Source organism: Nuphar pumila, chromosome 2 (assembly GCF_984573655.1).
Source record: "Nuphar pumila chromosome 2, dmNupPumi1.hap1.1, whole genome shotgun sequence".
Classification (NCBI taxonomy): domain Eukaryota; kingdom Viridiplantae; phylum Streptophyta; class Magnoliopsida; order Nymphaeales; family Nymphaeaceae; genus Nuphar; species Nuphar pumila.
This window is the reverse complement of record NC_143250.1, coordinates 12,074,965-12,147,053: the sequence shown is the minus strand read 5'-3', so window position 1 is coordinate 12,147,053 and position 72,089 is coordinate 12,074,965. Positions and strand designations below refer to the sequence as shown.

The 72,089-nt window shown below is 38.8% G+C and overlaps 3 protein-coding genes and 1 pseudogene across 5 annotated transcripts in view; 2 read left to right on the top strand and 2 right to left on the bottom strand.

Moving 5' to 3' along the window:
• The window catches only part of LOC149844779 (zinc transporter 4-like), a 6,800-nt gene extending 5,384 nt beyond the window's left edge, over positions 1 to 1,416 (bottom strand). The window contains exons 1-2 of the mRNA XM_089986241.1: positions 796 to 1,416; positions 18 to 167 (exon numbers count right to left, since the gene is read on the bottom strand). Coding sequence (XP_089842367.1) covers positions 18 to 167; positions 796 to 1,416 — 771 coding nt within the window. The remainder of the gene's footprint in view (positions 1 to 17; positions 168 to 795) is intronic.
• A 36,392-nt stretch (positions 1,417 to 37,808) lies between these two features.
• Positions 37,809 to 41,827, top strand: LOC149844778 (zinc transporter 3-like). The gene is made up of 3 exons (XM_089986215.1): positions 37,809 to 38,429; positions 39,388 to 39,537; positions 41,522 to 41,827. The coding sequence occupies exons 1-3, from the start codon at positions 37,809 to 37,811 to the stop codon at positions 41,825 to 41,827; spliced, it is 1,077 nt and encodes a 358-aa protein (XP_089842341.1).
• A 6,048-nt stretch (positions 41,828 to 47,875) lies between these two features.
• LOC149844777 (zinc transporter 5-like) lies at positions 47,876 to 50,594 on the top strand (annotated as a pseudogene).
• Positions 50,595 to 53,872: 3,278 nt separating this feature from the next.
• On the bottom strand, positions 53,873 to 63,336 carry LOC149844776 (RNA-binding (RRM/RBD/RNP motifs) family protein). Of its 3 annotated transcripts, none has more exons than XM_089995270.1 (9): positions 63,092 to 63,336; positions 61,161 to 61,247; positions 59,645 to 59,933; positions 59,460 to 59,523; positions 59,096 to 59,163; positions 57,799 to 57,888; positions 57,579 to 57,709; positions 54,424 to 54,573; positions 53,873 to 54,314 (listed from the first exon to the last, which is right to left on the bottom strand). In XM_089995270.1, exons 3-9 carry the CDS (start codon positions 59,913 to 59,915, stop codon positions 54,291 to 54,293), a joined length of 798 nt encoding a protein of 265 aa, XP_089851396.1. In that variant the 5' UTR covers positions 59,916 to 59,933; positions 61,161 to 61,247; positions 63,092 to 63,336; the 3' UTR covers positions 53,873 to 54,290. The 3 variants fall into 3 exon arrangements, with proteins under 3 accessions (XP_089851396.1, XP_089851397.1, XP_089851399.1); XM_089995271.1 differs by having other exon boundaries at positions 63,096 to 63,336; XM_089995273.1 differs by lacking the exon at positions 61,161 to 61,247.
• Positions 63,337 to 72,089: the final 8,753 nt, after the last annotated feature.

The following is a 72,089-nucleotide window of genomic DNA, read 5'->3' as shown; positions in this document are numbered from 1 at the left end:
AGAAAGTTTTAACTTGCCTGAACTATGCACCCACCGAGGCCCATTCCTTCAAAGAATTGATGGAAACTCAAGGCAGCCATTAAAGGCTTGATGGTGCATGGTTTGTCAGAAGCGCCCATGGCAATCCCAATAACCACAGAGTGAATCACAATACCCATCTCCAACACCTGCAAGAAATCATGCTGATATCTCAGTTACATTATCCTACTTTCTCTTGATTTGATTTGTTACACTCTGATGGAGAAAACCTTTTGCTTAACAAGGAGTGGCCATCATAACCAATTTCCATAAAGTTTTTCTTCTTAAAGCAACTGCTAAACTCGAAATCTCCAAAGAAGATCTTTTGCTTAGAAGTGGTATCAAACAACAAAATTCAACATGTTATATATATATATATATATATATATATATATATATATATATATATATATATATATATATATATATATATATATTCTTGAATTATCACCTACATATAGGCTACAATGTGATTTAGTAATTCTTGAAGCACACTAGGCGTGTGGATGTAAACCATGAATTAGTTCATCAAGCCGTATCAATTCCTTTCTAGAGATCATATTGTTAGGAAAGCCAAACTAATGACAAAATCAGTTTGTTATGGAAAAAAAGCCTACTAGCTACAGGGAAGGATGCTCAGCAAATACTCTACTTTGGCACCCGTATCCCCTTATATATTAATTATATTGAAAACTTCATAAAAATGGCCATATCTCCGTATCGGGAGACGTATCCATGTGACATAGATCAGTAGGTAGTGAAGATTTCTATAATAACCTGGGAAATAATTCTATGGCGCATGAGTTCGGATGTGGTGCCGTTGAAAGGCCCAGAGCCGTGTGCATGACTATGGTTGGCGTGTGTATGAATATGCATCTCTCCTACGCTTTCATTGCCTCCCAACTCATTATCTCCAACTGCTGTAGCCCTATTGTGCTCAACCCTGCTATAGTAACTCGCAGCACTTGTCTCCAATATGAGTATTGCCAGTGCTGCCATCATGGCAATGAAACCAGCAAAAGGAAACTTCGACCATGGATTCTCTTTCAAGCACGGCGACCCGAGGCTGTCAAAGGCATCAGGAAGAACATGGATGAAGCCAGTGGCAAGAATGACTCCAGCAGCAAATGCCTTTATAACAAAGAAGGCATCACTCTCGGCAGAGAGCATGGGGTGTGATTGCCCCACAATGGGTATACAGATTCCAATTGCACCAGCTGCCAGGATCAGGAATAGGCCTCCTACCCTGAGCTTCAATGCTTGGTCTTTATCGCGACAGGTGTTGGCTTCGGCATCAGAGTCACAAGAATCCCCACCTTCTGCAACAATTGCAAGAGGCAGAAGCAGCAGCACAAGGCAAAGGAGTACCTTGGTGGAATTAGCTGCAACTATGTTCATCTCCGCCTGATTGCAGAGAAAAAAATTGTGTATAATGGAATCTGTCTAAACAAGGTAGGCTGTAGCAACCCACTGTGAAGATGATAATCATACACCAATTATGCTGTTGATCTTATATAGGTATCTGGTTTTATATTGATTATTGAAACTGTCCACAGTGATCTGGTAACGTGATCATGCTTAGAAGCAACTGCACGTTAATGTTAGAAGTCAACCTGCTATTTCTAATTAAGTATTAAGAAGAATGTCGACATTTAGAATGCACATTCGACATTAGTAAGCACGCTCTCCTAGTTTTCTTGGCGATCGAGGTTTGTATTGGCTTGTTTTACATTTTTTTTTATTACAAGGAACCCTCGTCACCCCGAGTGAATCCCCACAACCACTTTGCCTTACCTGGTCTGGCTCTGAAAGTTATGGACACACCCATGCGCCAGTGGAGTTCGATCCCGTGCCTTCATCTCAACACCCTCACAACCACGCTATTAGCCATGCCGGCGACCTGCATAGCATACTCGTAAAGCTTGGCTCGTCATGAGATCGGCCTCAGCTCGGCTTATGACAAGCTCACTAGCCGTGCCTGAGCTGGGGTGCACCCTAAATAAGCCCAGCTCGAACAGCCCAAGGCCGGATCCTATAGCAGACGTAGACTCTGCATAATTTCACAATATTAGTCAGTCAATGCATGTTTGCTTTCTGATGGAAGCCAAATTGGAATGTGGTATACCTTTCCTGTGTCATACAAATGACTTCATAGCAGGTGTTTGGATGCACCCACAAACAGAATACTGGATAAAGTGGGATATACTGTTCTGATTAAGAAGACAATATCCCAGCTTAATTATCGCAGTTTTGTGAATGAGCAGTATGCATCTAAACGCTCTTCTAGGGTTATGCAGCACAAATGACCTATCCACTAGTTACATGTAATCCAAATCTTACCCGCATTTTGCAATAGTTTGAATTATGGAAATGACGCCATTTGCGTTCTGCTTTGGATGTTACCTACGAGGATTCAGGATTCGTTTGGACTGAATAACGCTCGTAAGATATGAATTTTCCAAGGAACGGCCTATTTTTCTTCTCGTATAAGAAGCTTGTGGATAACCTTATTGATTTGAACCTGAGACCTATTGGTTATATGATAGTGCTACCTAATGATCTATTTATCTCATTCCATTCCTACCAAACAACAAGTTGCAACTTTAGTTTATATATATATATATATATATATATATATATATATATATATATATATATATATATATATATATATATATATATATATATATATATATATATATATATAAGGGAAATGAAAACCTACGAAATGGGCCCGATGCTAAATGAAACATGTTACTGGATTTTTTGTGTGTTTTTCCAAATTGTATTAATCACTTCTTGGAGCATTTGATTCCAATGCAAGGATAGGTTTTTATAAGGTTTCAAAAATCAATAGCCTACAATTTTTATAAATTTTCAAGGCTCCAAATACCATTTTTTTCATCCAAAATAAATGATCCAAGTGGTGGTTTCTACTTAACCAATCATGCTAAACACATCCATGGGGTCAGAATTACAAACAAAAGTGCCAGAAATTCATTAGCATATTCAATTTAGCACCGTGCCCATTTTATAGGTTTTCATTTCCATATATATATTCATGATATATTATTCAACGACCACAGTTAGAAACCTATATACAATATTATCCCTTATTGCAAGGTCGAAGCTGGTTGCACTTCCAGGTAAGTAAAGAGGACCTCAAGGGTTTTACCAACTTGGGAGTCCTATCAAAAAGTAGTTGGTGACGATGGTTATTTTTTCTTTGCCTAGCGCCCCACCCCCCACACAAAAAAACAAAATCCCATGTTAGACATAACCAGTTAGATTTCAATTGCTGATCAAGCAAACGGGACCCAGATCAACTTTCAAAGGCACTCTTTGTTAATTTCATTCTGAGCAGCTGGTTATTCTGCTTGGTTCAGTTGGGCATAAATTTGTTTATGATCGATTCATATAGCTAGTGAGCCGAGCCACTAGCAGCTTGTTTAACTTAAACGAGTCGAGCTCGAACATTGGCTGTTTGGCTCGGCAAGGGCTCAGTTTGGGTGAGCTCGTATAGATAAAATATATATTTTTAATGTGTAATATATATTTATGATAAAAACATAGATAGCACTGGGTTTTAGGCACAATACCAAGATTATTTATGAATTAAAAAATATGACAAATCTGGGCAACTAATTTTTTTTTTTATGGTTTTGCAATTGTCACCTGAAAAATTAGGCACCTTGGTCAAAGCTACTGTTCCAAGTGTTTTGCCAAAAAAAAAAAATCAAGTGACTTGATAAAAAGAATCAAGTGACTTGATAAAAAAAATAGGCAACATGTAAGTTCTGAAGAATCAGACGCCATGATAGGACCACTAGGCAAGTCGTTTGGACTAAGGTGCCTAATTTTTCAGGCAACAAAAGGGCAACACTGTCAAGAAAAAGTTAATTGGTTAGATGCATCATATCATATTTTCTAGTTTGTGGCCAGTTCTGGTATTGTGCCAAAAGTCATTGTAATATGCGTCATTGTTTGTATATATTTAAGTTTAATATACAAAGATAAAAATGCCTACAATATATATAAAAAAACTGATTGTACTATTCTTGTCAAATGGCACCATTTTGAAAATGCCTCATAATTTGCCGAAACCCACCTCATGCTCAAAAATCTGATTCTTGACTTTTTTAGAATATTCTTACCCTTTGCGAACCTCCCAACGTTTGTATAAATATATTGATGTTCGCATGTATTAAAAATAGTAAAAATATCCTAAAAAAGTTGAGAATCAGAATTTTTAGGCATAGAGAGGATTTCAGCAAATTATGAAGTATTTTTAAAATTGTGCTATTTTACAAGGACAGTATAGTCATTTTTTGATATATATATATATATATATATATATATATATATATATATATATATATATATATATATATATATATATATATATATATATATATATATATATATATATATATATGTGAATTTTTACACATGCAATATTATATTTGGCTCGTTTCATTCAAGAACAAGATGAGCTCGAGCTTGGCTCAACCAAATACAAGCAGTGAATGAGCCGAGCCTGAACACTCCCTGTTTGATTCATTTGGCTCATTTACCAAACGTACATTCATAATCGTAAATATCGCCAAATTATTGTGCTACTGTTAGGAAATTTTCAAAAGCCGATATTATATAAAATAAAATGTGATATATTTTCAAAATATTATGTCTTGCCAGAATGGGCTTGGCTACTTTGAACCAAGATGAACCCTAGTCCAAACAGCTCAACACTGGATTTTACCAATGGGGGCTCCGCTTGCCTGGTAGGAGCAGATACTGCACGTCACCTTATGTTGGGATGTTGCAAGTTCGAATCCCAATGGTATAATTGTATAACTGGTAGGGGTCTGCGTAACCCCAGCTTGCCTTTAAAAAAAAAAAGGCTCAATACTGATTTTTTTTTCACCAGACAGCCTTGGTTGTGGGTCTGGATTTTTTTCACCAGACAGCCTTGGTTGTAGTTCCTCTAGTCTACTTATATTTGTTTTATATTTATTAAATGTCTAAAAGTGTCGACACAATGTGCACATGCTTTGTAGGTGTGAATAACAGATGGAGAAGGGATCATGATGTGACGACACCATACCTTGGTCAACTCACAATATTCTATGATATGAAAACTGCCCAGCTGGGTGTATCTTGGTCATCACAATGATATCTTGGTATCCCATGTGGTAAGCAGGGTCCTGTGTCAAGCTGAAGGCCCAGGATCGAATCCCTCTGCTATATTGGGGCGGCTGTTATTTTGGTAAGGGTCTCCTAACCCCAGCTTGCCTTTAAAAAGAGAGAGAGAGAGAGAGAAAGTCATGTGTAAAATTACGAAAAGCTGCAGAAATTATGACATATTTTATGAAAACTGTCTTAATTTTTGGGACATTACATGTAAGTATGTAACTGCATAAAATTTTCACTTTTTTCAAAAGATATTCATGGCTAGGACTGGGAAACAAAAGAAGCTGTTCATGGTTCGGCTGATGCTACTACAAGAAACATGCCAAATACTGACGTTCTGGGGAGGGGTGTTAGTAAAAGTTGACCATTATTAATGCTCAACAAGGGTGTATCAGTGAAGAGTTAAAGTGCCTATTAAAACTCTTAAAATAGGCTTAACAAGCTTAATAGGAATAACATGTGCTCGGCTCGGCTCGGCTCGGCTCAGTTGGGCTCGGATCTATACCACATAACGTACTGTAGAATAAATAGTTGAAAGTGTTTAGCATGTAACCATTAGGTTTAGAGTTTAAATTCTATTACTTCCAGCTTTGAAACGATGTATTTTTTTTCTATAAACCAGTAATCTGAGCTTGGCTTAATAGATTTGAAGTCTATGAGCAGATTTGAAACAATGTGTTTTGATAAACGAGCCAGCTCGTACTCGGCTCCTTAGCTTAAATTTGTCAGCTTCAGCACCTCAGTTCATTTGGCTCATATATCAGCCCTATTTCAGGGTTCTGAAATTAATAGGCTGGCCTTAGTTTAATTAGTCGAATAAAATAATTAAAATATCTGCAATTATCTCATTATTTAAAAAAACGAAAAGTGTTTAATTATTCTATTCATAAAGGGTAAAAATTAGTTTTATATCTTTGGATTTGAAATGCATTGAATAAGAAAAGCAAGTAGTTAAAAGTAAAAACTGAAAAGTTTGTGGGATTTTGTAAATAGGTAAAACATTGGGATGTTTCTGTAATTTACAAAACATTGTGGGACATCTGTTGGCTTACATGCTGAGTGGGGCTTTGAATGGTTAGGGTCCGATTCACAACAACGTGGGGCCCAGGTCCAGTTCCAATTGGCAATCAGAGTCGTACTATTTAAGGTACTTCATCTGACCAAATCTGGTTTTACACTCCTGCTTTGTCTCCAAACCCGGTTAGTAAAATAACTAAACATTGCCCGACAAACGCTAGCAACACAAATGTCATTATATGTTTAACGTAAAGATCATGTGGCACTTTAAGATCGTAGCAGTGTTAAGCTCCCTTTAGTGCCAAAAAAAAACTTAACGTGACCATAGTTAGCAAAATTCCATTTAAAAATACTTTCAATAAAACTTTGAAAATGAAAACAAAAATTCCTTCATTTTAAAAAACTCGGCGAAAAAAAAAAAAAAGGTTTCATTGGAACACAAAAACTTATATTTAAACAAAATGTTTTTCAAGAACTTCAATCACGGATCCAATTGGATCAGATCTTGAGTTGGGATCATAATGATTTTTTAATCTGAATCTCATTGTTCTTATCTATGACCGTCTCCCCAGTTTTAGACCTTTCAAATAACAAATTCCATATTTAACGATTTTTTCCATTTACCTAATTGAAATATTAGGAACACAAAAACCAAGAAAATTCTGTCTTATGTGACATCCTGACACAAATCTTTCTCCTCTTGGATTTGAACTATAGAAAGTGAGGAAAATCAAACTTTTGGTGGCATCCCATTCTTTCCAACATTTATTTTTGAAGGCAAGCTGGGCTTATACAGACCCACCAGTTATTATGCAACGTACCTCTGGGTTTGAACCTGCAACGTCCCACCACACAAGTAGACTTTCACTGACAGCTCCTACCAACCACGTGTAATCCCCCTCTTTCCAACATTTAATTAGATCAAAGTAATACTTTTTTTTACAGCAAAATGCCCATCATGTAAATTCTAAAGTACTGTTAATCTAACATATCTGGTTAGATAAACGGATGGTTAGGTCGTATTAACATAACCGAAGGGTCTTGAGTTCAAATCCCACGAGGGCTATCCCCAGTTTAACTATCAAAAACAGAAAAAAATCCTTAAATACAAAAATTCATTTAGCATTTATTACAAACAAACCGAACAGCTCATGGCTTAACTCATCCCAGACTTGTTCATGTAGACAGCGAGCCGAGGAACGGGCTGCATGGAGCCTGAATACAAGGTGCATGGCTCATGTAAGCTAGGGGTGGCAATTTCTGACACGACCCGCCAACCCGACCCGCCAACCCGCCTCTTAGGCGGGTTCGGGTTGGGCTTAAGCCAACCCGTTTAATAAACGGGTTGACTCGCGTAACCCGTTTATTAAACAGGTCGGGTTCGGGTTGGGGGTATGCCAACCCGCCAACCCGGCTGACCCGTTTAATAAACGGGTTAGGCGGGTGGGTCAACCCGCCAACCCGCCAACCAGACCCGCCAACCTGCCTACCTGCCAACCCGATCCGTCAACCCGCCAACCCGCCAACCCGACCCGCCAACCCGTCTGCCAACCCGACCCGTCAACCCGACCCGCCAACCCGCCAACCTGCCTACCTGCCAACCCGATCCGTCAACCCGCCAACCCGCCAACCCGACCCGCCAACCCGTCTGCCAACCCGACCCGTCAACCCGACCCGCCAACCTGCCTACCTGCCAACCCGATCCGTCAACCCGCCAACCTGAAAACCCGTTTACCCGACCCAACCCATTTATTAAATGGGTTGGCGGGTCGTGTCGGGTTACCCGTTTATTAAACGGGTCGGGTTTGTGTTTGACACAGCTGACCCGTTTAATAAACGGGTCGGGTTCGGGTTGAGGTATGCTGACACGCCGACCCGCCGACCCGCCAACCCGACCAGATTGCCACCCCTAATGTAAGCTCATGAAGATATAACATATATCATTCAAGTGTAAGATGTATCGCAAAAGGCAGCATTGCACGGTTGGGGTGAATGGCAGGTATAAGAGAGGTAGCTAGGCACTTGAATCCCATTGTTTTCGGCTACAGAAAATAATATAATTTTTTTATAAGAGCTAGCTTGAGCTCAAGCTCATTTGTGCTTGGCTCGGGTAGATCCAAGCTCAAGCCCGAACAGAACCTGGGTTTTATGGTAAACGAGCCAAGCCTGAGCAGAGGGTGTTCAGCTCATTTGTCAGCCTTATTCATAAGCCGGGAGGGGACGATGAAATGGTTCTGCAAATAGCAAAAGGTTGAGTGGAGACCCAAAAGGAGTTGGCATAGTCGGAGAAGAAATCGGCTGTTCGGTGGGCAGTCAAGGTTTGACTCCCATGGGTGCAACCCCCTTGTGCAAGCCAAAACAAGCATAGGCCCTTTGGGTGAAGGTACTCAGCCCCTAGCGTTTCCCTGCCCCCATATGACGACTATGTTTTCAAGCCAGGCAACGGGGATTCATAACATATTTGTGTGAACATCCTCTCGATGTTCGCACAAATATGTTGCAAACCTCCAAATATGATTAAAATCATTGAGGTTATTCACAATATATTTGTGTGGACCTCCTCACATTTACGTACACAAATATATTACAAACCTCCAAATATGATTAAAATCACTTAGGATATTCACAATATATTTGCGCGAACCTTCTTACATTCACACAAATATATTGCAAACCTTCAAATATGATTAAAATCATCAAAAAAATTCATAACATATTTGTATAAACCTCCCCATATTCGCACAAATATGTTGTGAACCTCCAACTATGATTAAAAATCACTGAAGAGATTCGCAACATATCTATGTGAACATTCTCACTTTCACATAAATATATATGTTGCAAACATCTAAATATGGTTTAAATCAAAATAAAGAGATTCACATAATATTTATACGGGTTTATCGATCTTTGCACAATATCTTGCAAACCTACGAAAAATTATAATTAATCAACAGAGTTTCGCATGATATTTGCGAAGACCTGCCGACATTCACACAAATATCTTGTAGGTTTTTAAAAGATTAAAATCAAACTAAGGATATTCACATGATATTTACATGAACCTTTTGATATTTGTACAAAATATTTTAACATCTTATAGTTGCATAATTTCATACTCATATAAATACTTGTCTTTTTTTGTATGACTATATTATGACTCTTGTTAATGATATTAACTATATTATGATATTCACAACATATTTGTGTGAAAGTTAGAAGGTTCGCGCAAATAAGTTATCAATCTTCTTTGTGATTTTAACCATATTTGGAGGTTCACAACATATTTATACTAATGTGAGGAAGTTTACACAAATATATTGTGAATCTCCTCGTTTATTTTAACCATAGTCGGAGGTTCACAACATATTTGTGTGAATGTGAAGAGGTTCACACAAATATGTTGTGAATCTCTTTAGTTTAATTTTAACCGTATTTAGAGGTTCGCAACATATTTGTGTGAACATGTGAAAGTTTGCACAAATATGTTGTGAATATCTTTAGTTTAGTTTTAATTATAGGTATGAAGGTTCACAACATAATTGTGCGCATGTGAGAAAGTTCACACATATATGTTGTGAATATCCTCAGTGATTTTAACTATATGGAGGTTCGCAACATATTTATGAAAATGTGAGAAAGTTCACACATATATGTTGTGAATATCATCCATGATTTTAACTACACGGAGGTTCGCAACATATTTGCGAGAATGTGAGGAGGTTTGTACAAATATATTGTGAATCTCATTTATGTTTTTAACCATATTTCAAGGTTTGCAACATATTTGTGCTAACTATATTCGGAGGTTTGCAACATATTTATGCGAACATAAAGAGGTTCACATAAATATATTGTGAAGGGTCTTAAAAAGCAAGAATTTTGGATATATAAAGAATTTTAGCATATTTGTGGGTTTTTAGGAGAACATGTCATTTTTATAGGACATTATGGTTATTTTCAGAAATTTCTATTTGCCGAATGGTATAGCTAATTGTCTCTTGCCCTCTTCACAGTGTCCCCTTGCTCTTGCTCGTAGGAAGCACCTCGAGATTAGGTCATGGGGAAAAAAATGCACATCTCAGGTTTCTCATGACATCCATTCAACTTGGAAAGTCAAGAGCCGCCCCCCTAGTCAGATGGCGTAGCCTGCGCGGGCAATTACAAGAAAGTTGATAATACAATCCGTGTAAAATTTAGCACCCAGTAGAAGGCAAGAATTTCAGTAGTTTAATGCAGAAACCAGACTTATTTATGTGTCAAATTTTGACGTATTGCTCTAATACCAAATAAACAAATAAGGAAGTAACTTTAAAAATATAAATGATCCCAATCCCCAGCCCTTTACAATCACTAAGTTTTAGTTAGACATCATGAAAAGGACACCATAAAGCCGGTACTTAACTTTTCAGTTAAAGTGAGATTGAACCTTAATGTTTTGTTAAACTCAATGAATTTCTGTTGTTTCACTGAATCTCCCTAACCACACCCTTTTCATTATACTATCCATCCCCTAATATAAATTATTCAATTAGTAGTAAGCAACGAAAGCAATGACAAACCATTAGAACTTTGGTTATTAAATTATATTGTACTGTATCGTACTACATTAAAACTTTATTGTATTGTATTATATATCTCAAGTTTTACACATTATTATATGGACAGCAGAACCGAGATTGCCATCAATACTTTTTGCTTCATACACAAATTAAGGGGAAAATATTGGTCACACTCGTGGGTTCCAAAACTAAAAGGTCTATTTTTTTTATTTTTTTTTCATCTGACTCTTTAGATGTGATCTACATATTTGGTTTAGTGGAAGTGAATAATCGCATTTTTGACATGTAGATCGGATTTTTTGGGAGTTAAAAAATCAATCTTATAATGTGTTGTATGATCATACTATATGGAAAAATCGACATGTTTATCAAAATGCTTTATAATTTTCAAAATCCACCGCATGTCCAAATTCGCAAATGCTTGGTTTTTTTAAGATTTGTTTAAAATTTGCACAACAAACCTCTTGAGGTTCGCGAGATATATAAGTATGTTGTCCCGAGATCAACCTCTCACTAAAAAGTACATTCACACAATGATTTTGCGGACCTCGCAAAGTTCACTAACCAAATTTGTGAACCTCTTATAAGTGAAATATATGTACATTCACAAATATCATATAAAATTTACATATATAGACGATATTCATGAGCTACCGTGTGAATCTCTTTTAAGTAACTAATCTTCAAAGACATTCGCAAATGTGTGGTGACATTCATATATTAATGTTTGTGAATGTCCTTGACCTTCGCACTGATCGATCTCTTCAAATAAGACACTACCTTTGTATATATAGTATAACGTTTGCGGGCTACTATGCAAATCTTCTTTTAAGTAAATAATTCTAAAAATGGTTCACAAATATGTATCAACATTCAGACCTAATTTTTGTGAATGTCCCCGACCTTCATATTTTTTCATTGTGAATTTGCTTTGTATATGTGAAAGTTCTAAACTCATTTGCAAAGTTGTCAAACATTCACAAATTACTTGCCTGCAATTTTTTTTTGTTTTTGTGAATGTTCAAATGAGCATTAAATGTGACAATCATCATTATAAAAGAAATAGTTTGCATTTCAAGATTATTTTTACATAAACTAGAGTTGTTGTTTTTGTCTCTAACGTTCTTTCCCTAACAAAATTTTTAGATGATTTTTTAGCAACTATTTTCAATTATTCATTAATGACACTTCATCAATTCTAAGTTTTACTGATGCATTCGAGTGGTAGCGTAAAATGTGTTTGCGCAAGAAAAACCAGTGCGAGTGTAAATATATTTTCTGGTGCATATGTTCTTTTCACTAGCGCAATACATATCTTGCTAAAAGTTTCTTTCTTTCTTTTTCTTTTTCTTTTTCTTTTTCTTTTTCTTTTTTTTTTCCTTTTCATTCACCATTCTTTCTCTTTTTTTCTCTTTTTCTTTTCTTTCCCTCTTTCCTCGAACCTAATTCCTTTACGCCATCGCCCACCTCTTCGCCTGTGTTGTCTTTCATGGGAGTGGCAGAGGTGCAGGAGTCATCTTTTTCCCTTTCAACGACAGCCCGTTTTGAGAAGGTCGAGCACCATTTCCATTCATCCTTTTCCATTGGAGTCTTAGGTAAAGATAGAATACCTAACTTTGATTTTTCTTAGAACATTTGCCTAATCTATAGATTTATGGGAGATTGAGGGATTCGATGGAGAGATTAGGTTTTAGCTATTCTTGAGGTCAACCTCAGCAATATCTCTTATTCTGGAGATTTTTTAAAAACTTGCAAAAAAAGGGGTTTTTTAGAGCTAAGTGTTTAGAACACGAAAACTTAAATTTAAATAAAATACTTTTCAAAAAAACTCAATCACAGATCCAATTAGATCAGATCTTGAATTCGGATCATAATGATTCTTCAATTTGAATCTCATTGTTCCTGTATGTTAAAGCCAAGAGGATCAACACTGAACTAAGATGGTGAAAATTGTTTTCTGTTACCACGCTGAACCATTCAATTTATATTTACATATGGGTAACTGCCTACGTATGGTATTTATTTACATAAGGTAACGTTACAGCTATTATTTCTCATTCAATGCTGTGAATGAAAAATAATAGGAAGGTAGCTCTTGGTTTATCCGGATGATGATATGGAAAATTCAAATTCAAATCTTAGATTTGAATTTGAATTGTATAACTGATTTGCCTTTAGTCGAACTTCCATTTTAACAGGCCCCCTCAAGTTGGTAATCCTGGATCAGCTATTGCCAACTTGAATTGTAACTTCTCAAACACATCACGTCCAACTGACTTGGTGAATAAATCGGCTACTTGCTCTGACGAGGGAATGAAGCATGTTTTGATTTCTCCATTTTGTATTTTTTCCCGTATAGTGTGGCAATCGATCTCGATGTGTTTGGTTCTCTCATGAAAAACTGGGTTTGCAGCAATATGTAATGCTGCTTGATTATCGCAGTACAAATTCATGGGTTGGTTATGTTGAATTCCCAGATCCTTCAAAAGACTCTTAATCCAAGTAAGTTCACAGCTTGCAAGCGCCATAGATCTGTACTCCGCTTCAGCAGATGATCTGGATATCGTATGTTGCTTTTTGCTCTTCCAACTTATTGGACTGTTTCCAATCATAACACAATACCCGGTGGTCGATCGCCTAGTCATTGGGCAGGATGCCCAGTCTGAGTCACAGAATCCATTGATCTGAATCGGACAATTGGAAGACATGAGAATTCCGCGTCCTATGGTGCCTTTCACATATCTGAGCAGCTTGTTCATAGCTTCCTGATGTGTAGTGCGTGGTTGATGCATGAATTGGCTCAGAATCTGGACCGCATGTACTAGGTCGGGCCTTGTGATAGTGAGGTATATGAGCTTACCTACTATTTTCCGATAGTGGGTTGGATCTTTGAGTAGCTCTCCTTGTTCATTATCCAACTTCAGATTTTGTTCCATAGGGATGTGAGAAGGTTTCACTCCAAAGTAGCGAGCCTCCTGCAATATTTCAAGGCAATATTTTCTTTGGGATAAGAAGATCCCACTTCGTGATCGTGCTACTTCAATTCCTAGGAAATACTTTAGTTTCCCCAGATCTTTTAACTGGAACTTATCGTTGATGATGATTTTCAATGACGTCATTCCTTCATAGTCATCTTCAGCGATGATTATGTCATCTACATATATGATGAGAAATATTTTTCCTTTGTCACTTGTTTTTGAAAATAAGGAACAATCTGCCTTGGATTGCACAAAACCCATGAATTTGAGTTGGTTTGTCAGTTTGGCAAACCAATTTCGAGAAGATTGCTTTAAACCGTATATGGATTTGTTAAGTCGACATACCATATTCTTCTCTTTCCGGGTGAAACCAGGAGGAAGTTGCATATATACTTCTTCTTCCAGATCTCCATGCAGAAATGCATTGTTGACGTCGATTTGGAATAAATGCCAGTTGTGAATTGCTGCCAATGCAAGTATGCACCGTATCGTGGTGACTTTTGCGACTGGTGCAAAAGTTTCATTGTAGTCGATTCCCTCGGTCTGTGTGTAGCCCTTTGCCACCAGTCGTGCTTTATATCGTTCGATGGATCCGTCTGACTTGTACTTGATTTTGTAGACCCATTTGCATCCAATGGGTGTTTTTCCTGAAGGCAAGTGTGTGAGGGTCCAAGTGTGATTGTCTTCTAATGCTCGTACTTCAACGCTCATTGCTTCCTGCCACTTTGCATCCTGCATGGCTTGAAGAAAGGTTGTTGGCTCTTGATGTTTTACTAAGGCTGCGAGGAAGTGCTTGTGAGTTGTGAGATAATTGTCATTGTTGAGGTAGTTAATGAGGGGATAACGAGTACCTTTGGATTGTGCAATTCCTTCACTCAAGGCTTCTGAATGGAAAGCGGGAAAGACCGAGAAACACTTGTAGTCTTTTAAATGCATGGGTATATGCCGAGTCCGCACAGAGCGCCTAGGATGCTCATTGTGAGTTTGTGGTTCCGGATTTGGTTCTTCGAGTGGTATGGACTGGAGTTGGGCGGGATCATGTCTTGATTCGGGATGAGTGTTGTTTGGCTCTGACTCGTTTGATTGATAGTTGGCTTGAGTGGATTCAGTGATAGGTAATGATCCTTGAACTTCATCCAAATTGTGATCACCTATGGGAAGGGGTAATACGGTGCATTCTTTATCATGGGATTTTGGTGCGTTTTGGAACGGAAAACTTGCCTCATAAAATCTGACATCACGACTGGTGAAGAGGGTTTGATTTTCAATGTCATAAACCTTATATGCAGCTTGCCCATATGGATATCCGACAAATATACCTTTAATGGCACGAGTGTCAAACTTACCTTTCTTATGAATGTTGACAGCGTAGCATAGACATCCAAAGGTTCTGAGATGATCATATTTAGGTTTCTTTTTGTACAAGATCTCATAAGGAGTTTTGTTCAAAATAGGGTGCGATGGGAGTCTGTTCAAAATGTAGGCTGCCGTTAAAACGCTTTCCCCCCAAAATTGAGGAGGTAGGTTTGCTTAGAACATCAAAGCCCTGGCAATGTTGAGTAAATCCTTGTGTTTGCGCTCTACCACTCCATTTTGTTGGGGTGTGGCGACACAACTGTTTTGGCGATCAATGCCTAAATCATTCAGAAGTTTTTGAAATTCATGAGAAAAGAATTCAGATCCATTGTCGCTCCTTATGCATTTTACACAAATTCCATACTGATTTTTCACTAATGCAAAAAAATTTTTTAATAACCCATAGGTTTCAGATTTATGTCTCATAAGGTAAGTCCACGTGCATCTTGAAAAATCATCGACTATAGTGAGAAAATAGTGAGCCCCTGATAAGGAAGCAACGTGGTAACCTCCCCATATATCACAGTGGATTAATTCAAAGATCTCATGAGTGGATATAGAGCTCGAATGAAAGGGCAAGCGAGATTGTTTGGCATAATGGCAAATTTCACAATCATCAAGAATTTTATTGAATTGAAAACGAGTATTAAGCAGAGAACTTATTTTTGAATAAGGAGTGTGTCCAAGCCGATTGTGCCAAGTTTGAGAATTGACACCCATGCAAGATGTGGCAGCAACGCATGCATTGTCCAACACATACAAGCCATTTGATAGTCTACCCGTTCCAATCGTAGTCATCGAGTGAAGGTCCTGCACATTACAAATGGACTCATCAAAGGTGACTTTGCAATTGGAATCACGACATAGTTTTGGGACGGAAATAAGGTTAAAAGAAAATGTGGGGATGTGAAGGACATCTTTAAGGATAAGATTGGGGTTCAATGTCACGTCTCCAACATGAGTGACTTGAGAAGTCGTTCCATTGGGAAGGCTCACGGGTGAACATTTTGCTATTTTCGGTAAACTTAGAGTTTCTAAAGAATTGGTTATGTGGTGTGTCGCACCTGTGTCAATAATCCATGTCAAGTTAGTGTATGAGAGGGTTTGGTCATTACCTGCGAGGTTTATTTTTGGCTCACCATTGGATTTGGACTCATTTGTTATGAACTCAGTAAATTTTTGGATAAGTTCAGGAGGGAAATATGGCTTGGAATCCATGCTGGATGCACTAGTAGCATTGGCTTTGATGCGCCGTTGTTGTTCATCAGAAGATCTACTTGGGTATCCTACGAGTTGGTAGCACTTTGCCTTGATATGTCCTACTTTTCCACAGTGATCGCATCTCATCCGGTTTTTGTTTCTTCCTCTAATTGAAAACTCTCTTTCTTGATCATGCCTTTGTAAAGCAACCGCTGCAATGGATTCTGAACCAACCGGTATAGTATTAATTTCCCTCTGTCTTTCTTCTTGAATAATGAGATTGTAGGCTTTCGAGACAGTAGGAATTGGGTTCATTAAAAGAATTTGACTTCGTATACCATTGTAACTTTCGTTTAAACCCATCAAGAATTGAATCAGTTGATCCCTTTGCTGTAATTCAAAAACAGCTTTCATTCCTCCACAGGAACATTGTGGAAGGGTGACGTATGATGCAAGCTCGTCCCACAATCCCTTTAATTTTGTGAAGTATGCTGCCACAGATGACTGCATCTGCTTGCAACTTATAATTTGTTGCTGGATTTGATATATACGAGGGGCATTAGTCTGATAAAAACGTTGCTTTAGTTCAGACCATACCTCAGCCGCGGATTCTGCATATAACACTGTAGGGGCCAGATCTTTGTGGAGGGCGTTAAGTATCCATGACTGCACCATATTATCGCATCGCGTCCATGACGCAACAAAAGATGGTGGCTCAAATGGCTTCGGAATAGTCCCATCTACGAATCCCATCTTATTCTTTGCAGTGAGCGCCATGGTCATGGCACGATACCAAGCAACATAGTTGTCGCCGTTCAACGGTTGTGAGACCAGTGTGGTGCCCGGACTGTCAGAATGATGCACGTAGAATGGATTGTCTACATCCATATTTGGGTTGGTCGTCTCCTTGGCCACGCCTTCAGATATCATCTCAGCCATCTTGGTTCAGTTTGGCTCTGATACCATGTTAAAGCCAAGAGGATCAACACTGAACTAAGATGGTGAAAATTGTTTTCTGTTACCACGCTGAACCATTCAATTTATATTTACATATGGGTAACTGCCTACGTATGGTATTTATTTACATAAGGTAACGTTACAGCTATTATTTCTCATTCAATGCTGTGAATGAAAAATAATAGGAAGGTAGCTCTTGGTTTATCCGGATGATGATATGGAAAATTCAAATTCAAATCTTAGATTTGAATTTGAATTGTATAACTGATTTGCCTTTAGTCGAACTTCCATTTTAACACTGTATACGTCTGTTTTCCCAGTTTTAGACCTTTCAAATAACAGATTCCATACTTAACGATTTTTTTCTATTTACCAAATTAAAATATTAGGAACACAGAAAATTCTGTCTTAGGTGTCCTCCTGACACAGTCTTTCTCCTCTAGGACTTGAACCATAGAAAGTGAGAAAAATCAATCTTTTGGTGGCATTCCAATTCTTTCCAATAAATTTTTTTTTAGAAAGGCAAGTTGGGCTTAGATCTACCCCACCAGTCATTATTCAAAGTACCTCTGGGTTTGAACCTGCAACGTAACGTGCACTGACAGCTCCTACCAACCACGTGGAGCCCCGGTTGGTAATTCTTTTCAACATCTAATTAGATCCAATTAATATTTTTTTTTATTACAGCAAAATGCCCATCCTGTAAATTCTAAAGTACTGTTAATCTGACATATGGAGCGGTCTGGTTATATAAACGGATGGTTAGGTCGTTTCAAATCCCACCAGGGCTATCCCCAGTTTGACTATCAAAAACAGAAAAAAATCCTGACATAACAAAAATTCATTTAGCATCTAGTACATTAGTTATCCTTAATGAGGGCGTTCATAAAGAGGGTTGAAAAACAAACCGAGCAGATCATGGCTCAACTCATCCCAGAGTTGTTCATGTAGACAGCCAGCCAAGAAACCAGCTGCAAAAATGAGTGGACCTTGAATACAAAGGTGCATGACTCATGTAAGCTCATGAAGATATAACTTATAGCATTTAAGTGTAAGCTCTCTTACAAATATCGTGAGATTTATGAAAATCTCGCGATAATATCACGAGAAATTGCCTGAAAGTTTAAAACGGTAATTTATGGCAAGATTTTCAAAATATTGCGAGATTTATGAGAAAACATAAATACCACGATTTAAACATGATATTTACGTTTTAAATGGCTATTTATTGTGAAAAAACCATGTATTTTTATTAATATTTTCTTATAAAAAGTATTTTTAATATTTTTATTTTATTTTTTATTGCCAAGATTTTGCCAAAAATGTGAGATTTATAAAAAAAAATCAATTTCTCATGAGATTTTGGCGAAAAAAAGGTTTGTCACTGTGAGTGTATGATGTATTCCAAAAGGCAGCATTGCACGGTTGGAGTCCATGGCAGGTATAAGAGAGGTAGGCACATCTCATTGTTTTCAGCTACAGAAAATAATATACATTTTTTATAAGAGATAGCTTGGGCTTAAGCAAATTTGTGCTTGGCTCAGGTAGTTCCAAGCTGAAGCCCGAACACAGTTGGAGCAGGCATCGGCTGTTTGGTGCGCAGTCATCAGGGTTCGGCTCCCATGGGTGAACCCCCTTGTGCAAGCCCAAACAAACAATGACAACTATGTTTCCAAGCCAGACTTAGGGTTTCTTCCCAAGGTTAAATATGAAAAACAAACAAAAAAACAAAAGGTTGGGTGTTCATTGTATATCAAATGCACTTATTTCAATCAAATTCATTAATTAAAATAAAAAGCAATTACAAGAGAGTTGTTTTTTTTTCAGATGGCTGAAGAGAAAACCATAAATTTCTATAAAAATGACCATACTGTCATATAAAATGGGGCATTCTCGCAAAAACCCACAACTATGCAAAATTAATAGTGACCAAAATCATTGTTTTCTGACCTTTTAGAACCATTTTACGATTAGTAGCATATGTGTGCGGACCTCGTGATGTTCGCACAAATATGTTGTGAACCTTTGAATATAGTTAAAATTACCAAGGAGATTCACAATATATTTGCACTAACCTCTTAATGTTAGCACAAACATATTGTGAACCTTCAAATATGGTTATAATCGCCAAGGAGATTTGCAATATATTTGTGCAGACCTCCTCACGTTCACACAAATATGTTATGAACATTTTAATATAATTAAAATTACTAAGGAGATTAATGACATATTTGCGCAAACATCACGATGTTTGCATAAATATGTTGTAAACCTCTAAATAAGGTTAAAATCATTGAGGTGATTAAAAGTATATTTGTGTTGATCTCCTCACATTCACCCAAACATATTGTGAACCTCCAAATATGGTTGAAATCATTGAGGATATTCACAATATATTTGCGTGGATCTTTTTACGTTCACACAAATATGTTGCGAACCTCCAAATATGATTAAAAGCATCAAAGAGATTCACAACATATTTGTGTGAACCTCCTCATGTTTAAACAAATATGTTTTGAACCTCCAAATATGGTTAAAATCACTAAGGAGATTCGTAACATATTTGTGTGAACTTTCTCACTTTCGCACAAAAATGTTGTGAACCTTTAAATATGTTTAAAATCATACTATAATAAGATTCACAAGATATTTGTACTGATCGGCGAACCTTTACACAAATATCTTGCCAACTTATGAAAGATTAGAATCAATCAACAGAGTTTTTGCATGATATTTACACAGATCTACCAACATTCGCACAAATATCTTACAAACTTTTGAAAGATTAAAATCAAACTAAGGATATTCACATGATATTTCCATGAACCTTTTGACATTCACACAAAATATCATGACATCTTATAGTCACATGATTTCGTACCCATATAAATGCTTGTGTTTTTTTGCAACTATATTGTGAATCTTCTTGGTAATTTTAATTATATTATGAGGTTCAGAACATATTTGTGCGAACGTGAAAAGGTTTGCGCAAATATGTTGTCAATCTCCTTATTTATTTTAACCATATTTGGAGTTTCACAATATATTTGTGCAAATATAAGGAGGTTTACAAAAATATGTTGTGAGTTTCTTCGGTGATTTTAACTATAGTTCGGGTTCACAACATATTTGTGCAAATAGTTTTATTTTAACCATATTTAGAAATTCACAACATATTTGTGCGAATTTAAAAAAATAGTTTGATTTTAACCATGTTTAGAGGTTTACAATGCATTTGTGCAAACGTGAGAAAGTTCACACAAATATGTTGTGAATCTCCTCGATCTCGGTCATTTTAACCATAGTTGGTGGTTTGCAATATATTTGTGTGAATGTGAAGAGGTCCGTAGAAATATATTATGAATTTTATCGATGATTTTAATCATATTCAAAGGTTCGCAACATATTTGTACGAACGTTGCAAATCTCCTAGATAATTTTTAACTATATTTAGAGGTTTGCAACATATATCATGAGGTCCATGCAAATATCTTGTGAACCATGAAATGGTTCTAAAAGGTCAAAAAACAGAAATTTTGGGCATGCTAAGAAATTGATATATTTGTGAGTTTTCGTGCCATTTTTATAAGACAGTACGGTTATTGCTTGAATTTTTTGTTTTCCAACAGGTATAGCCAGTTGATTCTTGCCCTCTTAACAGTGTTTGTTCGGTGCAAAACTCTACATCCCCCTTGCCCCCCATAGGAAGCACCTCGAGCTTCGGCCTTGGGGAAAAATGCACATCTCTGGTTTTCTCATGACATCCATTCAACATGGACAGTCAAGAGTCGCCACCTAGTCAGATGGCGAAGCCTGCGATGTCAATTACAAGAAACTTATTGATAATACCATCCGTGAAAATTTATTTAGCCCCATTCTTCTGAGTAAAAGTCAAGCATTTTCATTATTTTAATGGAGAAACCAGGCTTATTTATGTGTCAAGTTTTGACGTATTGTTCTAATAACAAATAAACAAATAATTCTGTTGCTTAAATATGGATTATATTTTAACACAAGTCTGGTTTTTAATTCCTTTGAGTTACCGTTGAATGTTTGATCAAGAGTGCTGGATAATCATTTGCGTGAGGTTTGATTTTCGATTCATAGAACTTAATTGTGTAGGGTAGAAATTTTATTCCGTTTAACCGTGTGTTGCTATTTCTGATTCCGAATCATTTTTTCTGTTAGAAGGTTTTGCTAGGACAGGTTGTTTGTAATTTTTTACTATTACTTTAGTGTTGAAATTATTAAGAAAAATCTTGTCGAATTTCTGTTTTTAAGGTGCACACCAAGTGTTGGGTGAACTCATCAACAAGCTTGAATGTACCCGTTAATTCTGAATTTTTTGCTGAATGCTTAATTTAATTTAAGAATATATTTTATTTTGTTGGGTAGTTGTTTTCGGGTGCGGATCAGGTCATGCTGAAGATGAGTGTTTTTGCTCATGCGGACATCGTGGCCGTCTGTTTGCATTTTGGATGAATGCCACGTGGTTTTGTTGACTTTTGAGCTTTTTAAAATGCAAATCGGATGGCCACGATGTCAGCATGAGCAAAAACACTCATGTTCAGCATGACCTGATCCGCTTCCGTTGTTTTAGGGCGGTTTGGGTACACGAATAGGCTTTTCAGGTAGTGGTGTTTTAGTTTAGGTCATGTTAGTATATTCGTCTTGTTTAGGCGTTGTTTTGGGCGTACATGCTTGTTTTCATATATATATATATATATATATATATATATATATATATATATATATATATATATATATATATATAGTAGTGTGTAGGTGCATGATCACTTTCAACATGACCAAAACGAACTTGCGTTGAGCATCCATTGAGCGTGCAAAGCATCATTATTTCTGCATAAACTCTTTTAGCGATGACTTTTGTTGCCTCTAAAAGTCTCATACCTTTAGCGGTGACTTTTTGTTGCCACTAAAGGTGTTATTTGACGCAAACTTGCGTTGAGCATTTATCGCACGCGCGATGGATGCTCAGCGCGAGTTCGTTCTGGTCATGTTCAAAAGTGATCATGCACCTACACATTTTCGTGTATATATAATGCAGATTGTTAGGGTTGTCAATGCCCAAATTTATCACCGGATAGACTGCAGACCTATTGGCAAATTAAAGGTGAAGTTTATTTCCCTGTAGCATGTGTTTATACTCACCGTCAGTGGATTTATCATCATATATCTCTACATCTCTATCGAATTATTTCATGGGCACATTCATTTTTTTCTCTCTCTAATACACCAGTTGTTTCGATTAGGAGTGGAAGAGCAACTACTATTTCTCTTCAGAAAATTGGTTTTCATATTGAGATTTTGCATGGATTTGGATAACATTGCTCGCATGTGTAATTTCCTTTCCTGTCAATAAAAAATTGTTTAGCCTAATCTATTTGTTGATGAATCTATTGATTTAAAAGTGAGAATGACTTAATTTTCGTTAGCAGCCAAATGATTTACTACTTTATGATATTAAAGCATATCTCAATGGTTTTGGCATTTGACGCAATCTAACAAGTTGCAATTGTTGAGGTGGCACAACAGAAGATCCTCAGGTGGTGGCGACAACAGAGAGTTTGAGGTGCGGCAGTAGAGAGTTTGAGGTGCGGCAGGAGAGAGTGAAGAGGGAAAAGAAAGAGCAGAGGATTGTTTGAAGCTTGGAGGTTTGCTTCGAAGGATTCACGGTGTGTTGTGTTGCAAATCACCATAGGGGCCGAGTCTCGTGTTTATATAGCCTTCGGATTCCCTCTCTTGGCTCAGCAGACGGTTGAGAGAATATCAGTGAGTCCAATGTATTTGATAAACTAGAGTTTGAAATTTAAATAAAAAGGTTGATTTGTAAAACAGACTTAGCTTATCTATGAGCAGGCCTACTCATGGATAAGCACAACGTGTTGCGCATGGCCACATACACCAACATCTCCCACTTGGACATGAGACTACTCAGTTTGCTCCGACTATTGTTGGCTTCCTTGAGTTGATTACGGATTTTTCGTTAAGAATTTTTTTCATAATCAAATATATCTTAATCTCATTCGGGCAACATGCTTGGTAAACAAGTCTTCTGCAATACCCTTAGTGAAGGGATCCGCTATCATATCCAATGTAGGAAGGTAATCTACAATTATTTTATTGTTTTTAATCATATCATGTATGTAGTGGTATTTTACCATTATATGCTTGCTCTTGGAGCTATCAGCTCCACTTTTCATTAGAGCAATAGCAGCTTGATTATCAGAGTATATCTGTACAGGCTCACATAATATTTCTATCTATAAATCTTTAATGAACCTGTCAATATACTCAACCTCTTGAGTATGTTGAGCCACACAACTCTGTTTCTTACAGGACCACGCAACAGCTCCTCCTCAAAAGAGGAAGATGTAGCAAGAAGTAAATTTGTTATTATCTTTGCACCCTGCAAAGTCAGCATCGGAGTATCCAATTAAATCAAGGTTGTCAGTTTGAAAATTCACTTGCAAGCCTTTAAAACCTTTTAGGTATCGAAAAAATCTCTTTACGGCTTGCTAGTGAGGCCATCCTGGATTACTTTGATATCTGCTAAAAAGACCTACGACGAAGCTTATGTCAAGTCTTGTACATAGCATCACATACATTAGGCTTCCAACAACCCATAAGGAATTTCAAGCTTTGGTTGGCCCTCACTAGGAAAATCATTTTTGCTTAAGTTTACTTCTTTTGCAACAGGAGTTCCAATAGGTTTGGAGTCATGCATTTTATATCTCTTAAGAATATAATCAATGTACCTTTCTTGGCTTAAACATAGAGTCATTAAATCTCTGTTTCAGGTGATTTTAAATCCCAAAATATAGGAAGCTTTACTCATATCTTTCATTTCAAAGTTGGTATATAACTATTTCTTTGTATTGACTATCTTTTCATTATCATTCCCAGTCAGCAGGATGTCATCAATATATAATGACAAGATATAAAAAATACTCACTTTTTCATACATATACACAGTGGACTAACTGATTAGGTTCATATTCAATCTTTGTTATGGCTTTGTGAAAAACCAAATACCACTATCTTGGCGATTGCTTTAATTCGTACAAAGATTTTTTGAACTTGTACACTTTATCACCATTTATCGCATAACCTTCTGGCTAAGTCATATATATGTCTTCTTTTAGATTACAGTTTAAGAAGGCAGTTTTTGCATTCATTTGCCATATGTCTAGGTCATGATGAGCAACTATAGATAATAATGTCCTTGTAAAACCCATAAAATTTTGATAATTATCAAAATAAATAAATATTATCATTCTTGAAAATAGATACGGTAAAGTGATATAGAGTCAATCCAAATGGATCTTGTATCCAAACTGGATCAAATGGATCCAATACTTGGATTCGGATACGATGTATGGATTCAGATCTTGGATGGATCTGAAACCCGATTAAAATCCAATTTTTAGTTTTCAATTTCAGCTAAATTCTTAAAGCATATCTTTAAATCTAAATCTCTGGCGAAAATCGCCCTCGTTATGACCCACATCCTATCGATATTACTTTCTAGTAATTCACATGAAATAACAAAGTTTTTTCCTCGTTTGGATCCCAAATTCGGGGATTGACTAGTCTTAGATTTTATGAATTTGACTTATGATTCTTGGAAATTGATTCCTCATAAATAGTACTCTTGCCACTTCGTATATCTTACTTACGTGAGTTCGGACCTCGATCATCAATAAGGTATATATACATATGAATATATTTTAAAAAAAAATCCTCGTAACCCTACGAGAAATTCCATCCATTGAGACACCACTACAAGAAAAATGCTAATTAGCGATGAAAATTTGTAATGGATTTTTTTTATCGCAAATTTGTGACGGATTAGCAAGAGAAAACTACTCGTCGCTAACATTCAAAATATTTGCGAACTTAGCAACGGAAAAAAAATTGTCACTAATCCATCGCAAATTAGCGACGGATTTGCGACGGAATGTTTTCGTCGCCAAATCCCAATACAAGAAAATGTTAATTAGCGACAGATTTACGACGAAAAACTTCTATCGCAAACTCTATCGTAAATTAGCGATGAAGTTGCGACAATATTTTTTTGTCGCAAAGTCGTCGCTCATTAGCGATAGAATAGCGACAGACTCTTTTCGTCGCTAATTTTTTATAGGGCGCAAAATTTTTTTCACCCACTTCGTACTTTTCCCCCTTTCACTATATGCAGTCGCCCCCCCGAGCCTTCTCTTCTTCTCCTTTCTCTTCGTCATCCGCAGGTTTCCCCTTCCCAGCCAGACGATCACGTTCGTTGAAACCAGAGTCACCTGAATATCGCCGCGTCCGTGTCTTTTCAACGGTCGGATCAATGGCGGCCTCGGTTCAAACGCTTGATATCATGGGAGAGCGGCATTCTGGGCAAGACGTTCGCACTCAAAACGGTATCCCTTGCCTCCATTGTTTTCTTTTTTTTTTCAAAATGATCATCATTCTCATTCGAGAGGGTTCTGATCCTTGATCCAGATGTCCCTGAACTCTCCTGTCGTCGCCTGCCAAGCCGTCGAGAACATCGTCAAATCATCGCTTAGGCCTGTCGGTCTCTTAAATTGAGGGAACCTACTGATTTTTATGCAATTTATGTCCTTTTTGCTCTCATATTATAGCTATGGGATGGATCTATTTCCTGTGGATATCCTCGAAATAATTTCTCAAAATGGTTTGGATCATAAAAGTATAAGAGGCTTGAGTTGAGATAAGCAGGACAGGAACTGCCTTCCTGATCAATGAAATTTTTTGCTTTTTTTTTGGCGATGCATTACAAGCTACAAACAACGCTTTTCTTTTGTGAAAATAAATCATAAACATGATGAGAGGATCATTTCCATCAATAAAAATGTTTGCCATTTCAATGTTTCAAAATGAACCACCCTTCGGCTTTTGTCATTTTTTGAGGCTTGCTTCAGAGTCAATTTTAAAATCACGGCAAATATCTTGCAGACAAAACATTGTTGTCGCTCAAATCATCCTTCTTCAATGGTGTTCATGTTTTGTCATACTGGAATCCTACAACTGCAGATCAATGTTCATGGCATGGGGTCTACTGTGATAACATGACATTCTATATGGTGTTCCTGTATGTTTTATCTGACCTCTGGTTTCTTTAGTCCCTGGTTTCTTCCTTTCGATGTTGTCATTGGTTACGTGTTACGATGTTTTTGAGCAGTAACCCTTCGAACTTGAATCTGGGTGGTGAAATTTCTCCTGCCGTTGGTGACTTGAAATATTTGGAATCCATGTACTGATAGCTCTCTTTACTCTTACATTTGGAATTCAAAGCACCATTAAATCTTTATATGAGTAGCACTTTTTTTAGCGTAATCTTTTGTTCTGTTCTGCAGAGATCTTAAAGAAAAACAACTTTCTAGGAAGATTCCTGATGAAGTTGGCTACTGTGTGAAGGCCTATTAAATTGTTTGGATGGCCTGAACAACATGGTCTACCCTGGATCCTGCGGCCTCAAGTAGCTAAGCCTGATATGCTGAAACTTATTGTTTGTTTGTTTGGGTCATTTGCTTGAAAAGCAAGTGGTTGTCTTAAAGACCCTTGCTAATATTCTGACCCTGAGAGACTTGAATGACTTGGCAAAGTCCTGACCATTATGAAATCAAATTGCAGTAGTTGACAGACCAATATAACAGGATCAATTGCCATGGCCACAAGTGGTTGAACCTTCTTATTTTTTTATCTAGGCTATTTGCTTGAAAAATAAATGGTTGTCTTGAAGACCTTGCTGATATTCTGACCTTCAAAGTATCTTCAGAATAGATCAGAGAAGTAGCCAACAATCCCGACATCCACCGGATGCCAGGCCTCGGCCTTTTCTACTCCGAGCTAGTCCAAGACATTCCACCAATTTTCAGCCACTATGTGTCCAACATCACAGCTCTTCATTCGGTCCTGGTATTTGTTGCCATCAAATCTCTTCCAGTAAGCAAAAATAAGTCCAGAAGAGTGTTTCCTTTTCCGGCGAGTTGAACCCCGCGTCCGCGTGTTTAGGTGCATTGTCAGGTATGGCTATACTGATCTGAGAGTAGTGATGTCAGGTATTTTCATTCAAGGCTACTCACCGTGGATATATCTATGTGAGATTGGATAAACTCACAAACAAGTAAGAATCTGATATATATATATATATATATATTCCTTGGTTATTTTTCGAGATTCCTAAATGTTTCAGCTTGCAAAATGGCTACCTACCATTTCAATGAACAGAGATTTTGAAGCTTTATGACTTGGAAGCCTCTTACTTCAAAGCATGTTAAAAAGCATCTGATGGATTTTGTGCATGCTAAAACTTTGGGTACTTTCTGTTTCAAATTATCTTAATATGGAAGGCCTTTTTGGGACTTACAAAGCTTCACATGAATGCTGCTTTCTTCTTATTTTTTAGTCAAGCTACAGGTTGCCCCCAATGGTATTCAAACTCAAGGCCCTTTAGCTAAGAATTATAACAAACTACAAGATTTCTTTTATACATACATTTTGGCTTCCATATGTTGTTCTTGTTACTCTAGATGCTATGATACATTTCGATGCAACATGTTCTTTGGTTATTGCAAATGAAGGTTGGACTGGAACTTTGCAAATAATAGCTCAAAGTCTAACGAAACAATGAAATTACTCTTCCAAATCTCATACTTATTGCATTATTTTTAGATCTGAAGATTTCTTGAGAAAGCCAAAAAGCCACTTTTTTAATTCCACCAAGGAAAACCCTTGTCAATGTTATTGCAAGACCAATACTGGTGACTATATATTTGGTTGCATCTGTGTTACCAAATAATTTGGTACCGCTAAATCATTTTTTTGAGGCTGAATATTTTAGCTTTCTATTATATTAGCCACTCAGTCATTATATATTGATGGAAGGAGAAAGGCCAATATGGAAATGACCCAGTGTGGTGACAATGAAAGTCACTTGTGGCAAAAGGAATGCCATGTTGTCTTTTCGACTTAGCTCTGCCTTGATTCTGTCATTCAATCCTTTGGTGGCCGCATTGGCTCCTCGGTAATCGAGTCTTGCTGCAGCCATTTGCCCTGGTAGTTTCCTTGCCCGACGTCACTGGGTCAAAAAGCCCTAGCGAGGTTTTCCATGGTACTCAATCTGCTCTAGGCTCGCCCCTCGAGGCCTTAGCGTCTGGTTGTCCATCTTTTCCAAGATGGTAGCTCATCTCGTGTGTATTCCCAAAAGCCATTGTTTCTCCTTTCATCTGTCGATGGGTCTGCATGCGGCAATCATCAGCCCCTGCATGGGACCTCACCACCTTTCTTTAATGTTGTCACCTCCTCTCTTGGCACTTTATCTGGAGTTCACAGCCGTGCTGGGGGTCTGCCCCTTTGCGCTTTGGAGTTTGTGGTTGGTATGAGTGGTGGTTCATGTCACACGCATCCTTTCATATCCTCCCCCCTTGCCTCTCATTCTCGAGGAGTCAGGCCAACTCAAGGGAGGGTTGGCGGATGTTCTGATCCATCTATGTCAAGATCTCGCCCCTCCAGTTTCTGATGGGCTGAGTGGATGCTCGATAAGCGTTGTTCGCTGCAACCACCTTCTATGGTGGACCACTTGCCCGAGGTTGATAGGCCTCGGTGCCCTATCGTTGTCATTCAGGAGCCTCAGTCTTCTCTCAGGCTGCATCATCATTTTTTTCTCCTCTTCACGATGGTGGTTCAGCTTTTGTGTATTTCTCGCAGCTGACGACTCATCTCTTAAATGCTTTTGTTTCTGCGTGGGTCAATCATCAGCCTTTCCCTGGATACTCGCATATGCCTTAATTCCTTTGCATGCACGTTGATGGCCTCTCAGTCATGGTGTTGTCTCTCAAAGATCGAAGCAACATATCTCTTCTGTGCCTGATTTCCAACAGTCTTGTCTGTTCCCCACCATTCATCGTAGTTGTTTGGAATCAGTCCTCCTCTATCGATACCTCATCCTTTAGGGAGGCTGAGTTCGATGGACAGAGGGGGCTTTCCCATCTCGCCCTCTCTTTCAATCACCACTTTGCCTTATCCGTGCAGTCCTCTCTCATCCTCTATGGGTTTGTCTGTGGCCGAAGCAACTCGATGTCTTGATCTATCGCTCCCTCAGTCGCAAATACAAAGCATCTCAATCCTTATGCGTGAGTCCTTCATTGCTATCGTAGATGATTTGTCGTTTATGGTCATTGTTGATCCGCATATCCCAAGTGTCACCGCGCCTCCTCCTTCTTTGTTCGAGGGCTTTTCATCTCCGGGGCGTGGTGGTTTCTCCCACAGGGGATGCCATCGGACCTCGCATTCTCTCTCCTTCCAGTATGGGGTATCTTCTAGGCGCTCAGCGCAGAACTGTACTCCTCGAGGTTTTCCTGATTTTTAGTTATGAAGATTCTGTGCTGGAATATTAGGGGCCTGAATTGCCCCTCAAAGCGTCTGTTCCTTGTGAGCTGCATCCGTCAAGAGAAGTCTGATCTCATCGCTCTTTATGAGACAAAGATGGCGGAGGTCTCGCGCTCAGTCGTATATGAAATCTGGTGGGGTACAAATTTTTTCTTTAAGTTTGTGTTCCATTATGTGGGAGGTCTCCTTATTCTTAGAAAACCTTCTCTAGGCATCTACCAACTGGACGAAGGTGTGTTCTCCATCTTTGTCGCCTTGCCCCCTTCTGCCAAGCCTGTGTCGACCGTGGTCACCATGGTGTACGGTCCCCATCGCCAGAGCCATCGGGAAGAGTTTTGGTTAGACTTGAATAGGGTCATTCAGTCCTTCGGAGAGCAACATCTTATCATGGGCGATTTCAACTGCCTGTTGTCATCAAATGACTCAAGCATTTCTGTTTCCTACTCAGCTTCTATGATTGGCTTCCAAAACTTTATTTAGATATACCAGCTATATCATGTCCCCCATATCGGTGAAGCTTTCTCTTTGTCCAATCGGTGATCTCGCCCGTGCTACCGCGTGCTCTTCTCTTTGATTCTGTTGGGCTCTCTTAATAACATCTCGTGTTGTCTCCTACCCCAATCTATCTCAGATCATAGTCAGGTTGTTATCTGATGGGGGCATGGCTTCTCCGGCTACAGAACTTTCAGATTTGAGCAATGGTGGCTAAAGGAGCCTGGTTTCGAGTCGGTCGTCCTCCATTCTTGAAGTAGACCTTGCTCTGCGGCTAGGGCTGCAACTCGTTGCCTGGTCAAGCTCCTTCGCTTATCTCGCGACATCAAATCTTGGCTTATTTTTAGTAACATCAGTAAATTCTAGAATCTGGGAGAATGGGAGCGTGAACTGTCTTCTATCAATCAGTCTCTCTCAGCTACGGCCTCCTTGTCTGCCTTCGATATTGAAAGCCTCAATGCAAGATCTGCTGAGCTAACTCTGCTATTGCATTCTTGGTGATTGAAGGATGAGATTCGCTGAAAGCAATGGTTTTATGTGATATGGCTTAAAGCGGGTGATAGAAACATAAGGTTTTTTCATTCCTTCGCATCTCATAGGCATAGGAGGCAAGCCATTCACTCTCTTTCAATTGAGGGTGTCTCCTACTCGGGTTAACAGGTCCTACCAGCGATTACCAATTATTTCATTAACCTGTATTTCTGCAGCCACTTGGTCGGTGGTTCAATGGGTTCTGCCTTCATTTGGTCCATGGACTGTGTTTTTTCCTCGTCTATGCAGGTTTCTTTCACTGAAGAGAAAATCTATTCTGTCATGCGAGATTCGTCGAGTTGGAAAGCTCCAGGATCTGATGGTTATCCTATGGATTTCTTTCACATTTTCTGGCCCTATGTTAAGAGTGGCATTCTTAGTGTCTTCGTTGAGTTTCATTATAACTGTCATTTGCCGATTCACTATCATCTGGTCATTGTTTCTCTTATTCCTAAGGATGCAGCTTCATCGAACATCTCGCAGTTCTGCCCCATATCCATTTTAGGGAAAATATACCGAATTATCGCCAAGGTTATGGCGAATAGAATGTATTCAGTCGCTCCTCAAATTTTTTTGGATGCACAGTTCGCCTTCATCCCTCATAGACGGTTGCAATATTTCTTTATTTTGGCCACAGAAGTGTTACATTCTCTCAAGATCAGTGGGCGGCCTTTCTTCACTCTGAAGCTTGACTTCCACAAAGCCTATGACTCGGTTCATTGGCCTTTCCTTTTTCATATGTTGGCAAACTTTGGTTCTGGTCGGCGTTTCTCTAGTTGGGTGTGTGAGCTGGTTACAAATGCCCAATCACAAATTCAGATCAACGAGGTCTGTGGCCAACAATTCAAACTTGGTCTCGGTCTTCGACAAGGATGCTCTCTGTCTCCTTTGCTCTTTAACGTCATTTCTGAAGGCCTTATGGTTTTGTTTAGGAGCGTCGTGGAGTGTGGTCTCATTGCTTCTCTCAGAATTCAGGAGTTCCCTAGTCATATCCTTATGCCGATGACATGATAATATTCAGTAGTGACTTCATCCAACAAATGTTAAGAATCAAGCTTATCTTTCTTTTTTTCTATCGATGTCAGGTTTATCTATGAACAATGATAAGTGCAGTCTGTCCATGATAAATGCTCATCCTTCTATGTTGACTATTGGTCAGCAGATTTTTGAATACGTTATTTCAGAAAATTCTTTTTCCTACCTAGGTTTGTCGTTATAGATCTCGTGTATCACATCGGTACCCTGGAATGCAACTCTTCAAAAGGTTCAGACTAAAATATTGTCCTGACAAGCATCCTACCTTTCCATCGTTGGTAGACTTACTCTCATCAAACACATTTTAAATGCTATGCCAGAATTCTTTATGTCTATGTTTTTTATGCCTATGGGGGTCAGAGAAAAGCTCTCTCGGTTGTTGGCGAATTTTCTTTGGTCTAGATGAAGTGCCAACAACAAGTGCCACCTGGTGGGTTGGGAATCTGTAATGCTTCCTCTGAATAGAGCAGGGTTGGGGATTCCAGGTTGAAAAGTATTGTTCTCGTCATGAAGCAAAGCTGGCTTGCGCACCAACCAGGGTCCCCATGTGCAAGCTTTCTTCTTGCTAAATACAAATCAGTTGAATCATTGTTTGTTGACCACCGCGTGATACGGCCAATCGTTTTGCAGCTGCATCGCTCATGGATCCAAGCTTGGTCTGTCGCTTTTTCTAATGAGGACAATGATGTCTCTCAGGCCCAGTTCTTTCGCTGTACTCTCACCCCTAAGGGCTCTTTCCGCACAAGAGCTTGCTACCTTTCTCTCCTTCCTTCGGGGGTGGATTGGTTCCCTGCGCGCCTTATCTAGGGCAAGAAACCTACTCTCCGATCACGTTTTTTGACATGGATAATCCTTCATGAACGGGTGCAGACGGATAACTTCCTCAAATCTATCAGTTTTCATCTTCCGAATAAATGTGTTATGTGTGAGACGGCCAAAGAATCTGTGTTTCACCTTTTCTGGGAGTGCCCTATTTTTCAGAACCTCTTTAAGGTCACCTGGAATAAGTATGCCATTAGCGTGCACCAGGAGTCATTCGTTGTGGACTTTTTGTGGGGACCTCAGTCAGATCGCAGTTGCAAGCATTGGTGGATTATTTAGAGAACGTGGCTTCGCTCGTTCTGGCGGGATGTTTGGATGACTCGCAACAATGCCATTTTTTGGTAAGTTCTGACAGTTTTCAATAAATTAGTGAACTGTATTTGGCGGTTGTGTACGTCATTTTACACATTACCATCCCCGATCTTCAGCACTTTTTGTCGCTTTGGACCCCCCTAACCAGACTGATCTCGTTTGGTTTTTGTTTTTTTTGTTCTTAGTTTTGTCTCTGTGCTCTCGGCCTGTCTGGGGCCGGTTTTGCGTTGTCGTCGGGTTTAATGTTTATTGACCCTTTTCGTAATGTTGATCTCTCTCTCTCTCTCTCTCTCTCTCTCTCTCTCTCTCTCTCTCTCTCTCTCTCTCTCTCTCTCTCTCTCTCTCAAGCAAAAAAGGATCCTCTCGGCAGATGGTCCCTTCGCCCCAAAGGACACCATCTGGAAGCCATTCAACAAATGGGTCACTGAGGGATTGATAGCACGAGGCTACTTAGAACACATCATTAGGAGCGTGCCCCCAACGTAGACAATCTTGGGACAGATGAGTCAATGATATGCTGGCAAGGGCTTGCATCAGATCTAACCACTGTGCTAAAGTCCGTTGAGCTGGCTTCCGTCTTAGGCAGACCTCCCATCCATTGTCCTATGACCAGAAGCTCCTCACTTTGGTGTCCCTGCCTCTAACAAGGGCACATAGCAAAGCAAAACAACCCTTGAGAGCTTCATCCCCCGTCCAAAGATCCGACCAAAAGCATGTTAAGCTGCCATCCCCAATCGGGACCCGAAATACACATAACATGGGTCATACCCTTTCAAACTCCCGAGCCATTCCTCCATTTCAGGCTTTTGTCCGATTGCCATGGCTAACCCTTCAAGTCATATTTCACTTGGAAAAAGCCTCTCACCTCTGCTCTCAGTTGTGCAAATGTGCCACCACACAACCATTCCATAATGAAAGCTTTGTATCTTTAATGTCCAAGCTGTAAGGATCTGTGGCCGTAAAGGATATGATCCAGAATTTAAAAAAAGAAAATCATATGTTTTTTGGTTAAAATTTTGTGGGGGTTACACGTTCATATTTCTATTTAATATATTCCAGTGACCCTATATATATATATATATAGAGAGAGAGAGAGAGAGAGAGAGAGAGAGGTGTGAAATTAATGATACGTGCTAAATGGGTTTTTATGCCCTTTGGGTGTTTGTTTTGCAGTTCTGACCCTATATAACCATGTTGGGCATAAACTATTTACGAGGAATCTACACCTAGATCATGTGTTTTCGATGAAAAAAATGATATTTGGAGCATTGAAATTTTACAAAGATTTTGAACCGTTGATTTTTCAAACCTTATAAAAACTCACCCATGTGTAACACTTCAAGAGTTGATCACTATAAATCAAGTACATATATAGATCACATCTGTATGGTTAGAATTTAAAAATAAAACAAAAAATTCTAAAAAACTCATTTAACATGTATCATTTAGCACCTAATATATATATATATATTCTTTTTTTCATTTATTATATAAAAAAAAAACTGCAACTGTGGTTGGAGACCTATTTGTGTTGGTCTTAGCCTACAGCATCTAATGTCACCATTTAAACCATTAATGTAAAATTTTGTGGGCGCTCCCCTTGACTCTGAAGGACCCTCTTGCTTTACCTTGTGAAAGATGGCACCTACACGAGGACTTAAACTCGAGGTAATGGGAGCTCTCCATGTCGGCGTCCTGTTGAGGACCATGCTCTTATATAATATGTTAAAGGCATTATATTATATACTAAACAATGCTTTTCTCTAGCTAATTTACTTATATTTCCTAAAAGTCTGATGGAGGTTTTGTACTTTATTTACGACACAAAAAGCATACATTTGCAAACATGGTGTTGAGCGTATCAATAATTCAATATAATAACATGTTACCTTGATGATATAATATAATACAATAAATATAATAATATGCGAAACGTCTATTTGGTTGACATTGCTTTCATTGCTCTCTCGCGCACACCTTTCTATTTGTACACTATCCAATAGGATACTTAATGATTCAATTGTATTAGAAGATGGTTGGTATAATGAAAAGAGCATGCTGATGGAGATTGAGTAAAAATAAACTCAAATGATCGAGTTCAACTAAACTTTAATGTTTGATTAACTTCAGTTGAAAAGGCTCCATGCTGTCTAATAAAAACTATTCAATTGTATAGAAAAGTGTCTATGAGGATTTCTTTTGAATAAATTATCTTTTTAGAACTTCTTGTATGTTTGTTTATCTTGTTTTAGAACATGTTCAAACTGAAAACAAAAAGAACAAATTGAAAGAGCAACTTACTACACACTATTTACGTGGTTGGGTGTTGTAATCACCTACTTCCATGGCCAAATACTATACTCAACTCAACCACTTGAGTACGCTTCATTATTGAGAGTCTTTATATAGTTTTTACAATAAGATATTTCAAGTACACATTTTTCTCTATTATCGTGAACAACTCGCAGCCTTGACCGATTATTATCAAAGTGTTTAGTTTTTGTGTTCATGTGAATCATTGTATTAGAAAGACAAGCCCCCCAGATTGACTTTCTTCTTGGAGTGATCAAGTGTAATTTTTTCATTTTAATTTTAATATAATCTGGGGTAAACCCCAGCCTTCCTGTTAAAAAAAAAACTTTATTTGAATTAAAGAAAACAAATCCATGTCTTTATGTCATATTTTTCGAAAGATTTTTTTAACACGTTTCAAGTCATACCCGTAACTTTCTGACATATGAACTAATTTAAGATATTTTTAGTTGTTTTATTTTATTAAACTAAGATCAGTCTCAATTTTAGGTAGCTCAATGAAAGGAACATGCGGTTAACAGTAATATTTAAAAAGTCAAATGGCCTCCACACATATGTCATAATTTGGGCCTATTTTTCATAGTTTTACCCTGTCATGATCTCGGGGGCAGGTTATATGTCAAACCCCCCCAACATGCACTGTAGCTACAGTGCGTGTTTTGGGTCCCGACTAAGCGCCGCATGGTGCTCAGGCGGGTGTACGGCATGCCCGTACACCCGATTGAGCGCCACACGGTGCTCAGTCGGGACCCAGAACATGCATTGTAGCTACAGTGCATGTTCCGGGGAGAACACGCAACACCCTCTCCACGATCTCTTACCACATGGGAGTAGGGTTGTCAACGGGCCTGGTTTACCCGGACCCAACCCGAACTGAATCCTAGGTTCTGGGTATGGTGATAAATAAGAAGACCAGATTAAGACCCAGGTTCGGACTCAAAGGTCTAATTAATATATGGACCGGATATAGTTTTTGAAATTTTATACCAAACTCGAAACTGATCCGAGTTTCGATTAAGACCCACAATTTTTTAAATATAAGTGATAAAAAATATGGTTTTACTAGGTATGATCCGGGTTTGGTTCACGTAGTTCTTATCAAGTCCGGGTATGGTTTTTCTTATGATAGATCCGATTAAATCGAAGTTCAGACCCGATTTCTTACCCAAAAATCTGGTTGAAGTCTGATTTCACCTGGATCGGAACCAAACCCGACCCGTTGACACCCACTACATGGGAAGCCCATGTTGCAGACCTTCCAGTTGGGGAGATTTGTTTGTGTATATTAATTTAACGAGTTGACAATGCGAAAGTATGTGCACATTGTATCGACACTCCTGGACATTTTAATAAATATAGATAGCTGTTTGGTGTCAAAAGCCAATGGTCATGCTGGACGTAGGTTGATTTTAGTAAGTGTTAAAAGCTTAAAACCCAAAAAAATATTTTCGTGAAAATTTCAAATTATTTTTATTTTTTTATCGTTCTTATTTGCAAAATATTCACAATAAAATCAAATTTTAAAATAGAACATTTAACTTTTGCAAGTAAACTAAAGAATTGAAAAACGTATTGATGTTTAAGTTTTTATTGATTGGGTAAAATATAGCTTTTTTTCTTTTTATGCCAATATCTATCACACATGACCATAGTTCATGGTAACCAAGTGGTCTAAGCCCATGCATGCAGGACACAATGTAACCACAGTTACAAGCCTGCTTATTAAAAATTGGTCCAGGTTTTTTGAAAAAAAAAAACACAGAAAAGAGGTCATTTGCGTAACACAGAATTGGTATTCCACATTCCAATTCGGTTTCCACGGAAACAGATTCCATGGATGTGAAATTTCTCCATATTGCAAACAGGCCATACCTGCCTAATGTGAAAACTCTGCCGAGTCTGAAGACCTTGTTTTTCGATTTTTCTTTCTGGCAACATGGTCGGACATCCCATACGTACGGGCCGAGTGGTAGACTAGAGATGTAAAACTCTACTAGTATTTCCCTCCTGCCATCGGTATACAGTTTTTCATTTGGTTGGCACACACTCTGAGTATTCGAACTCTCGACCTCTTCTAATTTGAAAGCCTTAAGTGGACCCACCTAGCCGGGTGTATGGAGCCCTCGTGGGCTCTGCAGACCCTGTCTGTACTGTATTAGAATTCTATGGCTGTTGGTTATAAACTACAGCAGTATAAACTGTATGCCTATAATCTCAAGGAAATATCTTAGTAAGCATGTGCATACAAATGTCGACATTCTTCTCAATATTTAACTAAGAATAGTCGGCTTGACTTCTAACCTGCACTTGGTCCTAAGCAAGATGATCATGGCACCACATCAATATAAGACCAAAAAAAAGGCTTTCATGTGATGGCTTTCAAATTTTCAAATCAGTATAAATCAACCAAGATGCTGCATAAGATCAACAGCACAGTTGTATGGTTCTCATCGGCACTATCTTGTTCTCTCTGATAGGCTGAGGAGAAAACTGTCGATTTTCTGATCGCCGGAAGGTACAATCGGCTGACCTATGCCCTATTCGAGAACCTCTTGCACACCACTTTTATCAACACACACATTTTCTCTGCAATTAGGCCGAGATGACCACAGTTGCTGCCAACCCCACCAGGGTGCTCCTTTGCCTTGTGTTGCTGCTTCTGCCTCTTGCAGTTGTTGCAGGTGGCGCGGATTCGTGTGACTCCGGCGCGGAAGCCGACAGTTGTCGCGATAAAAACCAGGCATTGAAGCTCAGAATAGGGGGCATCTTCCTGATCCTGGCAGCTGGTGCAATTGGAGTCTGCATTCCTATTGTGGGGAAATCACACCCCATGCTCTCTGCAGAGGGTGATGCTTTCTTTGTTATAAAGGCATTTGCTGCTGGAGTCATTCTTGCCACAGGCTTCATCCACGTTCTTCCCGATGCTTTCGACAGCCTCGGGTCGCCGTGCTTGAAAGAGAATCCATGGTCTAAGTTCCCTTTTGCCGGTTTCATTGCCATGATAGCAGCACTAGCAGTACTCATGTTGGAGACAACTGCTTCTAGTTATTATAGAAGGGTTGAGCTAAGCAAGGCTGCACCAGTTGGAGAGAGTGACCTGGAAGGGAATGGAACCATAGGAGAGATGCATGTTCATACACATGCCACCCATAGTCATGCACATGGCACTGGCCCTTTCCATGCCACCACCACAGAGCTCATGCGCCACAGAATCATTTCCCAGGTTATTACAGAGATCTTTAATATCTAATGAGCAATAGACATCTTGTTTTGGTTAACAAACTGATTTTGGCATTAGTTTGGGTTTTCTATGAATTATTTCTACAAAGGATGCTTGATGAACTAATTCATGGTTTAGTTTCTACTGTGCTTCAGGAATTGTTAAATCATATTCATCGGGAGAATACTTGTGGAGTTTTACACTGCCAGACACTGAAACAGGGCCATGGTTAACCTGGAACATCGCAGCCCATGATGGGACATCTGAATAGGGATGGCAGTGGACCTGGGAAACGGGCCCCACCCCGCCTCGCTCCATTTGGAACAGGGACGGAGCATATGAAACGGAGATGGAGGCAGGGATGGAGGTTAAAATCAAAACCCGTGTGGAGATGGAGGCAGGGATCCCCGTCCTTGATCCCCCCCATGCCCGTCCCACCCTATTCCCAATCCTTCTTTAAAGATGGCAGTGGACCGAGGGGGAAACGGGGCCCGCCCTGCCTTGCTCCATTTGGACCGGGGATGGAGGACATGAAACAGGGATGGAGGTTAAAATCAAAACCTGTGCGGGGATGGAGGGTACGATTTTTAAATGGGGGCGGGGGTGGAGACTTTGTCCCCGGCCCGGGTCAACTGCCATCTCTACATCTGAACCATAACAGTGGTTTCTCCTCGTTATTTAAAAACAAAAAAACATATTGGCGCATTATAGATGATAATTCAAGAAGATAACATGTTTAAATTAGTTGTTTGATGGCTACTTCTTGCTAAGAAGATTTTCTTTGGAGCTTTGTGGTTGTTAATTTAATAAGATACCAACTTTGTGGAAATTGGTTGCTTGCAATGGCCACTTTTTGGCAAGCAAAAGTTTTCCCCTTGGGAGTGTAATGAATCAAACTTGTATTCATAAACAAAGAGAAACTGGGATAATGTAACTGAGATATCAGCATGAATTTTTGCAGGTGTTGGAATTGGGTATTGTTGTCCACTCTGTGATTATTGGGATTGCCATGGGGACTTCTGACAAACCATGCACCATCAAGCCTTTAATGGCTGCCTTGTGTTTCCATCAGTTCTTTGAAGGGATGGGTCTCGGTGGGTGCATAGTTCAGGCAAGTTACAAAAGACCTTCATATTATTTTTGTTTATAATCCTATGATAATAACTTGCAATTGTTTTTTGATTGTTAACTCCTCTGATAATAAATTCCTGTATAATATTGTTGGTAATTTGTTGATTTTCTCATGCCAACCATGGCCTTGTTGTAAATATTATATAGCTGAAAGATGATGAAATTATAGGAAAGGCTGTATATAATTGTATGAGAATTTACTATTTCTCATCGAACTGGGATGGGGGCAAACCGTCACATGAGACAGGAACGCGTATCCAGTAGCCCTCACAGAAACAGACGATGTGTCCCTTTCATAAAAGTAGCCAATGACTTAACCTCCCATCTTCAAAACTCACCAACCAAATAAGCCATTTATAATTGAAAATCATATTTTTGTCTAGCCCATTATCGCCTCTCCTTTTTGTGTACTGAGTTTTATATGATCCAATTAACCACTTTTAAGAAAAGAACGCACGTCCAATACTGAAAGATGGAGCTATACGCCATTCAGTTATGGGATTGAGTATTTTCAAAGTACTCAGTCCTTTTGCAGGAGGAGGGAGGCCTGGTCTTATGTCAAGCTGAAGGCCCAGGATCGAATCCCTCTGTCACAAGGGGCAGCTGTTGTTGTTGTTCTGTTAGGGGCCCGCCTAACCCCAGCTTGCCTTTTGAAAAAAAGAGGGAAGCGTGGGAACCCTTGTAAAGGAGAGAGGATCAGGTCCAAGGAGCCTTTGACAGAAAACTGTCCAAGACATATTAGATGGCCGTTGATCATGGAGATGAATGGCACAAAAGACTCGTCTAAAAGGATGGTCTTCACCTAGATGTGCCCCACAAAAATTTCTGATGCCGTTCACTTTTGCTTTTGAACGGCATCATTGACAAATTTGTTGGCTACAAACTGTCCAAAACAGGAGCACGAGTAGGTTCTTTGTGTTGTCCAAATAATAGAGACTTTGGTTGAGCTATCGAGGCCTGAGTCAGGGTCGGGTGCAATATGATTGCACAAATATTTGTGCATTAAGCACCTGATTGCCCTCCATCAAGCCTCGGTATCACAACTGACAGGCCATGTCCCCAAGATGGAGGGTGATCAGGTGCTTAATGCCCAAATATTTGTGCAATCATATTGTACCTGATCTTTTCACTCGAGGCTCGGTATGTGCTATGTCAGGATTTGAGAACACCGGGTGATTTGCCTGCGCATGTACCCAAGATTGCCCATCATTTGGCCACACCACACGGGTGGGTCGCATATAATAAGGGCAACTTTGCATGGCATTGCTGATACAACTCTGAATTGTCAATCACTGAATCTGCTCTCTTAAAAGAAGCACTCTCTCTGATGACTGCATCCATGTTTCAAGCTTTACCATGACTCACCTTATAGATATACATAATGCTAACCGATCAACAGTAATATTCAATCTCCACTGTGCATCTCACTTGGGAACTACGAAAGTGGGCCCGTTCACATCTCCATCAAGTAAGATGTGTGGTGGGGATTAAATGTAACAAAATCCATCGTATACAATGTGATCTGCTATCCGGCAACTTCATCTTGTATGAGTATGTGCCTATCAATCCTTTCCATTTCACCAAACTTGAAAGGACAAAAAAAGGATTCACATGGATGGTTTCCACCTATGATCGTTGATAGTTGAATCCTCAACTTGGCAAGGGGGATCAGGTGCAATGTGATTGCATACTTTTAGTCTGTTGCTGCACCTGATCACTATTCATGTTTGGGATACAGTGGGGCATGGAGAGTGATAAGGTGCAGCCTCATGCTAAAAATGTGCAATGTAATTGCACCTTATCCTCCCTTTCAACTTAATTTGTCATAAATTCACCAACAAACTTTTCTTATACGCATGAAATGATATTCTTTCACAAGGTACTTGTTTACCAATATTGTTGCTTAAACTTAATTCAAGTTTTTCCACATTACTAAAAGAAAAATGTGAATGATGTGTTTTCAGGCAAAGTTTAAGCTTGGATCTACAGCTTTAATGGTCATCTTCTTCTCCCTTACTACCCCTATTGGAATAGCGTTGGGGATAGGGATATCATCTGCATACAATGAGAACAGCTCGACTACTCTTATAGTGGAAGGATGCTTCAACGCTGCGTCTGCTGGAATACTCATTTATATGGCTCTTGTTGACCTACTTGCTGTTGATTTCAACACCCCCAAGATGCAGAGTAGTGCAAAACTTCAACTCATTACCAATGTTTTCCTCCTCCTCGGAGCTGGCTTAATGTCTCTCATTGCCAAGTGGAACTGAGGGATTACACTATGATTGAATGGGAAGAGGACGACCAACATTTTCAGAAAGAACCATTTTCCCTTATACTATAGAAAACCAACTGATGGTTGAAAGATTTTCTTTTTTTGTATATCAAACAAAGGATTTCTTCTTCTTTTTATTGGCAAGCCGGGGTTAGGCAGGCCCCTAGCAGATTACCAGATTACAAGAATTTCTGAAATATATGTATTGCACTAGTGAAATTTACATGAGTACTAGCTTTTCCATGTTAATGATCAGCTAAAGTTGATCCATGATCAAGGTCCCAACGAAATTTTATGGTCATTATTAATAAATAAATAGTATTAACCTTCAAAGCTACTGACGGCGATGGTAGGGCAGGGACACAGTGAGACACCCTAACAATGTGCCTATGCACTGGCTCGGCCAAAAAAGTTTTAATGCGAGTGTTCTCTAGTTAATTTCAACAATCTTAAATCAATTTTTTGTGTAGTAAAAGGGAGGTTTAAGAACCAGGCCGAATCTGGTTACGAGGAGACCACATTGGTCGTTGGGGCATTTCACCAAACAGTTGGTGGGAGACCCAAACGACACAATAACGTGTGGGCTGTTCAGTCCCAACAAGAGAAACTCGTGAAACATTAATCCCTGCCCAAATACAATATATATTGACTGTTTAAATTCAGAAAAAAAAAAAACAGATCCACATAGTTATCATTTTAAGCACAAAATTCAGTTCTAAACAAATTTAAACTTGACGCCCAAAATTGATTCACGTCCAAACTATTTTTACAAAAAATCAAAGTGAAACAGAAACAACTCAAAAATGAATACCGGCTCTAACAAGCACAACGGGTGTCCAACAATAGGAGTTTTATCATCAATCAGTGGTATGAATTAAAGAAAAACAAACACCCAAAAAATCTGAACCAAGCAGGGTTCAGCTGGTTTGCTGGCGCATTTCACCAAACAGTTGGTGAGCGACCCCGACAACCCCGGAACAAGATATAGGTGTAAATAGACTTTATCAAAACAATATATCTCACTTTATCCAGCTTTCTAAATGTGGGTGCATCCAAAACACCTGCTATGATGTCATTTGTATGACACAGGAAAGGTATAACACATTCCATGCATGTGAGCACATTTTGCAAAAAGCAAACATGCATTGACCGAAGCAGGTTATATGTTCCCCCTCCGAACAGGGCATCTCTTGCTCGGGGGTCCCAAAAAGCACCATGTATTTAAGTCTCGTATCTCCATGTTTGTCAGCATTAATTAGCATTGGAGTTTGATGCGATTACAAAGACTTAAGTACCCTCTCCTTCATTGGTGCCAAAAAAAATAACGATTCTAGAAAAGGAGTGATTGTAAAGACTTAAGTGCCCCAAAGATGATTATTTAAGACTCAGTCTCTGCACTGCAGGATTATCTGAGAAAGAAATCTCTCCTGGAAGAGGCCATGAACATCAACCCTCTGACTCTCTCTCTCTTCTCTTTCTGCTTCTGTGCACATCGAGCAGAAAATCCTACATTGCTCCATCAAGCACCGACTGACCTGCACATTGACTATTGTGTTGCCTGATTCAGAGTTTTTACCTTTACAGGAGGAGGGTTTGGGGGCTCCTCCCAGCGTGGATAGCATCATTCAACTAAATGAGTTATGGATCCTGATTCAAAGTTTTTACCCATACAGGAGAGGGGTCTGGGGGCTCCTCCCAGCGTGGGTAGCATCATTCAACTTGAAGAGTTGTTGAGCCTGATTCAGAGTTTTTACCCTTACATAAGGGGGGTCTGAGGGCTCCTCCCAGCGTGGGTAGCATCATTCAACTTGATGAGTTGTGGAGCTTGATTCAGAGTTTTTGCCCTTATAGGAGGAGAGTTTGGAGGCTCCACCCAGCGTGGATAGCATCGTTCAACTTGATTCATTGTGAAGCCTGATTTAGAGTTTTTCTCTTACAAGAGGGGGGGTCCGGGGGCTCCCCCACAACACTACAAAAGTGTAGGCATTGGGAATGTACATGGAAGTACACCTGACAATGTTCCGGTAGAAGGAATGTAGTTTAATAATGAGGAAGTTGCATATAAATTTTATAATGATTATGCCATAAAACTTGGCTTCAGTGTGAGAAGGTTTTCTTGGTCAAAAAATGCACAGGTAGGGGTGGCAATTTCTGACATGACCCGCCAACCCGCCTCTTAGGCGGGTTCGGGTTGGGCTTAAGCCAACCCGTTTAATAAACGGGTCGACCAGCGTAACCCGTTTATTAAACAGGTCGGGTTTGGGTTGGGGGTATGCCAACCCGCCAACCCGGCTGACCCGTTTAATAAACGGGTTAGGCGGGTGGGTCAACCCGCCAACCCGTCTGCCCGACCCGTCAACACGCCAACCCGACCCGTCAACCCGACCCGCCAACCTGCCTACCTGCCAACCCGATCCGTCAACCCTCCAATCTGACCCGCGAACCTGAAAACCCGTTTACCCGACCCAACCCATTTATTAAATGGGTTGGCGGGTCGTGTCGGGTTACCCGTTTATTAAACGGGTCGGGTTCGTGTTTGCCACAGCCGACCCGTTTAATAAACGGGTCGGGTTCGGGTTGAGGTATGCTGACCCGCCAACCCGACCCGATTGCCACCCCTATGCATAGGGTGTCGTGGTGACAAAGACATATGTTTGTTCTAAGCAAGATTGGAAGAAATCAATGGGAAATCCAACAAGGAGCATGCCAGAATCAAGATGTGGATGTCAAGCGAAAATGGTGTTGTGCAACTCAAATAACACAGAATAATAGGGATCTGGTTTTTAGTTAAAATGGGGAATGAAATGACAATAGAAATCACTGAAAATTTACAAGAATAAATTAGACTCAATAACAAAGACACTACTTTTTACGGATTTGGAATATGATCTCCGGTTTGGGAGATATGGCCATGACAAGTTGGTCGTAATTCGGGTAGCGATTTACAGCGATTTGCTTACTGAATAACACTACAAATCGCTATAGTGATTTACGGAAGACACTACAAATCACTATAATGAGATCCAACAACACTATAAATCGTTGTGGGGCTCGTTGGAGACCCAATAATACTATAAATCGCTATAGTGATTTGCGAAAGACACTACAAATCACTGTTGAAAGGCTGGATAACACTATAAATCGTTGTGGGGCTCGTTGGAGACCCAAAAATACTAAAAAACGTTGTAGGAAAGCCTGACAATACTACAAATTGTTGTTAGAAGGCCGGATAATACTATAAATCGTTGTGGGGCTCGTTGGAAACCCGAAAACACTATAAATCGATGTAGGAAGGCCCGACAATACTACAAATCATTGTTGAAAGACCGGACAACACTATAAATTGTTGTGGGGCTCGTTAGAGACCCGACAACACTAAAAATCACTGTAGGGGAGTCATTGAAAAAATCGTGGGAAAGAAATAGAAAAAAAAAATATAAAAATCGTGGGACCGGGTGTTACGAAAACCTCGAGCAAGAAACAACCGAAGGAAACATGAGCCCCACGATTAAACAAAACGCTTTATTGCTCTTTTTCGATAGTTAAAAGAGGAAAATAAAATAAAAAATTTATATAAGGCCCCAAAAAAATTTGGTCCGGGGGCGCTGCCCCCTGAGCCCCCCATCAAGGGTGGCCCCCCTAGGACCCCGGCCCGCTGACCGCGCAGCGGGACCCGCGCCGGGGGGGAGCCCCTAGACCCCCCTCCTGTAAGGGCAAAAACTCTAAATCAGGTTCCACAACAAATCAAGTTGAATGATGCTACCCACGCTGGGAGAAGCCCCCAAACCCCCCTCTTGTAAGGGCAAAAACTCTGAATCAGACTCTACAACGAATCAAGTTGAACGATGCTACAGTCAGTGTGTAGGTCAATCGGTATTTGATGGAGCAATGTAGGATTGTCTGCTGGATGTGCACAGAAGTAGAAAGAGAAGGAAGAGAGAGTGAGAGGGTTGATGTTCATGGCCTTCTCTAGGGGGAACTATTTGCCTCTCTTGATTTCTTCTCTAGAGAGAGAGAGGGTTTTACAGTGTTTTACGGAGAAGGAAGAAGAAGAAGATGGCGATGAAAAGTTCAAACAGACATTTTTGATGGCTCAGGTTTGTTTCGCCGGATGACCATCGGATCGCCGGCTCACCATCATTTCGCCGGATCACCATCGGTTCGTCGGCTAAGGTTTGTTTCACTGTGTAGACTTTGAAGAGTCAACATCATCCTCGATTTTCTGGATGAAAGACATGTTTGTCCTTTTTTTTAACCGTTTGTTTTCCTTTTTTGAATGAAGGACATTTTTATCATTTTCTCAAACCGTCGTTTTATGGCAAGAATAGCAAGAAAGAGTACTTAAGTCTTTGCAACTGAACCAGACTCCAATGCTGAGTGATGACAACATACACGGGAATACGAGCCCCATGTGCTTATATACGTGGTGCTTTTTGGGACCCCCGAACATAGACGTGGGATTCAGTGAATCATCGGGGTGAACATACACCACCCTCCCTGCATTGACTGTTGAATATTGTGAAATTACGCAGAGTCTACGGCTGGTAAAGGAATCAACCTTGGGTTGTTCGAGCTGGGCTCATTAAGGTGCTCCTCGTCTCAGGCACGACTTGTGATCTCATCACAAACTGAGTTGAGTCTGAGATCATGTTGAGCCAAGATTTACAAGTTGGCTTAGCTCCTGCTAGGAAAGACCTTTACTGGCGCTAACATAGAGCCAGTAGTTTCGACAATAAAAGTGCTACCGGTAATACATTTACCGGTGCTAATGCATAACGCTAGTGAATGAGTTTTTAGTGCACTATAATAGTGCAATGAAAAAAAAAGCCGTTTCTAATGCTTAACAAGCACCAAAAAATGCCTTTTCTGGTGCTAAAATAGTAGCTGAAAAGATGCCTTTTATGGCGCTAAAAATAGCACCAGAAAAAATGCCTTTTTTGGTGCCAAAATAGCATTGAAAAGGCATTTTTCTGATGCTATTTTAGCACCTGTGATAGTTTTTTCATTAATTTATTTATTTTTAAATAGTGCTTTTTGAAAATTTTATTTTTATGTGATTTTTGAAGCTTGACAGTATATAAAAAATGTAAAGTATATGTATAATATATGTATAAAATAAATATAATATGCATATTATGTATATAATGTATCATAGTTTAAAAACTCACTCGGTCAACTCAGCCCGAATCACCCAGTAACTAGGTCAAAAAACATGTTGAACTCGTATATATATAATTTGAAATATAATATAAATATTAAGGATATTATATATAAAAATATAGTTATACATGTATTAATAAAATTATACATTAAATATATTATAAAAAAATATTATATAATACATATTATATATAATATATTGATAAAATACTATAAAATATAGATAGTATATATATATTTATATAAAATATAAAATTAACATGACCCGGCTGAGTCGAGCCGAGTTTCAAATCACTGGGTTTTAAAACCATGTAATATATATAAAATATAATATGTAAAAACGAGCCACCATCGTGCAGGGCACCCTGCTGGTTGGCCAACAGGGTGGTTGTGAGGGTGCTGAGATGTAAGCACCAGATCAAACGGCGCTGATGCATGGGTGTGTCCGTAACTTTCAGAGGCGGACCACGTAAGGCAAGGTGGTCGTGGGGCTCCACTCGGGGTTTTCGTAGGCTATACAAGCCTCGCCAAGAAAACTACTACAGGAGAGTCTTAGTATGCATGTGTATACTAATGTCGAATGTGCATGCTAAATGTCGACATTCTTCTCAATACTTAATTAGAAATAATGGGTTGACTTGTAACATTAACGTGCACTTGTTTCTAAGCATGATCGCGTTGCCAGATCACTGTGGAAGAAGAAAAGGTTTCCATTGTCATTGCTTTGGAGTTTCAATAATCAAATATAAAACCAGATACCTATATAAGATCAACAGCATAATTGGTGTATGATTATCATCTTCCCAGTGGGTGGCTACAGCCTACCTTGTTTAGACAGATTCCATCATACACAAGTTTTTTCTCTGCAATCAGGCCGAGATATATGACCATAGTTGCAGCTAACTCCACCAAGGTGCTCCTTTGCCTTGTGCTGCTGCTTCTGCCTCTTGCAGTTGTTGCAGAAGGTGGGGATTCCTGTGATTCCGATGCCGAAGCCAACACTTGTCGCGATAAAGACCAGGCATTAAAGCTCAGGGTAGGAGGCCTCTTCCTGATCCTGGCAGCTGGTACAATTGGAGCCTGTATACCCATTGTGGGGAAATCACACCCCATGCTCTCTGACGAGAGTGATGCCTTCTTTGTTATAAAGGCATTTGCTGCTGGAGTCATTCTTGACACTGGCTTCGTCCATGTTCTTCATGATGCCTTTGACAGCCTCGGGTCACCGTGCTTGAAAGAGAATCCATGGTCGATGTTTCCTTTTGCTGGTTTCATTGCCATGATGGCAGCACTGGCAGTACTCATATTGGAGACAAATGCTGCGAGTTACTATAGCAGGGTTGAGCACAATAGGGCTACAGCAGTTGGAGATAATGAGTTGGGAGGCAATGAAACCGTAGGAGAGATTCATATTCATACACACGCCAACCATAGTCATGCACACGGCTCTGGGCCTTTCAACGGCACCACATCTGAACTCATGCGCCATAGAATTATTTCCCAGGTTATTATAGAAATCTTCACTACCTACTGATCCATGTCACATGGATACGTCTCCTACGGTTTCATATATATATATATATATATATATATATATATATATATATATATATATATATATATATATATATATATAACATGTTGAAATTAGTTGTTTGATACCACTTCTAAGCAAAAGATTTTCTTTGGAGATTTCAGTTTTGTAGTTGTGGCTTCAAGAAGATAAACTTTATGGAAATTGGTTATGATGGCCACTCCTTGTTAAGGGAAAAGTTTTCTCCATGAGAGTGTAACAAATCAAAATCAAGAGAAAGTAGGATAATGTAACTGAGATATCAGCATGATTTTTTGCAGGTGTTGGAGATGGGTATTGTGGTTCACTCTTTGATTATTGGGATTGCCATGGGCGCTTCTGACAAACCATGCATCATCAAGCCTTTAATGGCTGGCCTTGAGTTTCCATCAATTCTTTGAAGGAATGGGCCTCGGTGGGTGCATAGTTCAGGCAAGTTAATACTTTCTTCACAATGTTTATAACTCCGTACATTTTTTTCTATATAATGTCAGTAAATAAGGCTGGTGTAGATTTCTCCAATCAATTATACGTACAATCTAGTTGGGATCTCATGATGCAAGTTGTCTTGACTCGAACAAACCTCAAAGATGTGTTTAATTAGCATGGTCCATTTAGCGGGAATAAGCCCTTGGATTTTTTTTTTATAACTAAGTAAATCCCTCACCAAAAATTGGTTCACTTAATGGGCCTGCCTCCCTGCAAGGCAAAACTCCGGGTTGAATACATGACCACCCAGCCTTGCGTGCCCCAGCCATGATAAAGCAATGGCAGTCCCCATGTGCTAGCGGGATTTGATCCCTGGCCTTCAACTTGACATATTTTCCAGTAAACCACATGGGTAACCATTGCAGTGCTTTCTTTGGATCATTTTCTTGATGAAAATATATTTTATGGCTCAGAAAATTTTAGTGTATTTATGACTATGTATTTTTTTTTGGCATCTGAGAAAACATGTACACACATTGGGTTCCAACTATTTAAAAGGAAATTCCTACCAAACAAAGCATGTCTATGAGGTTAGATTTAGCAAGAAAATAAAACATGTATAAAAAAAGAGCTCTGCCAAGTCAATTGTAAGTGCAATCGATTGTAGCAAACATTAACCCCGGAAGTCATGACCTTATTGTATATAAGTTGAAAGATTATGATATCATAGAAAATTAAGGCACTTTTGCATCACCCCAAGCTCATACAAGGGCAAAAAACGGTTTGAAACTATTTGCTAAATGCATCCATATATATAGTATGAGAATTTACTAATTCTCATCAAACTTAACATGGCTCCAATGTTCGGTTCAAAGATGTTCGACCTGTGACTCCTTGTGAATTAGTTGAGGGCAGATCAGGTCATATTGTATATAACGTATTACTGCTGGTTATATATTCAATCTCCACTGTACACGTCCCTTGTGAACCATGCGTCTCACTTGGAAATCGTGAGATTTGTGCCCACACGCATCTCCATCAAATGAGATGTGCGGTGAGGATTAAATATAACGGATGAGTTAGTTAAATACAAGATGACCTGATCTATTGGGTTAAAACCTCGTGCATATAGGAACCTTGTGTTAAATGACAACAAACTTTTCTTATAATATGAGTGCATATGCGTCAAGTCTTTCATAAGGCACTAGATTAGCAATTTGGTTACTTAACCTTAATTCAAGTTCATTAGCCTACACTGGTAAAAGAAAGTTTGCATGTTCTACGTGTTTTCAGGCAAGATTTAAAACGAGTTCCACAGCTTTAATGGTCTTCTTCTTCTCCCTTACTACTCCTATTGGAATAGGAGTTGGGTATAGGGATATCATCTGCATACAATGAAAACAGTTCCACTACTCTTATAGTGGAAGGATGCTTCGACGCTGCATCTGCTGGAATACTCATCTATATGGCTCTTGTCGACCTCCTGGCTGCTGATTACAACACCCCCAAGATGCAGAGCAGTTCAAAACTTCAAATCATCACCAATGCTTTCCTTCTTCTTGGGGTTGGATTAATGTCTCTCATTGCCAAGTGGACCTGAGGGATTACACTGTGTTTGAGTGGAAAAAGGGCCACCAACATTTTCAGAAAAAAACATTTTCCCTTACATTGTACAAAAAAAAAACTGACGGTGGAAGGATTTCTCACTTTCTTATACACCAAAATAAAGGATTCTGTGTTGTGTTGCAATAAATGGAAGTTGGTGATGCTGCGGCTACTTTGTGTTATGGATTTTCTGCTTTTTCCTCTTCTACAGCTTGCTGTCTTATATTATTTTATTTTTGCTTACTGACTCACTGCTGTAAATTTTTTTTGTTTTTCCTTGTGGTATTTTCTTTGTGAGAGGCTGACACTTTAGTCGCATTCCCTTTGTAACTGCATTTATGCATCTGTTGATATTTAATGCATTTTCTTTCAAGAGAAAAAAGCATGCTGGTTTTTTGCATTTCAATAATCTGTAATGATGATGACAAGGTTCAAACATAATTTTATGGTCATTATATTATCAAACAAAACCTTATTAATTTGAGCAAAGCTACTTTCTCTAGCAATTATTGGATTCTTACTTACTATTTGCATTATGATGACTTTTTTTTTTTTTAAGGTAAGATATCATTATAGATAAATAGTTACCTGCACAGCAAGCAAGTGATGAGCTGTGAAAGGGAAACAGAGAACAGTGAAAACAGCAAAAAACAAAACCAGGGGAAAGGGAAACAAAAAAAAAAGTCTAAAAACCGCAGAACAGAAAACAATTTTGTTTGCCCAAAAAGCAGACCAACATGAGTTCCAGTCCGCTGAGTCCCAAGTGTAATCAGCAGCATCCAAAAGTATAGTATTCCACATCAGCGTCTCCTAAAAAAAACCCGCTGAGCATGAGCACAGCTTGCGCAATTTAGAGAAACCAGCAGCGTCATATCATGGAAGCGCTCGACAGTTTCCTATCCAATCGGTGGGTAAGCCAGGCCATTTGCAGCGTGCCCTTTCCCGAACCTCCCAACGCAGTTGATTGAATATCCCTTCACGATTGATGGAAGATCCGTTGATTTCTCACAAGCCCTATGAGCTGCCAAGCTGACAAAGCCAAACCCTCCAAATAAATGTCCAACGAGGGCCCTAGAATTCAAGTGAGGAGCAATCAAACATCTTTGGGAAAGGAGATGCTGTCCTTATTGGAAAACTGATCAGACCAAGCCGTACACAACCATGAGCGAATGAAAGCGCGATTCCAGAAAAGGAGGGAGGAAGACTCCTCACGATAGCAAAGGGAGCAACCACTAGCTAGGTGAAACCCACGTTTCTTGAGCTTAATCTCCTTGTTCAAACCATCCTAGAGAATTCTTCAACCCATTAAAGACCCTTAAGCGGGGGGCCAGCAGTCCATAAGGTGTGCCTAGGGAACCAAGATGTCCCAATAACAACCTCATAAGAGCAGTCCATTACTGAAATACCAAGTCCAACGGCTCCCTGCGCAAAAGAATGTCCCACTCTTCCCTACTTGACCAAAGATCATGCACTTTACCAAATTTAACTCTAGCCGCATAGTATAGGGCAGGAAATTGGTCTCAAAGTTTGATCTCTCCACACCAAACATCTTGCCAAAAAAAGTATCATCTTCACTTCCCACATTAACCTGGATAGCCTCATTAAAATGGTCAAGCACCTTAACCCACCCTTTCCATATCCCAGACCCAGTCTTCCATTTATGATTTTTGGTTCATCCTCAAGACCATCCTCTCAAGCCATATTTCTCTGAGAAGATTAAGCTAAGAGTGTCACTCCCCCCTACAAATTCTCCATGACCATGTAGCTCGCCGACGATACAAAGCCGGAGCGTTTGACTGTTCACGTCCTCCTCAACGTGAAGTTAATCGGAACCGTCCCTTGATCCATTAGGAACGGCTGCAGCGCAGACCTGGTCTACCCCAAGATGAATTGAAACTGACGAGGGGCCTTTCTTCAGCTGAGCCTCCGGAATCGAATACTGTCAGGGAGGAAGAAGAACACGGGTGTAACAAGGAACCCGACTTTAATAATCTCATAATAAACAGGTAGGAGTCCTCCTAACAAAGAAAAAAAACGAATCACATGTTATGGGCCATTGATTTTTGAAGCCTTATAAAAACATGGCTACTTTTCGTAATCAGGTTATTCAATAGTCGATTCCTATTAAGAAAAGAATGTAGTTCACATCTGTAAAGTTAGTTTCATGAAAAACTGAAAAAAAAAAATGTCAAAAAAGTTGTTTCTGCCTCATGCAATGTCACCATAACTAGATGTTATCCCTGGGGCCTGAGCACGTATCAAATGCTGTTAAAACACATTAAAAAAAAACGCAGATAAGAAAACCACGGAATGGGAAAAAATGGGAGAATGCATCTTCATTTTACCCCTTTCACTTTAAAAAAATAACGAGTTTTCTAGAAAACTCTCTCTCTTGATTCAGATCATTCTGCTGACTGGCAGGACTGGTTCCTGGTCGGCCGGTATTCCAGCAACACCCAAAACGATGCTCACCACCGGATTTTCTGGCAGGGAGAACCTCTCAGAGAGGAGGAGGCCGTAGGCGGAGCCGTATGGACATTTCTCAGTCAGTAGGTGGTGAGGAAATGGCTGCATTTCTATTTTCCTTTTTTTTAGTTTTTCACATTTCCAGGCCGGTGGCATTCTCCAGGCCATTTCCAGGCCGGCCTGAATCAGCAGAGAGAAAGAGAGAGTGAGTTTTCTGAAAAACTATGGCTTTTTTAATGTAAAAAGGGTAAAATGAGGATGCATTCTCTCCGTTCTCAAAAGTTGAACTGGTACATGCCATGGCATACTCCCTGGAACTGCTCTCCAAAGCCACGTATCAAACACGCCCTAATAGCACGCTTAGGCAGGTCCAAGAAAGACTCCAAACAGGACCTAAAGAGGCTGTCACACGAAGAAGCAATGGAAAGGCTTGCCCCTTCAGGACAACTTTAGCCCAAATCGTTTCTGCCATTCAGCAGGTGATCAACAAATCATGCTCCCAATCTCATATTTAAGAATGCCAAGGTTCTGCAGCTTGAGAGAGAGAGAGTGTGTGTGTGTGTGCGTGTGTGTGTGTGCGTGTGTGTGTGTGTGTGTGCGCGTGTGTGTGTGAAGACCAAATTCAGAAGTGAAACTAAAACGAGGTTGTGACATTAATGAACAGAGCCGATGCTTTTGGCTACATAAGTTCTGCCTAGAAGCATTTGTCAAAGGGGGATGGTTCAAATATAAACCTGTTGTGTAAGAAAAAGCAAAACAAATATCGAAAAAAAAAAAAAAACACAACCATCCTCATACGTGACGGAATGACCCTTAAAAGGGAACAGAGCAGTCTGAAATTGAATCTAACAGTTTGTATACAAAAGATCCGCACAAAAATGCACTTCTCATCTACTGGATAAGTAGAATAATGAAGGTTGCAGCTAACTAGAGAAAGCTTGTATATCATAACCTAAAAAAACATAATCACATAACGATCTAAAAAAAATACTGTTTGACGTACACAATGAAGGTCCTGATGGGTGCTGCTAGCCAGTAACCAAACAAAATTCGAAAATAAAATTTGCCGCATAATTAAGCTCGAAATCAGCATGCAGCAAGCCCCACCATGGCTCGGAATTCTCCCGCCTCCATGTTTTCCACCCACATTGTATACATGGAGTAAGTGATACAACACCAGTGGATGACATGCATGTGAAAGAAGCCACCAAAATGTGGAACTCAGTCAGAAGTTGGATTTTCCAAATATCTGCAGGAAATAAAAAAAAATGAACAAGAAAAAAGAAAAGAGTAGGAATCTTTGTCTTATTGTTCCATGTTACATTAAATCAGAATACGCTGTGTAAGCAAAAGATTACCCCCGTCAAGAAGTCTTTTGAGAGCTTTGGGCCAGCACTCGTTGCCTTGTCAGAAACAGGTGGTATTTGAGAAAACTGACGGATGACTTTTGTTTCTTGGCCCTGGCCAACATTATCCGAAGTTGTGGAATCTTCAACGACCTTTTGCTTCTGTTACAATTTTACAGCATGACGAGGAAATTAACGGCCAAGTATAATCCAACAACTACAGAACTATGATGATGGTGGTCATCTCAACAGTAGAAGTTATTTTCCCAAATATCAATAAACTAAACATAATTTCCATGAGTTTTTTTTACCATGAAGTGCTGTTCACTACAATATTTCTACCCTTCCTAGAAGACAAGTAAAAGGCTTTCTGAACACCTTTTAAGTCACCAATTTAAGAAAATTTAAACAAGATTAAACCTCTCTCTCTCTCTCTCTCTCTCTCTCTCTCTCTCTCTCTCTCTACTTGTACTCTGAACTGTGCACAGTCACCATCTAGATGGCGGCTGTCTTACTCTTATGTTCCTCTCTCATCCAATATTCGGTTGGATGTATTTTGGTAATGTTGAATGATAAATGTTCTCTCTCTCTCTCTCTCTCTCTCTCTCTCTCTCTCTCTCTCTCTCTCTCTCTCCACGGGTGTATGTGCACATTCTCACACAAGTGCATCACGAAGTGATACATATGCATGTTTTCTAACACCATCAGGCACTAGCGTGTACAATGCACCTCACTACTTTCCAACCAAACTGCTTTATACCTATGTCACCTGGGTACAGGTGCGGGTGCAGGTATGGAGGGTACGACATGGCAATTCAAAAAAATGTGGGTACGGGAACACAGATAAATATATAGTATATATCTAAAATATATATTAGATATCTAAAACATATACTGAAAATATATATTATATATCTAAAATTATATTATATATTGAAAATATAATATATAATATAATATAATATAGGACACGGAAAATGCCGTGTCCAGGTACCAGTACCCATGTCGATACGGGTACAGCACCCTAGGTGCCGTGTCGCGGTAACATAGCTTTATACTGTATTGATCAAAAGAGTGATGTTTGGTGGCCCCAGAATTGACCTATCTAGGTTGAAAGCTTTTCTTTTGGGGGTTCAATGAATTAGGTTAAGGCATTATCTCCCATCAGTTTTCTGCAAGGGTATAACCAGATACTTGTGAAGAAAAATAAAGAATGGTTTCCTCAACATGATAAGGAGATTTGCAGGTACGAATGAAGACAAGCAAATAGCAAGAATATCTAATAGGAAAGCTAGCCAATTGAAAAAAGCCACAATGTGCAAACCATGGTTGCCAGTTGAGGAAGCGGGAGCGGGAAGCGATACGGGAAGCGGGAGCGGGAAGCGAGGCACTTTCAAAATTTTAGGAAGCGGGGAAGCGTGGGACCACTTAGGAGCGATTCGGGAAGCGTCTCGGAAGCGACCTAGGAAGCGTCTCGGAAGCGACCCAGGAAGCGTCTCGGAAGCGAGGGGGAAGCGAAAAAAATAAAAATAAAAAATAAAAAATACAAAAAATTTGAAAAAACAGGGGAAGCGAGGGGGAAGCGTGGGGGAAGCGTGGGGGAAGCGTTGGGGAAGCGTGGGGGAAGCGCGCTTCTCATTAAAGGGAAGCGCGTCCCCCATTAAAGGGAAACGCGTCCCCCATTAAAGGGAAGCGCGCTTCCCAAAAAAGGGGGACGCTTCCCCCCACGCTTCGGAAGCGCGACATTTCGCGCTTCCGAAGCGCGCTTCGGGGAAGCGCGCTTCCCCTTTTAGCTAGGCGCTTCCGGTAACTCTGGTGCAAACTCTTCAAGGTAGATATAAAATAAGCTCAGTATATAACAAATACAGTGAAGAAAGGGACCCTAGAAATGATCAGGCATGTGCATGAACCTCTCTCCCTACTCTGTTGTATTATGTCAATAGAAGCTTCTTTTTATTGCTATCAGAAGGTGCAAACATTTCATATCTAATATATAACAGCTGATTCTTCCTATTACAGAGAAATTTACTTTTTTGTTTTCTACACATAGATCAAATGTCAGAGAGGTTGAAGAGGAGATCATAAAGATGAATTAAGAGAAAGATGCAATTGTCAAGGAAATATCGAGAAAGATGAGATAAAAAGGAAAAGGAAAAGGAAAACCAGTTAAATACTTGTGAGATTAAGAAGACTAAAATAAGAAAAGCTAAGCAAGGGTTAAACCTACAAAACCTGGCTTTGAAGGTTCTCATATCACAAAAGAACTTTGAACAAGCTAGAATTAAAACTTTATTTAATTCCATTACGCATCTTACTGCCTTCCCGAATCAATGGATCAATCATTAAAGTTTCAGGAGGTACAAATTGGCAATCTTCACAGGAAGTTTCCATAGGTTCATAGGTTTTGGTTAAAGCCATCTAAGTACAGTTTCTACTCTAGGTTCTTCATGTTCATGGTCCCGGCTAAAGCCATTTAAATCACAGTTTCAACTCTAGGTTCTTAATGTTCATGATCGTTCAAAGTAGACTTGGAGAGAAGTTGAATGTCATGTAGAAAATGTATGTCCTCAAGGAAAAAAAAGTTCCCATGTTCTAAATTGTTAATGAAAACAGAGAAACTCTGCAAAAAGGAAGAAAATTTAATTCAAAAGCTCATGTTTTCAGTGTATAAAGAATCAGAATATGCAACTAGAATCAACAATCTCTTGCAAAATATTGCCTCTGCATTCAACCTAACCCCATTACCAATTTTCTCTTCTTCATTCACAAGTGTATTGGATACCTAGTTATTCTTTAATCATATCAATGTGCGGTGTGCAATGAGGTGGCTGGATGGACAAGTCATAATACTATCATTACCTGAAGCTTACAGGGGTTATCTCCAGCTTACCTACCCAAAAAGAAAAGCTCTCTGAAATGTATTAAATACTAAGGTGCTTACAGCAAAGCATTATACAGTCATTGAATTCTATAAGGCCTGTCGAATGCATACATGGCCATAGCATTGGTCAAAGCTTCTTCTGGGATTGGTTACCACAAAGATAAACAAATATATACTGACTACATATAAACATTAGGCAAAAATTATAAAGCCTTAACTTGGAGACTAAGAACAACAATTAACTTGCTTGAACAGAAAAAAAAACCCCATATCAATCCGAGATTACCTTCTTAGCACGTTCTTGCATAGCAGTAAGGGCACGTGATTGATCAATCTTGGCTAGGTAGAAATCGCGTTCCTTCCTGGCAGCAGATATTTCTAGAACTAACTTCTGCTCTCTGTCAGCTTTCTTTCTAGCTGCATTAAATAATTTTTGTGATCAGCACATCTAGACGCTACCTTGGAAACATTCAAGCAAAGAAACATGCCAAGTAAATGGGCTTTACCCTGCTCATCTGTAAGGTGGTCCCAATTAAATCCACTAAGATATTTAATGTTCCAAAGATCATAGTAGAATTGTGACCGCTTCTTCCCACCTAAGCACATAAGAAACCATTTCAGCCAAAATACCTCCTAAAAATTAGAACTTTAAAGCACAAACTTCCTTCCACACATATCTAGTAGTCATAAGAGAAGATACATATTTCATGTTTCATGCCTTTGTTCAGCTTTATTCATCAAAATAATGATCAAACATTTTATTTATTTAAGCTTGATGCACGTAATTGACAAATAAACTTATTTGTGTGTGTCATATAGGGATCAGATACAAATAAGTGAACCACCCTCTCACTAAGACTATCATATAAATGGTGGCATGTCAATCACAAAAGCAATAGTCTCTGATAACAAATTCCTCAAAAGACAGAATACTGGTGCACCTGCTTGTGACTATGAAACATAAGTCCCACAAAATGTCTAAACTTGTGTTTTCTATCAAAAATCATCCACTAAAAAATTGTGCCATCCAACTACATAGAGGTCAAAAAAGCTATGAAACCTTCTCTTTTATGTCTCTACCAAAAGCTCATTAATCAACTTCTTGATGATGATGGCAGCAACAGCGACAATAAGTGACATCAAAGATTCTTGATTATGTTAAACGTCACCATTATAGGATTGCTGGTGCAGTGGTGCACCTGCTTGTGACCATGAAACATAAGTCCCACAAAAAGTCTAAACTTGTGTTTTCTATCAAAAATCATCCACTAAAAAATTGTGTCATTCAACTACATAGAGGTCAAAAAAGCTATGAAACCTTCTCTTTTATGTCTCTAACAAAAGCTTATTAATCAACTTCTTGAAGATGATGGCAGCAACAGCGACAATAATCTAAACTTGTGTATGCTTTTCGTTTTCCATCAGAAAGACATATAAATCCCTATTATTTTTGGTCTGTGTCTTTCTTTTTTCGAAGAACATTATAGTTGCTGTTTATCATAAGCTTCGCTTAATATAATCATCTTAGCAAGCAAGCTTTCCATCATCCTCCACTGGGTTCCAGAAACTATTCTAATAGGGCAGATCAAACAGTAATGGACCCAAAAGATCTGGAAACTATTATGTGGTTACTCTCGGCATTATAAACTCATTAAATTGAAGATTGAATGTGACATCAGTTGCCCCTTAATAGAGTAAAACAAACCTTCTGTTTAACAACTATATTTTCAAAATTGCAAAACTGAAATTTGCATTAGAATTTAAACTTAAAATCAAAAAAAGATAAACGATTCAGATGCATACCTATCTGTTCACCATTCAGCATATGTGCCACCATCTTGGCGACACTTTTCTTTGCAAACTCAACCCACCTAAGATATATTAAAAAAGACACACAATCACCAACAGCAAGAACTAGTAAAATTCAAAGTGACCAACAATGGAAACTTCATTTAGTGCCACCAAAAAACACCAATTCACAATAACTGCATGTCTTCCCTTATCTATCCACTTTCATAACCCCCAAAATAAAATAAAAAAAAGTTGATAGCACGATATAGTGAACAGCAATTGGCATTTCAAGATCACTATAGAAACAAAATTCACAGCAACACCAACAATCATAGAAAGAGATCTTCCCATTAATACGGTTAAATAGTGCACACACCCTTCAGAGAATTGCTGACCTCGATGCCCACCAGAGCTTTTCCGCCGCACTTGGGCAGCAGGATCTGTTGAGTGAATCAAACGGGCATATGAGCTCAATCACCATTGCAACAAGACAAGGCAAACTTGGATTGAATTGTTCATGGCAAGAGCAACAAAACACACAAACATATATGCAAAACGCACCTTCCGGCATGAGGTAAATCCGCAGGACCTCACCATACTGGGAGAGTATCTGGCGGAGTTTGTGAGGGTCCATTTGAGGGGGAACGCGACTCAAGTAACAAACGCCGCGCTTGCTCACGGCGTTCATGTCCCTTAGCAAACGCCTCTTTCTCTTGGCCTTGGTGAGCCTTGCCTTTTCTTCCTTAGTTGGTGATTGCAAAACCTCCCTTTTTTCCTCGGGAATGGCAGTGGTGGCACCACCACCGGTGTGCTCCGTGTTGTTCTTGTCCATTTCAACCGAGAGAGTGATCTTTCTCCCAAAATAAGGATGGAAACAAAAAAGAAATGAGATAATCACAAAACAGAATCACCCATCAAACGAAACCACGCTTTAGTGATATTCTTGACCCCATTTTCAAATTAGTTTATTCTGCAGCAGCAAATGCTAGTCACAATATGGGTTTGAAAGAAGCTGATTTATTTATTAGTAACGCCGAAGTCAACAAAAGTGTTATCGTCAAAAGGTTAAAACTGTGAGCGTAGGGACGTAGTTACACATAAAAAGACCCACTTGTCATATAACTATTGTATTGAGCGAAAGAACTAACTTCACTTCGAAAAATATTTAATTTTCAAAACATTACTTTTAGTTTATAAAGATAATATTGGTAGGTAGATATGAGACAGAAAATAAATCCACTTGGTTTCAGACTTGGTACAACCCCAAGTCGTAAGGAAAATCAGGAAAAACTAGGAATTTAGAGAGAGAGAGAGAGAGCACCTCCTTGCTGCTGGAAAATACCCCTTCAATCGTTTGAGGGATTTCTCTCTCTCCTCACCAGCACCAAGTAGGGTTGTCAACAGGTAGGGGACCTGACCCATCAAGGTGTACCCAAACCCACCCAAATATAATTTGTTGAGTTCAAGTTCTACCGAATCACGAAAATGAAATCCCAAACTCGGATCCATATAGTTTTATTCTTCAGGCCTTCACCAGACAAATATTGGTCTGTTTTGTGGAACTGAAAATTGAATTTCTGTTATATGGATCCTATAGGCTAGTGGCAGAGCTAGGAATCTAAACTAGAGTGGGCACAAATGCACAGTGAAAAGGAAAAAATAATTACTAATAAACTATATCAACAACATGTTTCCAAAAAAAATCAAATAGTCATTTTAAAGCATTAATGTGTATTTTTTTTTTATTTGTTACACGGAAAAACCTGGACCTGATAGCAAGTAGATGTGCAATCGAACCTCCGGGGGATGAAACTTCGTGGCTAGGACCCTCACCCCCAAGGCCTATGTTGGGCTTCCGCTTATGGCATTAATGTGCATTTGTATAATAACATAGTTGAATGAAACATATTTGATTATTTCTCTAATCAAATCACTAACCAACCAAAGTTTTTCAAAGTACTCCTAAAAAATCATATACTAATGATTACTAACAAGTATTTAAGAAATGAATAAGAATTTGAATCAATTCAAATATTCAAGATATGTAAATAGAAAATAATGAAGTTTATAAACATACCAATGAAGTTAATGAGAGCCCTCGATGATATAGTCTCCTAGAGCTTTTTGATAATGAAGTCCCAAGTTTGAAATATCAATCCAATGTCTACATTGCAAAAATATTTGAATGGTCAAACTACCTCCATAAACTATAGATATATCGAATACTAAAACAAAACAGGAAAAAAACATAGAAAAATCCCTCAAATCATAACAAAAATGCAAGATGGAATCACGATTATTGATGTTTGAAACACACAAAAAAAACCCCAATCCTAATAGAAATCAAACATAGAATCAAGACTATTACTAATTGAAATGTTAATTGAAAAAAAAAACATGGAAAGACTTTGAGGCCTTAAGTAAACATTCATGTCATTTGAAATGATGCAAATCAAAATTTAAACCTTAACAAAAAGCATAGATCTCTCATTTATGCTAATTGATTAAAAAGAAAAAAGAAAAAAAAATCTAACCAAAATGAAGTATTTATTCCAGGGTTACAGGAAACGCTATAGCACTCAAGGAAGTGTGTTTCCCCGAAACGCGTTTCGAAAGTGCAAAACGCGTCGCTTTCAAAATGCAAAACGCGTCGCTTTCAAAATTCGCTTTCCACTATCAAGAAGTGAATTTTCTTTTTTGGGCGGTTGGAACCTTTAACAAAAAATTTTTTGCCCAATATCGGGAAAACTTGATTCCTATTCGCTTACCACTATAATCCTAGGTCACTTCCCTCTTCGCTTCCGGTTCGCTTTCGAGACGAGTCCCAATTCGCTTCTAAGTCGTTCAGCGTTTCTCGCTTCCTAAAATTTTAGAAGTGCCTCGCTTCCCGCTTTTGATTCTCATTCTAGCCTCCTAGACTGGCAACTCTGATTTATTCTTCATGGATTCATGTTTAATGCTAATTGAAAAATAAAAACACATAAACCCTAAAACTATAATTTAACATTCATGTCATTTTAAGAAATATGAAATCAAAACCCTAATTTTTATAAACCCCTAAAATTCTAACTAAAATCAAGCATGTGGAATCATATTTAATGTTGATTAAAAAAACACAAAAATGCCTAATTAAATATTCATCTGATTACCAAAATAAAAAATCTAAATGCTAAGTAGCAAAAAATGCAAAAAGTCCCCAAAACCTAATTAAATATTCATGCTATTTAAAAAAACTAAATAAAAAACATCAATCCTAACAAACAACATTCGTATATAGGGTAACTGAAAAAAAAAACCTTAAAATTCTAATTAAAATCAAGCATGTGGAATCATGTTTAATATTGATTGAAAGAAGAAACACAAAGAAATACATAATTAAATATTCATTTCATTTAAAAACCAAAATAAAAAAATATAAATGCTAATTAGACAAAAAAACACAAAAGACCCTAAAACCTAATTAAATATCCATGCTATTTAAATAAACTAAATAAAACATCAATCACGACAAACATCATTCATACATAGGCTAATTGAAAAATAAAAAATAAAACCCCTAAAATTCTAACTAAAATCAAGCATGTGGAATCATGTTTCATGTTGATTAAAAAAAATACACAGAAATGTCTAATTAAATATTCATGTCATTTAAAAAATAAAAATCAAATACCTAAAAGCTAATTGGAAAAGAAACAAAAAAACCTTAAAACCTAATTAAATACTCATGCTATTTAAAATAAATGAAAATATAAAACCTAAATACTAAGTCATCATTCATAGATATGCTAATTTAAAAAAAAAACTTAAAATTATAAGTTTCTAACTAAAATCAAGCATGTGGAATCATGTTTAATGTCGATTGAAAATAAAAAATACAGAAATACCTAATTAAACATTCATCTCAATTGAAAAACCAAACCAAAACCTAAATGCGAATTGAAAAAAAAAAGCACAAAACCCCTAAACCCCCAAAAAACAATACAAGAAAGAAGAAGAAGAAGAAAATACCAACAGGCACAGCCACACTGTAGCTTGCCGCAGTGCCGAAGAGGTCGCCGGATGCAGGGCGGGTGCAGGCGGCACGCCTGAACCCTAAGCCCGACCTTCGATCGAGAGAGAGAGAGAGAGGGGACCTGACAGAGGGGTGTGCGGCGATGCGCCGGTGCGCCAGAGCCGGATGCCGCCGCCGGACGTCGAATAGCCGAAGGCAGCAGGCCGGAACTCGGAGAGAGAGAGAGAGAGAGTAGGGTCGGCGTCGGGAGGCGGGGGGCATATTGCACTAGGATTTGGGTCGGGCCCGGGTGGTGCCCAAGTAATGTGTATTCGCAGTCAGGTGGGCGCTGATCACCTTGACCCGATACCATGTGGGATGATTTTAGGGTCAAGGGTACCAGCCCATTCTAGCCTCAATGTAGCTCCGGCCCGGTAGGTTGGATCCAGGAAAAGAAATATACAAAATTTGGCTGCCCCAGATCTAAATCAATCCTACTCCTCAATGTATTTTAAGATCCCAAACCCGACCAGTTTACATCTCCGTTATTTGGATCCGTACTACCAATGCTTGTGCACGACTCGTGGGTTTTTGGTTGCAGCACGAGTTCGCAAGTAAACGAGAAAACACTAATATCCTAATTGTCAGCCATTTTAAGTGGTCAAAATATTATGATATTTTTATTTTCTTTTTTGAAAAAAAATCATATGTGAAAGTAATTATCTAAGAGATATAAAAGGGCTATTAGAGGACATGAAATTCACAAAGAAAACTTAAAACCATAACAAATGCCATCTCTTCAAAAAAGAGAAAAAAATGACATTAAAAGTGGCCAACACTCAAAATAGAGACAACCCTCGGATCTAAATAATGGATCCAGTGTAGTCGTAGAGTCTTACACTGAAATTCAGAGAATCACACCATGGTGGGCTCATAACTCATAATGTATGAGTTAAAACTCGATTAAAACTTCATGAATGGGATTAAAAACCTCGTTCAAGGTTAGGATAACATATACCCAAAGAAAATTTTTCTAATATTTTCATATGTTATTGCACGAAGGCATGAATTAGATATGGCACGAATCATGCATAAGGACATGTGAGGGTTATTTTGTGAGAAAATGACACTAGAATGTGACCTATAACTTTAATAAAAAGATAAGCCTGGGACCACGGGTTTAAATGAGGCACCAATGAAATTGGACTCTCAGAGATAGTTGGTTTTGTATTGATCTCAAAGCGATAGCTAGGTCTATCCTGATCTCATGTTTTCCTTGGAGAGAGAAATATAGTACAAACCTCATAGGGTATTGTGATATTAGAGAACTATGTGCGCCTAGTTCTCGCCCCACAGAGGTTATGGGGACAAGCCTACCCGAAAATTCACACGGTAGGGCAAAAAACTCTACAGAGTGAGAGAAGATGACATCTTTGTTTTTAGAGCGGGCAGCATACGCAGGCATAGGCCATTACGAGGACTTTGTGTCTATCTCACAATCGCTGCATTACAGGATTGATCGCTTGGGATAGATCCAGTTAAGGCATAGGAGAGAAAAATAAAATACATAGAATAATAAATATTTTTATGGTTGTTTCTAGATGGCTATACATTGTATTGTACCAGATGGGTTTAAAGTAATCAAGAGAAACAATGCATTAGATTCGTAGAATCACTTTTATCATATGCATAAACGTAGAATCTCCCGTATATTAGCTTCAGGCTCCCACTTGCTTAAATCGATGTTATAATGTTGCCATCTCACCTTGACAAAAGGAATGATCTTAGATCATAAGACCCGCTTGCTTCAATCTAATATTTTCGCAGGCTTTTCTTCCAAATTCTCAAATGGTCTCATGTGTCTGGCTTAACTTTCCTCCTAAAAAGAATTTTGTTCTCGAAATTTCATTGTAGGATTCCCGTAGAGATCGTGTCTAAGGGGATTGGTATCAACAAAGATGCACGTATGTGTGCGAGCTCTCAACATATATTCCAACATATAAGAATCAAGACAAAACACAATGTGTTTCTATAAGAAGTTTGGAGCTAAAAGTCGGTCTAAACAAAAATTCATACATGATTTCTTTGATAGCAAAATCCGTACTAAATCACATCGTTGTTTGTTGTTCTCGTTATTTCTAAATTTCCTTGTCCTGAATAACCTCCACGTATTCCTATTTCTCAAAATGGCCTCATCTTTTCATAGAAGACCCCAACATAACCTCAAATCAAGGGCTAGAATCTCTCACGGAGTGGCCCTTCTATCCACAAACGACACCAACATGTCATTATATCAAGATTTAAAATCAATAACGATCATATTCTGTTACAACTAAAAGCCAAATCTATTGATGCATGACAAGCTATCTCCATCAATCTTGGAGAATCCTCACAATTTACCCTGACTCTTTATTAATTAAAGATTAACAAGATCTGTGTCGGGTCACCTGGTATGGGAAATGTACAATCTCACACGGAATTACCGCTCTAGAGAGTATACAGGGTCTTGGACAATACACTTCCTCACAGATAATCCTATGCAGAAAAGGATCTTCAATCGGTGCCAAAATAGTGATACATACAAATGACTGCTTTCAAGGTCGATAGCCACCAATATTGGCACGAACATACATATCACCAATAGGCATCCTCACTTCATATGACACAAAAGTCATAAAATCATACCTTTCCCCAATAAGGTTCCATGAATGATAGTTCTCTATTGAACATAAGCGTATATCACATGCTTTCAAAATTTCAAATCACGTGGCATTTCAATCATATCGTACAGAAGCATATTATCCTATGCATCATATCATTGCCAATAGAAACATTGCATTTTCCAAATTTAACTTTGAAACCGGTGTAGCCAAAACATGAGTTTTATACAATGTGATCCCGTATATACCAAGAATTAACTAAACCTCAAAATACGTAACTTCTACGTAGTTCGAGTTATGCACACAGGATTCAAATCACATATGCATCTAAGACATTCAAATTATTTCATCATTTTATGTGCTTTGATAATTCTGACATCATATCACATTCGATGATTTTGATGTGGAACACATGTACATATCTACTAAGAAACTTAGTCGGATATTCATGATACGCACATCGATCATGCTACACAAGTATAATAGATTCCTTCAGACAATCATAATACAATCATCTATAATGAAACTATGTAGGTGTGAAATCACCTATATGCTAATATGAGCATCATAATCAAAAGTACCAATAACAAAACAAAATAAATTTATACTTACAGAGCGCTTGCAGGGTGTGGCACGACCGTGATCTTTAATTTAGTGTTTCAACGCTTTGATATCATTTGTAACGCCTCAAAATTTTAACCCAGATTTATGTGAATTTTTTTTATAACAGCGGAAAGAATAACCAATATAGGGTTAAGCATTTCGGAACATTATATTTGAGAGAAAACTCAACACATGTATTTCATTTCATTTTGATATGAACATTTAAATCATCATAAACCCAAGGAATCACTGGAACAATAAATCAACAATCTCGATCCGATGCCTCATCCCGCAACCGCTCATAAGTCTACTCGTTTACCTGAAAATGGTAAAAATTATAGGAATTAGACTACCACGTCTAAGTAGGAAAACTGTAACTTTTAATGCAGGTATGTCATGAATCTAGCATGTGATGTGGGTGTCAAAGGTGATTCTCAACATATGTCTAAACAAGTAGGCAGTTTATGCAACAGAAGTAAACATTCATATACAAGAGTATGTAAACAGTTATATAACAACAATAACTGAGCAGGTAAAGCATAGTGTTCCACATTAATAAGCAAGAGAGGTATGGTATGCAACAGTCATAATAATAACAGATGGTAACATTAATAAGTAAGTAAGATATGCATTGCAACAATCATAGCATTAACATGTACAACTCTCAGATAATTATTCAACTACCTCATATCTACACATTTCATAATTTTATATCATCACGAGCTCAGAATATAAAGCACGTAAAAAAAACATAAACATATCTCTCCAATATTTCCACTCACTGTGATACCTAATTGCTCTAAATTGTGTTTAAATTATCTTACCCCGCGGGTACACACGGGCACAGGTGACCAAGGTTGTTAAATGCGATGAGGCGAAGCGAGGCGTTGAGCCTGTTATGAAGAGAGGCGTAACCCTCGAGGCGTTGAAGCGTAGGCTTCGTGATCAAAATAATAAAATATATAATATTAATAAAATAATAAAAATTTTAAATAAGAACTACTAATAAACGACAGTATAAAATAAATACTACTTTCCTATAATTAACTCGTATTATTCATTGATTTTGAATGGTTGAAGAAGAGTATTTTTTATGAGATTGTTGCACATTATATTTCTAAGTTGTCGCAAATTGGTGCAATTATCAAAATTGCATGAATGTTGTTTCTACTGCAATAACAATTTCTGTCAAGATTACAAAAATTAAAAAAAAAAACAAAATTTATACAATAAACACTTGATTGCCCTCCATCAAGCCTTAAGCCTCACAACTGACAGCCATGTCCATAAGATGGAGGATGATCAGGTAACATAGTTCCTGAGAGTCGCCTCTTAACTCTAAAAAGAGGAATTGGGGAATAAAACTATGCAACTGAAGAAAGAAGCAACTAGTTGAAACTAGAACAGGATCTTCATCAATGCCTCACTAACTATTTTAACGAGATGCAAGAACAAAACGAAGTAAAAACTACCGAACATTGAAACACGGATTGAACCCGTTGTATTTCAAATTAACAAAATATGCATCAAACGGATTGTTTGTTACAAACCATAAAAGGGAATTTTTAAAATGAATATTTGCTTTCAAGCAATAAAATTGAGCTTAAATTCTATTATAAGAACCATCCTCCGGCCAACCTACAATAAATCTGGATAGCTGCAAGACAAATTACTAAGATCCCACTAGTTCCAATTCAAAAGAAAGCCCCACAGTAAAGCCTAGCATACAACTGAAAATCCGAAAAACAAAAATCCCAACCTAAAACCCAGTATTTATAAACTAAAAAACTAAAAACATGTAAAATGTTCGAAACAAAATCACAATTCGCAGAAAGTAAACAAATTAAAGCAAAAGATAAGAATGGGAGTCCTGATTTGACTTGAACCCGATATTTCATGGCGAGATGGCGATGGTGTCACCGCGCTGGAGGCGGTGCGAGACGACGAGGCGGCGTAGCCGGTTGTCCTGCCAGAAGGCGCTGGAGGACAGGATCCCGACGATCTCCTTCAGCTTCCAGGGGGACCGAAATGATCGGGTCAGGATCTCGCGATCGAAGAAAATACCATGCCAGAGTCAGCAGACGCGGGCAGCTTGCGCGAGGTCGGCAAAGGGAAGGCACTCAAGGATGCTCTGAAGGACGTCTAGCGAGGTTAGGGCAGAAAAATTGGAGTTCATCTGAGAGATGACGGCGGAAGACTCATCGAAATTCGTAACTCCGGCGAGACAAGGATCAAAAACATACATCACAACTCCAAAATATAAGAGAAGACGGTACGAAAATGTACAATGTCTGTAAACTTGATGTGTACGCTTAGAAGTGAAGTGTGCCTTGATGCGAGGCGTGCGCTTCACCCATGTGAAGCATGGGCTTCGAGACTCAAATGCCTCACTACAGCGCCTCAGTACCTTGAGCTTGCGCTTCGCCTCTAAAGCGTACGCTTCAGGTACTGAGGCGTTCACCTCTCACAACACTGCAGGTGACCATCTCAGAAGAGAACGTTCGGAGGTATATTATTCAAGAGTATTTTATTAACCCGAACATTCTAACTGAGACTGAATCCCAAAGAAAGCGACCAATAGCCCAGAGAATCTCCCAAGGGCTCAACTCGAAACAGGATGCATCACTAACTTCTGCAGAAGACATGGAACTACCACCTAGGACACATAGGTAGTCCTGGTGCCTAACTCCGAGGACGGGGACCAACGAGCCGCTTCACGCTCGAAACACAACACAAGTCCTCGAAGTTTTGTACCACCTACCCTCTCCAAGGTAAGCCTCAAAAATTGGTTTAATTAGTTAATCATTTTCCCGAAGTTCAGGGCATTTCTCAACTTCCTTCTACTGCCATAACAGTAGATCCCAACCTTAGTCATTTTACCAAAGTGTACAAATCATTCATATCCTTTTTTCACATTGATTTCTTAATCCCACTCAGAGTGCTCCGGTGCTTTTAAACCAGTCAAGCACACAATAATTAAATTTAAGTTTCTTATCAGTGTTATGATCATTATTCTTAATGCTTCAGTACCTTTAAACTGTCAAGTACCAAGACCCCGGTAGCTTCAAACCAGTCGGTCGCCCAACATTTCTGATTAAGTTTTCATCATTTTTATTGCCATAACACACAGGCTAATAGCCCAAACAACAACTGGGTGCAGCATCTATAACTATAGATGTAACCCACTTAGTATCATTATTCACGCAGGTGCAACTGGTTAAATACATAAAAGCCTCAGACATTCAAAAAGTTTGATCCAAGGTTTTGACCTCATAGGTGTTTGTCTATATCTATAAATGTATGGTTTATCAAACTCAAATCAATTGGACCAATTCATTAGACATTTCGAGTTCAAATCGATCTCTCTCTCTCTCTCTTTCTCTCTCTCTATATATATATATATATTATTTTAAGTACATGTTGATCATTTGAAATCAAAGCACTCACAGATATCAGTTCACAAGGCTGATCGACCTATACACCATTCGACTGTTCCGAAATGAACATAAAGATGCCATGCTTTACAAAATGTAATAATCACAATTGGTTAGCAGAAATTAAATTAACATGTTTATATTAAGAATGAACAGACACAAGACTCAGTTAACAGGATTTAATGTAATTAGGCTGAACTTTTCAGCATGAAATATACACATTCAGCTAATCAAGAATTCATATAAGAATGTTCTGTTTGTCCAAATGAAATGCACACATTCGGTTGTCCAGAACTAACATAAGAATGCTATTATTTTTTTTTACAAGTGTACCACCAAGTGTTCAGGTTTATATAGCACCTAATAGGCTTTAATCAGATAGATGAAGTTTTCACACAATTTATATAGTTTTAGTGATGGAAATTCTCTTTCGTATAATCAGATTATATAAGTATTCATACTATAACTCATTCCACCTTAATTCATCAAATTACACATTTGTAGGCCAGAACTCACGTCAAATGTTAAATTTCAAAACACAGATTGATATTGTCGATGTATATGCAACAAGTCATTGCCCAGTTACAGAGTGGTAACCTGGGACCATTGTTTGATCGCCAACCTCTGAATGTAATGGCTATTACATCCGATGACACAACACACAGATAACAAAATAAATATAAACCCTAAATGATCCAAATCTGAAATAACCCTCCCTTGGTGACCGAACTAGACCTTCACCGCTTTTCAACAGCAATTAAAATCAAGATTTAAAGAAAAATATTTACAGAAGCTGAAAAGAACATGCTCAACGATTGTTCAACCAAAAGAAACAGAATCCAAATCTGAACTTACCCTATACTCCCATCAGAAACCCACAATTTCTGGGGACAAGAATCGAAAATCCCCAAATCGGAGATTATCAGACTCCAAGAATCGGAAACCCCCAATTTTCTTGGATGACTCTATACTCAGAATTGAATGTCTTAGAACCTGGGGTCATCCGATACGTCAAACAGAAACCCCCACCCCAAGATTGGGTTTCTTGTTTTTTTTTCTGTGCAGTCGGTTCCACAGGGTTTCAAAGAAACCGAAACCCCCATTTTCTTAAAATGGGATCTCCGACAGCCGATGACCCTGTCGGTCTCTAACAGGACAGTCGAAATGCCCGATTACTCACATGAATCTTTCAGCAGCCATGAACCCCATCTGGAAAACCCCGATCGTGCGATAACAGGGTTTTCTCACAAGACCGTCCCAATCACAACCAGACGCAATCAATACCAACAAAAAAGGAAATACAGAAACCTACCTTTTCCCGGCGACTAGAGGAGCACAGGAGGTGGTCGGCGCTGTTGCTCGTGATCTCAGTAGCGTCGTGCGTCCCTGGTCGTGCGATGACTGTGATGAAGCCGGTTTTGGTGGCCTTGTAGTCACGCACGAAAATGAGAGAGAGCGTGAGAGAAAGAGGGCGAGAGGAAGATAAGAGCAAGGGGAAAGAAGGGCGAGACTCCCCTCTTTAACGAGCCGAAAATCTCTCCCTCCGAGAAAGATGGAGTCGGTTACGCTTTCTGTAACCTCCCTCTCCCCTTTCGATCTTGCAAGAAGGCACGATTCTTGTTTTCGTGTGTTTTATAAAACAAATCCCTGGTCAGAGTCCGAATTGTGACCCGCAATGCCGGATCCACTCTAACGTGGATCTTGGTCGACTTTATAGTGTTGGATTCATCCTAACATGGATCCGGGTCAACTTAAAATAAAGGATCCAAATGGATCCGAATCGATATTGAACTGTAGGATCCATTGGCTGGGTCCATTTGGCTCCAATGTGGGTCCAAACCCCAATTACTCAAATTTTTTATTATATATATTCTTTTGGATCCGATAATGGATCTTAGATCCAAAATGCATAAAATTACTCGAAATTTTAGGTTATTACATATGCAGTGAATACTGAAAATAAATTGTTGCACGTTATATTGTACATTACGAGTTATGATAAAAAATTTGACATGATAAGAAACTCATAGAGTTATGTTAAAGGAGTACATTAAAGAATGATTTCATTATTAAACACATACTATATGTGAAAAAGTATTATGATTCATATGATGAAAAACCACAAGTCTATGTAAGAAATAACTCATAGCATGTATAAAAAATATTATACTTGAAAATAAAAGAAATATTCATATGGTTGCGTAGAAAATAATCTATAGTATACGTGAAAAACCTCATACTTGAATATAATGATGGAGGAAATCCATGTAACAATATGAGAAATAACCCATAACATGTGTGAAAACCTCATACTTGAA

What these genes read in the sequence shown, in the direction of transcription:
- LOC149844778 (XM_089986215.1), top strand. Translation starts at nt 37,809, where the DNA reads ATGACCACAGTTGCTGCCAACCCCACCAGGGTGCTCCTTTGCCTTGTG. An exon ending in GCCACAGAATCATTTCCCAG is followed by an intron (nt 38,430 to 39,387) that starts GTTATTACAGAG and finishes GAATTTTTGCAG; the next exon opens with GTGTTGGAATTGGGTATTGT. An exon ending in TCGGTGGGTGCATAGTTCAG is followed by an intron (nt 39,538 to 41,521) that starts GCAAGTTACAAA and finishes ATGTGTTTTCAG; the next exon opens with GCAAAGTTTAAGCTTGGATC.
- LOC149844776 (XM_089995270.1), bottom strand. Translation starts at nt 59,915, where the DNA reads ATGGACAAGAACAACACGGAGCACACCGGTGGTGGTGCCACCACTGCC. An exon ending in CCACCTTACAGATGAGCAGG is followed by an intron (nt 57,710 to 57,798) that starts GTAAAGCCCATT and finishes TATTTAATGCAG; the next exon opens with CTAGAAAGAAAGCTGACAGA. An exon ending in CAAAAGACTTCTTGACGGGG is followed by an intron (nt 54,315 to 54,423) that starts GTAATCTTTTGC and finishes TATTTCCTGCAG; the next exon opens with ATATTTGGAAAATCCAACTT.